The following is a 72,089-nucleotide window of genomic DNA, read 5'->3' as shown; positions in this document are numbered from 1 at the left end:
ACAGAGTGTTTCCAAACTGCTCTATGAAAAGAATGGTTAAACTCTGTGAGTTGAATGCACACACCACAGAGTAGTTTCTGAGAATGTTTCTGTCTAGTTTTTAAACGAAGTTATTTCCTTTACTACAATTGGCCTCAAATCGCCTGAAATCTCCACTTGTAAAATCCACAAAAAGAGTGTTTCAAATCTGCTCTTTCTAAAGAAAGGTTCAACTCTGTGAGTTGAATACACACAACACAAAGAACTTACTGAGAATTCATCTGTCTAGCTGTATATGAAGAAATCCCGTTTCCAACGAAGGCCTCAAATAGGTCTAAATATCCCTTTGCAGACTTAACAAACACAGTGTTTCCAAACTGCTCTATGAAAAGAAAGGTGAAACTCTGTGAGTTGAACGCACACATCACAAAGTAGTTTCTGAGAATGATTCTGTCTAGTTTTTATACAAAGATATTTCGATTTCTAAGATTGGCCCCAAATGGCTTGAAATCTCCACTTGCAAATTCCACAAAAAGAGTGTTGCCAAACTGCTCTGTCTAAAGGAAGGTTCAACTCTGTGAGTTGAATACACACAACACAAAGAAGTTACTGGGAATTCATCTCTCTGTCTCTATATGAAGAAATCCCGTTTCCAACGAAGGCCTCAAAGAGGTCTAAATATCCCCTTTCAGACTTAACAAACAGAGTGTTTCCAAACTGCTCTATGAAAAGAAAGGTTAAACTCTGTGAGTTGAACGCACACACCACAGAGTAGTTTCTCAGAATGATTCTGTCTAGTTTTTATACAAAGATATTTCGATTTCTAAGATTGGCCTCAAATCGCTTGAAATCTCCACTTGCAAATTCCACAAAAAGAGTGTTTCCAAACTGCTGTGTCTAAAAGATGTTTCAACTCTGTGAGTTGAATACACACAACACAAAGAAGTTACTGGGAATTTATGTGTCTAGCAGTATACTGAGAAATCCCGTTTCCAACGAAGGTCTCAAAGGGATGCAAATATCCTCTTCCAAACATAACAAACAGAGTGTTTCCAAACTGCTCTATGAAAAGAAAGGTGAAACTCTGTGAGTTGAATGCACACACCACAGAGTAGTTTCTGAGAATGATTCTGTCTAATTTCTAAACCAAGATATCCCCTTCACTACAATTGGCCCCAAATCGCTTGAAATCTCCACTTGTAAAATCCACAAAAAGAGTGTTTCAAATCTACTCTGTCTAAAGAAAGGTTCAACTCTGTGAGTTGAATACACACAACACAAAGAACTTACTGAGAATTCATCTGTCTAGCTTTATATGAAGAAATCCCGTTTCCAACGAAGGCCTCAAATAGGTCAAAATATCCCTTTGCAGACTTAACAAACAGAGTGTTTCCAAACTGCTCTATGAAAAGAAAGGTTAAACTCTGTGAGTTGAACGCACACATCACAAAGTAGTTTCTGAGAATGATTTTGTCTAGTTTTTATACAAAGATATTTCGATTTCTAAGATTGGCCCCAAATCGCTTGAAATCTCCACTTGCAAATTCCAAAAAAAGAGTGTTTCCAAACTGCTCTGTCTAAAGGAAGGTTCAACTCTGTGAGTTGAATACACACAACACAAAGAAGTTACTGGGAATTCATCTCTCTATCTCTATATGAAGAAATCCCGTTTCCAACGAAGGCCTCAAAGAGGTCTAAATATCCCCTTGCAGACTTAACAAACAGAGTGTTTCCAAACTGCTCTATGAAAAGAAAGGTTAAACTCTGTGAGTTGAATGCACACACCACAGAGTAGTTTCTGAGAATGTTTCTGTCTAGTTTTTAAACGAAGATATTTCCTTTACTACAATTGGCCTCAAATCGCCTGAAATCTCCACTTGTAAAATCCACAAAAAGAGTGTTTCAAATCTGCTCTGTCTAAAGAAAGGTTCAACTCTGTGAGTTGAATACACACAACACAAAGAACTTACTGAGAATTCATCTGTCTAGCTTTATATGAAGAAATCCCGTTTCCAACGAAGGCCTCAAATAGGTCTAAATATCCCTTTGCAGACTTAACAAACACAGTGTTTCCAAACTGCTCTATGAAAAGAAAGGTTAAACTCTGTGAGTTGAACGCACACATCACAAAGTAGTTTCTGAGAATGATTCTGTCTAGTTTTTCTACATAGATATTTCGATTTCTAAGATTGGCCTCAAATCGCTTGAAATCTCCACTTGCAAATTCCACAAAAAGAGTGTTTCCAAACTGCTGTGTCTAAAAGATGTTTCAACTCTGTGAGTTGAATACACACAACACAAAGAAGTTACTGGGAATTTATGTCTCTAGCAGTATACTGAGAAATCCCGTTTCCAACGAACGTTTCAAAGGGATCCAAATATCCTCTTCCAAACTTAACAAACAGAGTGTTTCCAAACTGCTCTATGAAAAGAAAGGTGAAACTCTGTGAGTTGAATGCACACACCACAGAGTAGTTTCTGAGAATGATTCTGTCTAATTTTTAAACGAAGATATCTCCTTTACTACAATTGGCCTCAAATCGCTTGAAATCTCCACTTGTAAAATCCACAAAAAGAGTGTTGCCAAACTGCTCTGTCTAAAAGAAGGTTCAAATCTGTGAGTTGAATACAGACAACACAAAGAAGTTACTGGGAATTCATCTCTCTATGTCTATATGAAGAAATCCCGTTTCCAACGAAGGCCTCAAAGATGTCTAAATATCCCCTTGCAGACTTAACAAACAGAGGGTTTCCAAACTGCTCTATGAAAAGAAAGGTGTAACTCTGTGAGTTGAATGCACACACCACAGAGTAGTTTCTGAGAATGTTTCTGTTTAGTTTTTAAACGAAGGTATTTCCTTTACTACAATTGGCCTCAAATCGCCTGAAATCTCCACTTGTAAAATCCACAAAAAGAGTGTTTCAAATCTGCTCTTTCTAAAGAAAGGTTCAACTCTGTGAGTTGAATACACACAACACAAAGTAGTTACTGAGAATTCATCTGTCTAGCTTTATATGAAGAAATCCCGTTTCCAACGAAGGCCTCAAATAGGTCTAAATATCCCTTTGCAGACTTAACAAACAGAGTGTTTCCAAACTGCTCTATGAAAAGAAAGGTGAAACTCTGTGAGTTGAACGCACACATCACAAAGTAGTTTCTGAGAATGATTCTGTCTAGTTTTTATACAAAGATATTTCGATTTCTAAGATTGGCCCCAAATCGCTTGAAATCTCCACTAGCAATTTCCACAAAAAGAGTGTTGCCAAACTGCTCTGTCTAAAGGAAGGTTCAACTCTGTGAGTTGAATACACACAACACAAAGAAGTTACTGGGAATTTATGTGTCTAGCAGTATACTGAGAAATCCCGTTTCCAACGAAGGTCTCAAAGGGATCCAAATATCCTCTTCCAAACTTAACAAACAGAGTGTTTCCAAACTGCTCTATGAAAAGAAAGGTGAAACTCTGTGAGTTGAATGCACACACCACAGAGTAGTTTCTGAGAATGATTCTGTCTAGTTTCTAAACGAAGATATCTCCTTTAGTACAATTGGCCTCAAATCGCTTGAAATCTCCACTTGTAAAATCCACAAAAAGAGTGTTTCAAATCTGCTCTGTCTAAAGAAAGGTTCAACTCTGTGAGTTGAATACACACAACACAAAGAACTTACTGAGAATTCATCTGTCTAGCTTTATATGAAGAAATCCCGTTTCCAACGAAGGCCTCAAATAGGTCAAAATATCCCTTTGCAGACTTAACAGACAGAGTGTTTCCAAACTGCTCTATGAAAAGAAAGGTTAAACTCTGTGAGTTGAACGCACACATCACAAAGTAGTTTCTGAGAATGATTCTATCTAGTTTTTATACAAAGATATTTCGATTTCTAAGATTGGCCCCAAATCGCTTGAAATCTCCACTTGCAAATTCCACAAAAAGAGTGTTGCCAAACTGCTCTGTCTAAAGGAAGGTTCAACTCTGTGAGTTGAATACACACAACACAAAGAAGTTACTGGGAATTCATCTCTCTATCTCTATATGAAGAAATCCCGTTTCCAACGAAGGCCTCAAAGAGGTCTAAATATCCCCTTGCAGACTTAACAAACAGAGTGTTTCCAAACTGCTCTATGAAAAGAAAGGTTAAACTCTGTGAGTTGAATGCACACACCTCAGAGTAGTTTCTGAGAATGTTTCTGTCTAGTTTTTAAACGAAGATATTTCCTTTACTACAATTGGCCTCAAATCGCCTGAAATCTCCACTTGTAAAATCCACAAAAAGAGTGTTTCAAATCTGCTCTGTCTAAAGAAAGGTTCAACTCTGTGAGTTGAATACACACAACACAAAGAACTTACTGAGAATTCATCTGTCTAGCTTTATATGAAGAAATCCCTTTTCCAACGAAGGCCTCAAATAGGTCTAAATATCCCTTTGCAGACTTAACAAACACTGTGTTTCCAAACTGCTCTATGAAAAGAAAGGTTAAACTCTGTGAGTTGAATGCACACATCACAAAGTAGTTTCTGAGAATGATTCTGTCTAGTTTTTATACAAAGATATTTCGATTTCTAAGATTGGCCTCAAATCGCTTGAAATCTCCACTAGCAATTTCCACAAAAAGAGTGTTGCCAAACTGCTCTGTCTAAAGGAAGGTTCAACTCTGTGAGTTGAATACACACAACACAAAGAAGTTACTGGGAATTTATGTGTCTAGCAGTATACTGAGAAATCCCGTTTCCAACGAAGGTCTCAAAGGGATCCAAATATCCTCTTCCAAACTTAACAAACAGAGTGTTTCCAAACTGCTCTATGAAAAGAAAGGTGAAACTCTGTGAGTTGAATGCACACACCACAGAGTAGTTTCTGAGAATGATTCTGTCTAGTTTCTAAACGAAGATATCTCCTTTAGTACAATTGGCCTCAAATCGCTTGAAATCTCCACTTGTAAAATCCACAAAAAGAGTGTGTCAAATCTGCTCTGTCTAAAGAAAGGTTCAACTCTGTGAGTTGAATACACACAACACAAAGAACTTACTGAGAATTCATCTGTCTAGCTTTATATGAAGAAATCCCGTTTCCAACGAAGTCCTCAAATAGGTCAAAATATCCCTTTGCAGACTTAACAAACAGAGTGTTCCAAACTGCTCTATGAAAAGAAAGGTTAAACTCTGTGAGTTGAACGCACACATCACAAAGTAGTTTCTGAGAATGATTCTGTCTAGTTTTTATACAAAGATATTTCGATTTCTAAGATTGGCCCCAAATCGCTTGAAATCTCCACTTGCAAATTCCACAAAAAGAGTGTTGCCAAACTGCTCTGTCTAAAGGAAGGTTCAACTCTGTGAGTTGAATACACACAACACAAAGAAGTTACTGGGAATTCATCTCTCTATCTTTATGTGAAGAAATCCCGTTTCCAACGAAGGCCTCAAAAGGTCTAAATATCCCCTTGCAGACTTAACAAACAGAGGGTTTCCAAACTGCTCTATGAAAAGAAAGGTGAAACTCTGTGAGTTGAATGCACACACCACAGAGTAGTTTCTGAGAATGTTTCTGTCTAGTTTTTAAACGAAGATATTTCCTTTACTACAATTGGCCTCAAATCGCCTGAAATCTCCACTTGTAAAATCCACAAAAAGAGTGTTTCAAATCTGCTCTGTCTAAAGAAAGGTTCAACTCTGTGAGTTGAATACACACAACACAAAGAAGTTACTGAGAATTCATCTGTCTAGCTTTATATGAAGAAATCCCGTTTCCAACGAAGGCCTCAAATAGGTCTAAATATCCCTTTGCAGACTTAACAAACAGAGTGTTTCCAAACTGCTCTATGAAAAGAAAGGTTAAACTCTGTGAGTTGAACGCACACATCACAAAGTAGTTTCTGAGAATGATTCTGTCTAGTTTTTATACAAAGATATTTCGATTTCTAAGATTGGCCTCAAATCGCTTGAAATCTCCACTTGCAAATTCCACAAAAAGAGTGTTTCCAAACTGCTGTGTCTAAAAGATGTTTCAACTCTGTGAGTTGAATACACACAACACAAAGAAGTTACTGGGAATTTATGTGTCTTGCAGTATACTGAGAAATCCCGTTTCTAACGAAGGTCTCAAAGGGATGCAAATATCCTCTTCCAAACTTAACAAACAGAGTGTTTCCAAACTGCTCTATGAAAAGAAAGGTGAAACTCTGTGAGTTGAATGCACACACCACAGAGTAGTTTCTGAGAATGATTCTGTCTAGTTTCTAAACGAAGATATCTCCTTTACTACAATTGGCCTCAAATCGCTTGAAATCTCCACTTATAAAATCCACAAAAAGAGTGTTTCAAATCTGCTCTGTCTAAAGAAAGGTTCAACTCTGTGAGTTGAATACACACAACACATAGTAGTTACTGAGAATTCATCTGTCTAGCTTTATATGAAGAAATCCCGTTTCCAACGAAGGCCTCAAATAGGTCTAAATATCCCTTTGCAGACTTAACAAACAGAGTGTTTCCAAACTGCTCTATGAAAATAAAGGTTAAACTCTGTGAGTTGAACGCACACAGCACAAAGTAGTTTCTGAGAATGATTCTGTCTAGTTTTTATACAAAGATATTTCGATTTCTAAGATTGGCCCCAAATCGCTTGAAATCTCCACTTGCAAATTCCACAAAAAGAGTGTTTCCAAACACCTGTGTCTAAAAGATGTTTCCACTCTGTGAGTTGAATACACACAACACAAAGAAGTTACTGGGAATTCAGCTCTCTATCTCTATATGAAGAAATCCCGTTTCCAACGAAGGCCTCAAAGAGGTCTAAATATCCCCTTGCAGACTTAACAAACACAGTGTTTCCAAACTGCTCTCTGAAAAGAAAGGTGAAACTCTGTGAGTTGAATGCACACACCACAGAGTAGTTTCTGAGAATGTTTCTGTCTAGTTTTTAAACGAAGATAATTCCTTTACTACAATAGGCCTCAAATCGCCTGAAATCTCCACTTGTAAAATGCACAAAAAGAGTGTTTCAAATCTGCTCTGTCTAAAGAAAGGTTCAGCTCTGTGAGTTGAATACACACAACACAAAGAACTTACTGAGAATTCATCTGTCTAGCTTTATATGAAGAAATCCCGTTTCCAACGAAGGCCTCAAATAGGTCTAAATATCCCTTTGCAGACTTAACAAACAGACTGTTTCCAAACAGCTCTATGAAAAGAAAGGTGAAACTCTGTGACTTGAACGCACACATCACAAAGTAGTTTCTGAGAATGATTCTGTCTAGTTTTTATACAAAGATATTTCGATTTCTAAGATTGGCCTCAAATCGCTTGAAATCTCCACTTGCAAATTCCACAAAAAGAGTGTTTCCAAACTGCTGTGTCTAAAAGATGTTTCACCTCTGTGAGCTGAATACACACAACACAAAGAAGTTACTGGGAATTTATGTGTCTAGCAGTATACTGAGAAATCCCGTTTCCAACGAAGGTCTCAAAGGGATCCAAATATCCTCTTCCCAACGTGACAAACAGAGTGCTTCCAAACTGCTCTATGAAAAGAAAGGTGAAACTCTGTGAGTTGAATGCACACACCACAGAGTAGTTTCTGAGAATGATTCTGTCTAATTTTTAAACGAAGATATCTGCTTTACTACAATTGGCCTCAAATCGCTTGAAATCTCCACTTGTAAAATCCACAAAAAGAGTGTTTCAAATCTGCTCTGTCTAAAGAAAGGTTCAACTCTGTGAGTTGAATACACACAACACAAAGAACTTACTGAGAATTCATCTGTCTAGCTTTATATGAAGAAATCCCGTTTCCAACGAAGGCCTCAAATAGGTCTAAATATCCCTTTGCAGACTTAACAAACAGAGTGTTTCCAAACTGCTCTATGAAAAGAAAGGTTAAACTCTGTGAGTTGAACGCACACATCACAAAGTAGTTTCTGAGAATGATTCTGTCTACTTTTTATACAAAGATATTTCGATTTCTAAGATTGGCCTCAAATCGCTTGAAATCTCCACTTGCAAATTCCACAAAAAGAGTGTTGCCAAACTGCTCTGTCTAAAGGAAGGTTCAACTCTGTGAGTTGAATACACACAACACAAAGAAGTTACTGGGAATTCATCTCTCTATCTTTATGTGAAGAAATCCCGTTTCCAACGAAGGCCTCTAAGAGGTCTAAATACCCCTTGCAGACTTAACAAACAGAGTGTTTCCAAACTGCTCTATGAAAAGAAAGCTGAAACTCTGAGAGTTGAATGCACACACCGCAGAGTAGTTTCTGAGAATGTTTCTGTCTAGTTTTTAAACGAAGATATTTCCTTTACTACAATTGGCCTCAAATCGCCTGAAATCTCCACTTGTAAAATCCACAAAAAGAGTGTTTCAAATCTGCTCTGTCTAAAGAAAGGTTCAACTCTGTGAGTTGAATACACACAACACAAAGAAGTTACTGAGAATTCATCTGTCTAGCTTTATATGAAGAAATCCCGTTTCCAACGAAGGCCTCAAATAGGTCTAAATATCCCTTTGCAGACCTAACAAACAGAGTGTTTCCAAACTGCTCTATGAAAAGAAAGGTGAAACTCTGTGAGTTGAATGCACACACCACAGAGTAGTTTCTGAGAATGTTTCTGTCTAGTTTTTATACAAAGATATTTCGATTTCTAAGATTGGCCTCAAATCGCTTGAAATCTCCACTTGCAAATTCCACAAAAAGACTGTTTCCAAACTGCTGTGTCTAAAAGATGTTTCAACTCTGTGAGTTGAATACACACAACACAAAGAAGTTACTGGGAATTTATGTGTCTAGCAGTATACTGAGAAATCCCGTTTCCAACGAACGTTTCAAAGGGATCCAAATATCCTCTTCCAAACTTAACAAACAGTGTTTCCAAACTGCTCTATGAAAAGAAAGGTGAAACTCTGTGAGTTGAATGCACACACCACAGAGTAGTTTCTGAGAATGATTCTGTCTAGTTTCTAAACGAAGATATCTCCTTTACTACAATTGGCCTCAAATCGCTTGAAATCTCCACTTATAAAATCCACAAAAAGAGTGTTTCAAATCTGCTCTGTCTAAAGAAAGGTCCAACTCTGTGAGTTGAATACACACAACAGTTACTGAGAATTCATCTGTCTAGCTTTATATGAAGAAATCCCGTTTCCAACGAAGGCCTCAAATAGGTCTAAATATCCCTTTGCAGACTTAACAAACAGAGTGTTTCCAAACTGCTCTATGAAAATAAAGGTTAAACTCTGTGAGTTGAACGCACACAGCACAAAGTAGTTTCTGAGAATGATTCTGTCTAGTTTTTATACAAAGATATTTCGATTTCTAAGATTGGCCCCAAATCGCTTGAAATCTCCACTTGCAAATTCCACAAAAAGAGTGTTTCCAAACACCTGTGTCTAAAAGATGTTTCCACTCTGTGAGTTGAATACACACAACACAAAGAAGTTACTGGGAATTCAGCTCTCTATCTCTATATGAAGAAATCCCGTTTCCAACGAAGGCCTCAAAGAGGTCTAAATATCCCCTTGCAGACTTAACAAACACAGTGTTTCCAAACTGCTCTCTGAAAAGAAAGGTGAAACTCTGTGAGTTGAATGCACACACCACAGAGTAGTTTCTGAGAATGTTTCTGTCTAGTTTTTAAACGAAGATAATTCCTTTACTACAATAGGCCTCAAATCGCCTGAAATCTCCACTTGTAAAATGCACAAAAAGAGTGTTTCAAATCTGCTCTGTCTAAAGAAAGGTTCAGCTCTGTGAGTTGAATACACACAACACAAAGAACTTACTGAGAATTCATCTGTCTAGCTTTATATGAAGAAATCCCGTTTCCAACGAAGGCCTCAAATAGGTCTAAATATCCCTTTGCAGACTTAACAAACAGACTGTTTCCAAACTGCTCTATGAAAAGAAAGGTGAAACTCTGTGACTTGAATGCACACATCACAAAGTAGTTTCTGAGAATGATTCTGTCTAGTTTTTATACAAAGATATTTCGATTTCTAAGATTGGCCTCAAATCGCTTGAAATCTCCACTTGCAAATTCCACAAAAAGAGTGTTTCCAAACTGCTGTGTCTAAAAGATGTTTCACCTCTGTGAGCTGAATACACACAACACAAAGAAGTTACTGGGAATTTATGTGTCTAGCAGTATACTGAGAAATCCCGTTTCCAACGAAGGTCTCAAAGGGATCCAAATATCCTCTTCCAAACGTGACAAACAGAGTGATTCCAAACTGCTCTATGAAAAGAAAGGTGAAACTCTGTGAGTTGAATGCACACACCACAGAGTAGTTTCTGAGAATGATTCTGTCTAATTTTTAAACGAAGATATCTGCTTTACTACAATTGGCCTCAAATCGCTTGAAATCTCCACTTGTAAAATCCACAAAAAGAGTGTTTCAAATCTGCTCTGTCTAAAGAAAGGTTCAACTCTGTGAGTTGAATACACACAACACAAAGAACTTACTGAGAATTCATCTGTCTAGCTTTATATGAAGAAATCCCGTTTCCAACGAAGGCCTCAAATAGGTCTAAATATCCCTTTGCAGACTTAACAAACAGAGTGTTTCCAAACTGCTCTATGAAAAGAAAGGTTAAACTCTGTGAGTTGAACGCACACATCACAAAGTAGTTTCTGAGAATGATTCTGTCTACTTTTTATACAAAGATATTTCGATTTCTAAGATTGGCCTCAAATCGCTTGAAATCTCCACTTGCAAATTCCACAAAAAGAGTGTTGCCAAACTGCTGTGTCTAAAAGATGTTTCAACTCTGTGAGTTGAATACACACAACACAAAGAAGTTACTGGGAATTTATGTGTCTAGCAGTATACTGAGAAATCCCGTTTCCAACGAAGGTCTCAAAGGGATGCAAATATCCTCTTCCAAACATAACAAACAGAGTGTTTCCAAACTGCTCTATGAAAAGAAAGGTGAAACTCTGTGAGTTGAATGCACACACCACAGAGTAGTTTCTGAGAATGATTCTGTCTAATTTCTAAACCAAGATATCCCCTTCACTACAATTGGCCCCAAATCGCTTGAAATCTCCACTTGTAAAATCCACAAAAAGAGTGTTTCAAATCTACTCTGTCTAAAGAAAGGTTCAACTCTGTGAGTTGAATACACACAACACAAAGAACTTACTGAGAATTCATCTGTCTAGCTTTATATGAAGAAATCCCGTTTCCAACGAAGGCCTCAAATAGGTCAAAATATCCCTTTGCAGACTTAACAAACAGAGTGTTTCCAAACTGCTCTATGAAAAGAAAGGTTAAACTCTGTGAGTTGAACGCACACATCACAAAGTAGTTTCTGAGAATGATTTTGTCTAGTTTTTATACAAAGATATTTCGATTTCTAAGATTGGCCCCAAATCGCTTGAAATCTCCACTTGCAAATTCCAAAAAAAGAGTGTTTCCAAACTGCTCTGTCTAAAGGAAGGTTCAACTCTGTGAGTTGAATACACACAACACAAAGAAGTTACTGGGAATTCATCTCTCTATCTCTATATGAAGAAATCCCGTTTCCAACGAAGGCCTCAAAGAGGTCTAAATATCCCCTTGCAGACTTAACAAACAGAGTGTTTCCAAACTGCTCTATGAAAAGAAAGGTTAAACTCTGTGAGTTGAATGCACACACCACAGAGTAGTTTCTGAGAATGTTTCTGTCTAGTTTTTAAACGAAGATATTTCCTTTACTACAATTGGCCTCAAATCGCCTGAAATCTCCACTTGTAAAATCCACAAAAAGAGTGTTTCAAATCTGCTCTGTCTAAAGAAAGGTTCAACTCTGTGAGTTGAATACACACAACACAAAGAACTTACTGAGAATTCATCTGTCTAGCTTTATATGAAGAAATCCCGTTTCCAACGAAGGCCTCAAATAGGTCTAAATATCCCTTTGCAGACTTAACAAACACAGTGTTTCCAAACTGCTCTATGAAAAGAAAGGTTAAACTCTGTGAGTTGAACGCACACATCACAAAGTAGTTTCTGAGAATGATTCTGTCTAGTTTTTCTACATAGATATTTCGATTTCTAAGATTGGCCTCAAATCGCTTGAAATCTCCACTTGCAAATTCCACAAAAAGAGTGTTTCCAAACTGCTGTGTCTAAAAGATGTTTCAACTCTGTGAGTTGAATACACACAACACAAAGAAGTTACTGGGAATTTATGTCTCTAGCAGTATACTGAGAAATCCCGTTTCCAACGAACGTTTCAAAGGGATCCAAATATCCTCTTCCAAACTTAACAAACAGAGTGTTTCCAAACTGCTCTATGAAAAGAAAGGTGAAACTCTGTGAGTTGAATGCACACACCACAGAGTAGTTTCTGAGAATGATTCTGTCTAATTTTTAAACGAAGATATCTCCTTTACTACAATTGGCCTCAAATCGCTTGAAATCTCCACTTGTAAAATCCACAAAAAGAGTGTTGCCAAACTGCTCTGTCTAAAAGAAGGTTCAAATCTGTGAGTTGAATACAGACAACACAAAGAAGTTACTGGGAATTCATCTCTCTATGTCTATATGAAGAAATCCCGTTTCCAACGAAGGCCTCAAAGATGTCTAAATATCCCCTTGCAGACTTAACAAACAGAGGGTTTCCAAACTGCTCTATGAAAAGAAAGGTGTAACTCTGTGAGTTGAATGCACACACCACAGAGTAGTTTCTGAGAATGTTTCTGTTTAGTTTTTAAACGAAGGTATTTCCTTTACTACAATTGGCCTCAAATCGCCTGAAATCTCCACTTGTAAAATCCACAAAAAGAGTGTTTCAAATCTGCTCTTTCTAAAGAAAGGTTCAACTCTGTGAGTTGAATACACACAACACAAAGTAGTTACTGAGAATTCATCTGTCTAGCTTTATATGAAGAAATCCCGTTTCCAACGAAGGCCTCAAATAGGTCTAAATATCCCTTTGCAGACTTAACAAACAGAGTGTTTCCAAACTGCTCTATGAAAAGAAAGGTGAAACTCTGTGAGTTGAACGCACACATCACAAAGTAGTTTCTGAGAATGATTCTGTCTAGTTTTTATACAAAGATATTTCGATTTCTAAGATTGGCCCCAAATCGCTTGAAATCTCCACTAGCAATTTCCACAAAAAGAGTGTTGCCAAACTGCTCTGTCTAAAGGAAGGTTCAACTCTGTGAGTTGAATACACACAACACAAAGAAGTTACTGGGAATTTATGTGTCTAGCAGTATACTGAGAAATCCCGTTTCCAACGAAGGTCTCAAAGGGATCCAAATATCCTCTTCCAAACTTAACAAACAGAGTGTTTCCAAACTGCTCTATGAAAAGAAAGGTGAAACTCTGTGAGTTGAATGCACACACCACAGAGTAGTTTCTGAGAATGATTCTGTCTAGTTTCTAAACGAAGATATCTCCTTTAGTACAATTGGCCTCAAATCGCTTGAAATCTCCACTTGTAAAATCCACAAAAAGAGTGTTTCAAATCTGCTCTGTCTAAAGAAAGGTTCAACTCTGTGAGTTGAATACACACAACACAAAGAACTTACTGAGAATTCATCTGTCTAGCTTTATATGAAGAAATCCCGTTTCCAACGAAGGCCTCAAATAGGTCAAAATATCCCTTTGCAGACTTAACAGACAGAGTGTTTCCAAACTGCTCTATGAAAAGAAAGGTTAAACTCTGTGAGTTGAACGCACACATCACAAAGTAGTTTCTGAGAATGATTCTATCTAGTTTTTATACAAAGATATTTCGATTTCTAAGATTGGCCCCAAATCGCTTGAAATCTCCACTTGCAAATTCCACAAAAAGAGTGTTGCCAAACTGCTCTGTCTAAAGGAAGGTTCAACTCTGTGAGTTGAATACACACAACACAAAGAAGTTACTGGGAATTCATCTCTCTATCTCTATATGAAGAAATCCCGTTTCCAACGAAGGCCTCAAAGAGGTCTAAATATCCCCTTGCAGACTTAACAAACAGAGTGTTTCCAAACTGCTCTATGAAAAGAAAGGTTAAACTCTGTGAGTTGAATGCACACACCTCAGAGTAGTTTCTGAGAATGTTTCTGTCTAGTTTTTAAACGAAGATATTTCCTTTACTACAATTGGCCTCAAATCGCCTGAAATCTCCACTTGTAAAATCCACAAAAAGAGTGTTTCAAATCTGCTCTGTCTAAAGAAAGGTTCAACTCTGTGAGTTGAATACACACAACACAAAGAACTTACTGAGAATTCATCTGTCTAGCTTTATATGAAGAAATCCCTTTTCCAACGAAGGCCTCAAATAGGTCTAAATATCCCTTTGCAGACTTAACAAACACTGTGTTTCCAAACTGCTCTATGAAAAGAAAGGTTAAACTCTGTGAGTTGAATGCACACATCACAAAGTAGTTTCTGAGAATGATTCTGTCTAGTTTTTATACAAAGATATTTCGATTTCTAAGATTGGCCTCAAATCGCTTGAAATCTCCACTAGCAATTTCCACAAAAAGAGTGTTGCCAAACTGCTCTGTCTAAAGGAAGGTTCAACTCTGTGAGTTGAATACACACAACACAAAGAAGTTACTGGGAATTTATGTGTCTAGCAGTATACTGAGAAATCCCGTTTCCAACGAAGGTCTCAAAGGGATCCAAATATCCTCTTCCAAACTTAACAAACAGAGTGTTTCCAAACTGCTCTATGAAAAGAAAGGTGAAACTCTGTGAGTTGAATGCACACACCACAGAGTAGTTTCTGAGAATGATTCTGTCTAGTTTCTAAACGAAGATATCTCCTTTAGTACAATTGGCCTCAAATCGCTTGAAATCTCCACTTGTAAAATCCACAAAAAGAGTGTGTCAAATCTGCTCTGTCTAAAGAAAGGTTCAACTCTGTGAGTTGAATACACACAACACAAAGAACTTACTGAGAATTCATCTGTCTAGCTTTATATGAAGAAATCCCGTTTCCAACGAAGTCCTCAAATAGGTCAAAATATCCCTTTGCAGACTTAACAAACAGAGTGTTCCAAACTGCTCTATGAAAAGAAAGGTTAAACTCTGTGAGTTGAACGCACACATCACAAAGTAGTTTCTGAGAATGATTCTGTCTAGTTTTTATACAAAGATATTTCGATTTCTAAGATTGGCCCCAAATCGCTTGAAATCTCCACTTGCAAATTCCACAAAAAGAGTGTTGCCAAACTGCTCTGTCTAAAGGAAGGTTCAACTCTGTGAGTTGAATACACACAACACAAAGAAGTTACTGGGAATTCATCTCTCTATCTTTATGTGAAGAAATCCCGTTTCCAACGAAGGCCTCAAAAGGTCTAAATATCCCCTTGCAGACTTAACAAACAGAGGGTTTCCAAACTGCTCTATGAAAAGAAAGGTGAAACTCTGTGAGTTGAATGCACACACCACAGAGTAGTTTCTGAGAATGTTTCTGTCTAGTTTTTAAACGAAGATATTTCCTTTACTACAATTGGCCTCAAATCGCCTGAAATCTCCACTTGTAAAATCCACAAAAAGAGTGTTTCAAATCTGCTCTGTCTAAAGAAAGGTTCAACTCTGTGAGTTGAATACACACAACACAAAGAAGTTACTGAGAATTCATCTGTCTAGCTTTATATGAAGAAATCCCGTTTCCAACGAAGGCCTCAAATAGGTCTAAATATCCCTTTGCAGACTTAACAAACAGAGTGTTTCCAAACTGCTCTATGAAAAGAAAGGTTAAACTCTGTGAGTTGAACGCACACATCACAAAGTAGTTTCTGAGAATGATTCTGTCTAGTTTTTATACAAAGATATTTCGATTTCTAAGATTGGCCTCAAATCGCTTGAAATCTCCACTTGCAAATTCCACAAAAAGAGTGTTTCCAAACTGCTGTGTCTAAAAGATGTTTCAACTCTGTGAGTTGAATACACACAACACAAAGAAGTTACTGGGAATTTATGTGTCTTGCAGTATACTGAGAAATCCCGTTTCTAACGAAGGTCTCAAAGGGATGCAAATATCCTCTTCCAAACTTAACAAACAGAGTGTTTCCAAACTGCTCTATGAAAAGAAAGGTGAAACTCTGTGAGTTGAATGCACACACCACAGAGTAGTTTCTGAGAATGATTCTGTCTAGTTTCTAAACGAAGATATCTCCTTTACTACAATTGGCCTCAAATCGCTTGAAATCTCCACTTATAAAATCCACAAAAAGAGTGTTTCAAATCTGCTCTGTCTAAAGAAAGGTTCAACTCTGTGAGTTGAATACACACAACACATAGTAGTTACTGAGAATTCATCTGTCTAGCTTTATATGAAGAAATCCCGTTTCCAACGAAGGCCTCAAATAGGTCTAAATATCCCTTTGCAGACTTAACAAACAGAGTGTTTCCAAACTGCTCTATGAAAATAAAGGTTAAACTCTGTGAGTTGAACGCACACAGCACAAAGTAGTTTCTGAGAATGATTCTGTCTAGTTTTTATACAAAGATATTTCGATTTCTAAGATTGGCCCCAAATCGCTTGAAATCTCCACTTGCAAATTCCACAAAAAGAGTGTTTCCAAACACCTGTGTCTAAAAGATGTTTCCACTCTGTGAGTTGAATACACACAACACAAAGAAGTTACTGGGAATTCAGCTCTCTATCTCTATATGAAGAAATCCCGTTTCCAACGAAGGCCTCAAAGAGGTCTAAATATCCCCTTGCAGACTTAACAAACACAGTGTTTCCAAACTGCTCTCTGAAAAGAAAGGTGAAACTCTGTGAGTTGAATGCACACACCACAGAGTAGTTTCTGAGAATGTTTCTGTCTAGTTTTTAAACGAAGATAATTCCTTTACTACAATAGGCCTCAAATCGCCTGAAATCTCCACTTGTAAAATGCACAAAAAGAGTGTTTCAAATCTGCTCTGTCTAAAGAAAGGTTCAGCTCTGTGAGTTGAATACACACAACACAAAGAACTTACTGAGAATTCATCTGTCTAGCTTTATATGAAGAAATCCCGTTTCCAACGAAGGCCTCAAATAGGTCTAAATATCCCTTTGCAGACTTAACAAACAGACTGTTTCCAAACAGCTCTATGAAAAGAAAGGTGAAACTCTGTGACTTGAACGCACACATCACAAAGTAGTTTCTGAGAATGATTCTGTCTAGTTTTTATACAAAGATATTTCGATTTCTAAGATTGGCCTCAAATCGCTTGAAATCTCCACTTGCAAATTCCACAAAAAGAGTGTTTCCAAACTGCTGTGTCTAAAAGATGTTTCACCTCTGTGAGCTGAATACACACAACACAAAGAAGTTACTGGGAATTTATGTGTCTAGCAGTATACTGAGAAATCCCGTTTCCAACGAAGGTCTCAAAGGGATCCAAATATCCTCTTCCCAACGTGACAAACAGAGTGCTTCCAAACTGCTCTATGAAAAGAAAGGTGAAACTCTGTGAGTTGAATGCACACACCACAGAGTAGTTTCTGAGAATGATTCTGTCTAATTTTTAAACGAAGATATCTGCTTTACTACAATTGGCCTCAAATCGCTTGAAATCTCCACTTGTAAAATCCACAAAAAGAGTGTTTCAAATCTGCTCTGTCTAAAGAAAGGTTCAACTCTGTGAGTTGAATACACACAACACAAAGAACTTACTGAGAATTCATCTGTCTAGCTTTATATGAAGAAATCCCGTTTCCAACGAAGGCCTCAAATAGGTCTAAATATCCCTTTGCAGACTTAACAAACAGAGTGTTTCCAAACTGCTCTATGAAAAGAAAGGTTAAACTCTGTGAGTTGAACGCACACATCACAAAGTAGTTTCTGAGAATGATTCTGTCTACTTTTTATACAAAGATATTTCGATTTCTAAGATTGGCCTCAAATCGCTTGAAATCTCCACTTGCAAATTCCACAAAAAGAGTGTTGCCAAACTGCTCTGTCTAAAGGAAGGTTCAACTCTGTGAGTTGAATACACACAACACAAAGAAGTTACTGGGAATTCATCTCTCTATCTTTATGTGAAGAAATCCCGTTTCCAACGAAGGCCTCTAAGAGGTCTAAATACCCCTTGCAGACTTAACAAACAGAGTGTTTCCAAACTGCTCTATGAAAAGAAAGCTGAAACTCTGAGAGTTGAATGCACACACCGCAGAGTAGTTTCTGAGAATGTTTCTGTCTAGTTTTTAAACGAAGATATTTCCTTTACTACAATTGGCCTCAAATCGCCTGAAATCTCCACTTGTAAAATCCACAAAAAGAGTGTTTCAAATCTGCTCTGTCTAAAGAAAGGTTCAACTCTGTGAGTTGAATACACACAACACAAAGAAGTTACTGAGAATTCATCTGTCTAGCTTTATATGAAGAAATCCCGTTTCCAACGAAGGCCTCAAATAGGTCTAAATATCCCTTTGCAGACCTAACAAACAGAGTGTTTCCAAACTGCTCTATGAAAAGAAAGGTGAAACTCTGTGAGTTGAATGCACACACCACAGAGTAGTTTCTGAGAATGTTTCTGTCTAGTTTTTATACAAAGATATTTCGATTTCTAAGATTGGCCTCAAATCGCTTGAAATCTCCACTTGCAAATTCCACAAAAAGACTGTTTCCAAACTGCTGTGTCTAAAAGATGTTTCAACTCTGTGAGTTGAATACACACAACACAAAGAAGTTACTGGGAATTTATGTGTCTAGCAGTATACTGAGAAATCCCGTTTCCAACGAACGTTTCAAAGGGATCCAAATATCCTCTTCCAAACTTAACAAACAGTGTTTCCAAACTGCTCTATGAAAAGAAAGGTGAAACTCTGTGAGTTGAATGCACACACCACAGAGTAGTTTCTGAGAATGATTCTGTCTAGTTTCTAAACGAAGATATCTCCTTTACTACAATTGGCCTCAAATCGCTTGAAATCTCCACTTATAAAATCCACAAAAAGAGTGTTTCAAATCTGCTCTGTCTAAAGAAAGGTCCAACTCTGTGAGTTGAATACACACAACAGTTACTGAGAATTCATCTGTCTAGCTTTATATGAAGAAATCCCGTTTCCAACGAAGGCCTCAAATAGGTCTAAATATCCCTTTGCAGACTTAACAAACAGAGTGTTTCCAAACTGCTCTATGAAAATAAAGGTTAAACTCTGTGAGTTGAACGCACACAGCACAAAGTAGTTTCTGAGAATGATTCTGTCTAGTTTTTATACAAAGATATTTCGATTTCTAAGATTGGCCCCAAATCGCTTGAAATCTCCACTTGCAAATTCCACAAAAAGAGTGTTTCCAAACACCTGTGTCTAAAAGATGTTTCCACTCTGTGAGTTGAATACACACAACACAAAGAAGTTACTGGGAATTCAGCTCTCTATCTCTATATGAAGAAATCCCGTTTCCAACGAAGGCCTCAAAGAGGTCTAAATATCCCCTTGCAGACTTAACAAACACAGTGTTTCCAAACTGCTCTCTGAAAAGAAAGGTGAAACTCTGTGAGTTGAATGCACACACCACAGAGTAGTTTCTGAGAATGTTTCTGTCTAGTTTTTAAACGAAGATAATTCCTTTACTACAATAGGCCTCAAATCGCCTGAAATCTCCACTTGTAAAATGCACAAAAAGAGTGTTTCAAATCTGCTCTGTCTAAAGAAAGGTTCAGCTCTGTGAGTTGAATACACACAACACAAAGAACTTACTGAGAATTCATCTGTCTAGCTTTATATGAAGAAATCCCGTTTCCAACGAAGGCCTCAAATAGGTCTAAATATCCCTTTGCAGACTTAACAAACAGACTGTTTCCAAACTGCTCTATGAAAAGAAAGGTGAAACTCTGTGACTTGAATGCACACATCACAAAGTAGTTTCTGAGAATGATTCTGTCTAGTTTTTATACAAAGATATTTCGATTTCTAAGATTGGCCTCAAATCGCTTGAAATCTCCACTTGCAAATTCCACAAAAAGAGTGTTTCCAAACTGCTGTGTCTAAAAGATGTTTCACCTCTGTGAGCTGAATACACACAACACAAAGAAGTTACTGGGAATTTATGTGTCTAGCAGTATACTGAGAAATCCCGTTTCCAACGAAGGTCTCAAAGGGATCCAAATATCCTCTTCCAAACGTGACAAACAGAGTGATTCCAAACTGCTCTATGAAAAGAAAGGTGAAACTCTGTGAGTTGAATGCACACACCACAGAGTAGTTTCTGAGAATGATTCTGTCTAATTTTTAAACGAAGATATCTGCTTTACTACAATTGGCCTCAAATCGCTTGAAATCTCCACTTGTAAAATCCACAAAAAGAGTGTTTCAAATCTGCTCTGTCTAAAGAAAGGTTCAACTCTGTGAGTTGAATACACACAACACAAAGAACTTACTGAGAATTCATCTGTCTAGCTTTATATGAAGAAATCCCGTTTCCAACGAAGGCCTCAAATAGGTCTAAATATCCCTTTGCAGACTTAACAAACAGAGTGTTTCCAAACTGCTCTATGAAAAGAAAGGTTAAACTCTGTGAGTTGAACGCACACATCACAAAGTAGTTTCTGAGAATGATTCTGTCTACTTTTTATACAAAGATATTTCGATTTCTAAGATTGGCCTCAAATCGCTTGAAATCTCCACTTGCAAATTCCACAAAAAGAGTGTTGCCAAACTGCTCTGTCTAAAGGAAGGTTCAACTCTGTGAGTTGAATACACACAACACAAAGAAGTTACTGGGAATTCATCTCTCTATCTTTATGTGAAGAAATCCCGTTTCCAACGAAGGCCTCTAAGAGGTCTAAATACCCCTTGCAGACTTAACAAACAGAGTGTTTCCAAACTGCTCTATGAAAAGAAAGCTGAAACTCTGAGAGTTGAATGCACACACCGCAGAGTAGTTTCTGAGAATGTTTCTGTCTAGTTTTTAAACGAAGATATTTCCTTTACTACAATTGGCCTCAAATCGCCTGAAATCTCCACTTGTAAAATCCACAAAAAGAGTGTTTCAAATCTGCTCTGTCTAAAGAAAGGTTCAACTCTGTGAGTTGAATACACACAACACAAAGAAGTTACTGAGAATTCATCTGTCTAGCTTTATATGAAGAAATCCCGTTTCCAACGAAGGCCTCAAATAGGTCTAAATATCCCTTTGCAGACCTAACAAACAGAGTGTTTCCAAACTGCTCTATGAAAAGAAAGGTGAAACTCTGTGAGTTGAATGCACACACCACAGAGTAGTTTCTGAGAATGTTTCTGTCTAGTTTTTATACAAAGATATTTCGATTTCTAAGATTGGCCTCAAATCGCTTGAAATCTCCACTTGCAAATTCCACAAAAAGACTGTTTCCAAACTGCTGTGTCTAAAAGATGTTTCAACTCTGTGAGTTGAATACACACAACACAAAGAAGTTACTGGGAATTTATGTGTCTAGCAGTATACTGAGAAATCCCGTTTCCAACGAACGTTTCAAAGGGATCCAAATATCCTCTTCCAAACTTAACAAACAGTGTTTCCAAACTGCTCTATGAAAAGAAAGGTGAAACTCTGTGAGTTGAATGTACACACCACAGAGTAGTTTCTGAGAATGATTCTGTCTAATTTTTAAACGAAGATATCTCCTTTACTACAATTGGCCTCAAATCGCTTGAAATCTCCAGTTGTAAAATCCACAAAAAGAGTGTTTCAAATCTGCTCTGTCTAAAGAAAGGTTCAACTCTGTGAGTTGAATACACACAACACATAGTAGTTACTGAGAATTCATCTGTCTAGCTTTATATGAAGAAATCCCGTTTCCAACGAAGGCCTCAAATAGGTCTAAATATCCCTTTGCAGACTTAACAAACAAACTGTTCCCAAACTGCTCTATGAAAAGAAAGGTTAAACTCTGTGAGTTGAACGCACACATCACAAAGTAGTTTCTGAGAATGATTCTGTCTAGTTTTTATACAAAGATATTTCGATTTCTAAGATTGGCCCCAAATCGCTTGAAATCTCCACTTGCAAATTCCACAAAAAGAGTGTTGCCAAACTGCTCTGTCTAAAGGAAGGTTCAACTCTGTGAGTTGAATACACACAACACAAAGAAGTTACTGGGGATTCATCTCTCTATCTCTATATGAAGAAATCCCCTTTCCAACGAAGGCCTCAAATATGTCTAAGTATCCCCTTGCAGACTTAACAAACAGAGTGTTTCCAAACTGCTCTATGAAAAGAAAGGTGAAACCCTGTGAGTTGAATGCACACACCACAGAGTAGTTTCTGAGAATGTTTCTGTCTAGTTTTTAAACGAAGATATTTCCTTTACTACAATTGGCCTCAAATCGCCTGAAATCTCCACTTGTAAAATCCACAAAAAGAGTGTTTCAAATCTGCTCTGTCTAAAGAAAGGTTCAACTCTGTGAGTTGAATACACACAACACAAAGAAGTTACTGAGAATTCATCTGTCTAGCTTTATATGAAGAAATCCCGTTTCCAACGATGGCCTCAAATAGGTCTAAATATCCCTTTGCAGACTTAACAAACACAGTGTTTCCAGACTGCTCTATGAAAAGAAAGGTTAAACTCTGTGAGTTGAACGCACACATCACAAAGTAGTTTCTGAGAATGATTCTGTCTAGTTTTTATACAAAGATATTTCGATTTCTAAGATTGGCCTCAAATCGCTTGAAATCTCCACTTGCAAATCCAACAAAAAAAGAGTTTCCAAACTGCTGTGTCTAAAAGATGTTTCCACTCTGTGAGTTGAATACACACAACACAAAGAAGTTACTGGGAATTTATGTCTCTAGCAGTATACTGAGAAATCCCGTTTCCAACGAACGTTTCAAAGGGATCCAAATATCCTCTTCCAAACTTAACAAACAGAGTGTTTCCAAACTGCTCTATGAAAAGAAAGGTGAAACTCTGTGAGTTGAATGCACACACCACAGAGTAGTTTCTGAGAATGATTCTGTCTAATTTTTAAACGAAGATATCTCCTTTACTACAATTGGCCTCAAATCGCTTGAAATCTCCACTTGTAAAATCCACAAAAAGAGTGTTGCCAAACTGCTCTGTCTAAAAGAAGGTTCAAATCTGTGAGTTGAATACAGACAACACAAAGAAGTTACTGGGAATTCATCTCTCTATGTCTATATGAAGAAATCCCGTTTCCAACGAAGGCCTCAAAGATGTCTAAATATCCCCTTGCAGACTTAACAAACAGAGGGTTTCCAAACTGCTCTATGAAAAGAAAGGTGAAACTCTGTGAGTTGAATGCACACACCACAGAGTAGTTTCTGAGAATGTTTCTGTTTAGTTTTTAAACGAAGGTATTTCCTTTACTACAATTGGCCTCAAATCGCCTGAAATCTCCACTTGTAAAATCCACAAAAAGAGTGTTTCAAATCTGCTCTTTCTAAAGAAAGGTTCAACTCTGTGAGTTGAATACACACAACACAAAGTAGTTACTGAGAATTCATCTGTCTAGCTTTATATGAAGAAATCCCGTTTCCAACGAAGGCCTCAAATAGGTCTAAATATCCCTTTGCAGACTTAACAAACAGAGTGTTTCCAAACTGCTCTATGAAAAGAAAGGTGAAACTCTGTGAGTTGAACGCACACATCACAAAGTAGTTTCTGAGAATGATTCTGTCTAGTTTTTATACAAAGATATTTCGATTTCTAAGATTGGCCCCAAATCGCTTGAAATCTCCACTAGCAATTTCCACAAAAAGAGTGTTGCCAAACTGCTCTGTCTAAAGGAAGGTTCAACTCTGTGAGTTGAATACACACAACACAAAGAAGTTACTGGGAATTTATGTGTCTAGCAGTATACTGAGAAATCCCGTTTCCAACGAAGGTCTCAAAGGGATCCAAATATCCTCTTCCAAACTTAACAAACAGAGTGTTTCCAAACTGCTCTATGAAAAGAAAGGTGAAACTCTGTGAGTTGAATGCACACACCACAGAGTAGTTTCTGAGAATGATTCTGTCTAGTTTCTAAACGAAGATATCTCCTTTAGTACAATTGGCCTCAAATCGCTTGAAATCTCCACTTGTAAAATCCACAAAAAGAGTGTTTCAAATCTGCTCTGTCTAAAGAAAGGTTCAACTCTGTGAGTTGAATACACACAACACAAAGAACTTACTGAGAATTCATCTGTCTAGCTTTATATGAAGAAATCCCGTTTCCAACGAAGGCCTCAAATAGGTCAAAATATCCCTTTGCAGACTTAACAGACAGAGTGTTTCCAAACTGCTCTATGAAAAGAAAGGTTAAACTCTGTGAGTTGAACGCACACATCACAAAGTAGTTTCTGAGAATGATTCTATCTAGTTTTTATACAAAGATATTTCGATTTCTAAGATTGGCCCCAAATCGCTTGAAATCTCCACTTGCAAATTCCACAAAAAGAGTGTTGCCAAACTGCTCTGTCTAAAGGAAGGTTCAACTCTGTGAGTTGAATACACACAACACAAAGAAGTTACTGGGAATTCATCTCTCTATCTCTATATGAAGAAATCCCGTTTCCAACGAAGGCCTCAAAGAGGTCTAAATATCCCCTTGCAGACTTAACAAACAGAGTGTTTCCAAACTGCTCTATGAAAAGAAAGGTTAAACTCTGTGAGTTGAATGCACACACCTCAGAGTAGTTTCTGAGAATGTTTCTGTCTAGTTTTTAAACGAAGATATTTCCTTTACTACAATTGGCCTCAAATCGCCTGAAATCTCCACTTGTAAAATCCACAAAAAGAGTGTTTCAAATCTGCTCTGTCTAAAGAAAGGTTCAACTCTGTGAGTTGAATACACACAACACAAAGAACTTACTGAGAATTCATCTGTCTAGCTTTATATGAAGAAATCCCTTTTCCAACGAAGGCCTCAAATAGGTCTAAATATCCCTTTGCAGACTTAACAAACACTGTGTTTCCAAACTGCTCTATGAAAAGAAAGGTTAAACTCTGTGAGTTGAATGCACACATCACAAAGTAGTTTCTGAGAATGATTCTGTCTAGTTTTTATACAAAGATATTTCGATTTCTAAGATTGGCCTCAAATCGCTTGAAATCTCCACTAGCAATTTCCACAAAAAGAGTGTTGCCAAACTGCTCTGTCTAAAGGAAGGTTCAACTCTGTGAGTTGAATACACACAACACAAAGAAGTTACTGGGAATTTATGTGTCTAGCAGTATACTGAGAAATCCCGTTTCCAACGAAGGTCTCAAAGGGATCCAAATATCCTCTTCCAAACTTAACAAACAGAGTGTTTCCAAACTGCTCTATGAAAAGAAAGGTGAAACTCTGTGAGTTGAATGCACACACCACAGAGTAGTTTCTGAGAATGATTCTGTCTAGTTTCTAAACGAAGATATCTCCTTTAGTACAATTGGCCTCAAATCGCTTGAAATCTCCACTTGTAAAATCCACAAAAAGAGTGTGTCAAATCTGCTCTGTCTAAAGAAAGGTTCAACTCTGTGAGTTGAATACACACAACACAAAGAACTTACTGAGAATTCATCTGTCTAGCTTTATATGAAGAAATCCCGTTTCCAACGAAGTCCTCAAATAGGTCAAAATATCCCTTTGCAGACTTAACAAACAGAGTGTTCCAAACTGCTCTATGAAAAGAAAGGTTAAACTCTGTGAGTTGAACGCACACATCACAAAGTAGTTTCTGAGAATGATTCTGTCTAGTTTTTATACAAAGATATTTCGATTTCTAAGATTGGCCCCAAATCGCTTGAAATCTCCACTTGCAAATTCCACAAAAAGAGTGTTGCCAAACTGCTCTGTCTAAAGGAAGGTTCAACTCTGTGAGTTGAATACACACAACACAAAGAAGTTACTGGGAATTCATCTCTCTATCTTTATGTGAAGAAATCCCGTTTCCAACGAAGGCCTCAAAAGGTCTAAATATCCCCTTGCAGACTTAACAAACAGAGGGTTTCCAAACTGCTCTATGAAAAGAAAGGTGAAACTCTGTGAGTTGAATGCACACACCACAGAGTAGTTTCTGAGAATGTTTCTGTCTAGTTTTTAAACGAAGATATTTCCTTTACTACAATTGGCCTCAAATCGCCTGAAATCTCCACTTGTAAAATCCACAAAAAGAGTGTTTCAAATCTGCTCTGTCTAAAGAAAGGTTCAACTCTGTGAGTTGAATACACACAACACAAAGAAGTTACTGAGAATTCATCTGTCTAGCTTTATATGAAGAAATCCCGTTTCCAACGAAGGCCTCAAATAGGTCTAAATATCCCTTTGCAGACTTAACAAACAGAGTGTTTCCAAACTGCTCTATGAAAAGAAAGGTTAAACTCTGTGAGTTGAACGCACACATCACAAAGTAGTTTCTGAGAATGATTCTGTCTAGTTTTTATACAAAGATATTTCGATTTCTAAGATTGGCCTCAAATCGCTTGAAATCTCCACTTGCAAATTCCACAAAAAGAGTGTTTCCAAACTGCTGTGTCTAAAAGATGTTTCAACTCTGTGAGTTGAATACACACAACACAAAGAAGTTACTGGGAATTTATGTGTCTTGCAGTATACTGAGAAATCCCGTTTCTAACGAAGGTCTCAAAGGGATGCAAATATCCTCTTCCAAACTTAACAAACAGAGTGTTTCCAAACTGCTCTATGAAAAGAAAGGTGAAACTCTGTGAGTTGAATGCACACACCACAGAGTAGTTTCTGAGAATGATTCTGTCTAGTTTCTAAACGAAGATATCTCCTTTACTACAATTGGCCTCAAATCGCTTGAAATCTCCACTTATAAAATCCACAAAAAGAGTGTTTCAAATCTGCTCTGTCTAAAGAAAGGTTCAACTCTGTGAGTTGAATACACACAACACATAGTAGTTACTGAGAATTCATCTGTCTAGCTTTATATGAAGAAATCCCGTTTCCAACGAAGGCCTCAAATAGGTCTAAATATCCCTTTGCAGACTTAACAAACAGAGTGTTTCCAAACTGCTCTATGAAAATAAAGGTTAAACTCTGTGAGTTGAACGCACACAGCACAAAGTAGTTTCTGAGAATGATTCTGTCTAGTTTTTATACAAAGATATTTCGATTTCTAAGATTGGCCCCAAATCGCTTGAAATCTCCACTTGCAAATTCCACAAAAAGAGTGTTTCCAAACACCTGTGTCTAAAAGATGTTTCCACTCTGTGAGTTGAATACACACAACACAAAGAAGTTACTGGGAATTCAGCTCTCTATCTCTATATGAAGAAATCCCGTTTCCAACGAAGGCCTCAAAGAGGTCTAAATATCCCCTTGCAGACTTAACAAACACAGTGTTTCCAAACTGCTCTCTGAAAAGAAAGGTGAAACTCTGTGAGTTGAATGCACACACCACAGAGTAGTTTCTGAGAATGTTTCTGTCTAGTTTTTAAACGAAGATAATTCCTTTACTACAATAGGCCTCAAATCGCCTGAAATCTCCACTTGTAAAATGCACAAAAAGAGTGTTTCAAATCTGCTCTGTCTAAAGAAAGGTTCAGCTCTGTGAGTTGAATACACACAACACAAAGAACTTACTGAGAATTCATCTGTCTAGCTTTATATGAAGAAATCCCGTTTCCAACGAAGGCCTCAAATAGGTCTAAATATCCCTTTGCAGACTTAACAAACAGACTGTTTCCAAACTGCTCTATGAAAAGAAAGGTGAAACTCTGTGACTTGAACGCACACATCACAAAGTAGTTTCTGAGAATGATTCTGTCTAGTTTTTATACAAAGATATTTCGATTTCTAAGATTGGCCTCAAATCGCTTGAAATCTCCACTTGCAAATTCCACAAAAAGAGTGTTTCCAAACTGCTGTGTCTAAAAGATGTTTCACCTCTGTGAGCTGAATACACACAACACAAAGAAGTTACTGGGAATTTATGTGTCTAGCAGTATACTGAGAAATCCCGTTTCCAACGAAGGTCTCAAAGGGATCCAAATATCCTCTTCCCAACGTGACAAACAGAGTGCTTCCAAACTGCTCTATGAAAAGAAAGGTGAAACTCTGTGAGTTGAATGCACACACCACAGAGTAGTTTCTGAGAATGATTCTGTCTAATTTTTAAACGAAGATATCTGCTTTACTACAATTGGCCTCAAATCGCTTGAAATCTCCACTTGTAAAATCCACAAAAAGAGTGTTTCAAATCTGCTCTGTCTAAAGAAAGGTTCAACTCTGTGAGTTGAATACACACAACACAAAGAACTTACTGAGAATTCATCTGTCTAGCTTTATATGAAGAAATCCCGTTTCCAACGAAGGCCTCAAATAGGTCTAAATATCCCTTTGCAGACTTAACAAACAGAGTGTTTCCAAACTGCTCTATGAAAAGAAAGGTTAAACTCTGTGAGTTGAACGCACACATCACAAAGTAGTTTCTGAGAATGATTCTGTCTACTTTTTATACAAAGATATTTCGATTTCTAAGATTGGCCTCAAATCGCTTGAAATCTCCACTTGCAAATTCCACAAAAAGAGTGTTGCCAAACTGCTCTGTCTAAAGGAAGGTTCAACTCTGTGAGTTGAATACACACAACACAAAGAAGTTACTGGGAATTCATCTCTCTATCTTTATGTGAAGAAATCCCGTTTCCAACGAAGGCCTCTAAGAGGTCTAAATACCCCTTGCAGACTTAACAAACAGAGTGTTTCCAAACTGCTCTATGAAAAGAAAGCTGAAACTCTGAGAGTTGAATGCACACACCGCAGAGTAGTTTCTGAGAATGTTTCTGTCTAGTTTTTAAACGAAGATATTTCCTTTACTACAATTGGCCTCAAATCGCCTGAAATCTCCACTTGTAAAATCCACAAAAAGAGTGTTTCAAATCTGCTCTGTCTAAAGAAAGGTTCAACTCTGTGAGTTGAATACACACAACACAAAGAAGTTACTGAGAATTCATCTGTCTAGCTTTATATGAAGAAATCCCGTTTCCAACGAAGGCCTCAAATAGGTCTAAATATCCCTTTGCAGACCTAACAAACAGAGTGTTTCCAAACTGCTCTATGAAAAGAAAGGTGAAACTCTGTGAGTTGAATGCACACACCACAGAGTAGTTTCTGAGAATGTTTCTGTCTAGTTTTTATACAAAGATATTTCGATTTCTAAGATTGGCCTCAAATCGCTTGAAATCTCCACTTGCAAATTCCACAAAAAGACTGTTTCCAAACTGCTGTGTCTAAAAGATGTTTCAACTCTGTGAGTTGAATACACACAACACAAAGAAGTTACTGGGAATTTATGTGTCTAGCAGTATACTGAGAAATCCCGTTTCCAACGAACGTTTCAAAGGGATCCAAATATCCTCTTCCAAACTTAACAAACAGTGTTTCCAAACTGCTCTATGAAAAGAAAGGTGAAACTCTGTGAGTTGAATGCACACACCACAGAGTAGTTTCTGAGAATGATTCTGTCTAGTTTCTAAACGAAGATATCTCCTTTACTACAATTGGCCTCAAATCGCTTGAAATCTCCACTTATAAAATCCACAAAAAGAGTGTTTCAAATCTGCTCTGTCTAAAGAAAGGTCCAACTCTGTGAGTTGAATACACACAACAGTTACTGAGAATTCATCTGTCTAGCTTTATATGAAGAAATCCCGTTTCCAACGAAGGCCACAAATAGGTCTAAATATCCCTTTGCAGACTTAACAAACAGAGTGTTTCCAAACTGCTCTATGAAAATAAAGGTTAAACTCTGTGAGTTGAACGCACACAGCACAAAGTAGTTTCTGAGAATGATTCTGTCTAGTTTTTATACAAAGATATTTCGATTTCTAAGATTGGCCCCAAATCGCTTGAAATCTCCACTTGCAAATTCCACAAAAAGAGTGTTTCCAAACACCTGTGTCTAAAAGATGTTTCCACTCTGTGAGTTGAATACACACAACACAAAGAAGTTACTGGGAATTCAGCTCTCTATCTCTATATGAAGAAATCCCGTTTCCAACGAAGGCCTCAAAGAGGTCTAAATATCCCCTTGCAGACTTAACAAACACAGTGTTTCCAAACTGCTCTCTGAAAAGAAAGGTGAAACTCTGTGAGTTGAATGCACACACCACAGAGTAGTTTCTGAGAATGTTTCTGTCTAGTTTTTAAACGAAGATAATTCCTTTACTACAATAGGCCTCAAATCGCCTGAAATCTCCACTTGTAAAATGCACAAAAAGAGTGTTTCAAATCTGCTCTGTCTAAAGAAAGGTTCAGCTCTGTGAGTTGAATACACACAACACAAAGAACTTACTGAGAATTCATCTGTCTAGCTTTATATGAAGAAATCCCGTTTCCAACGAAGGCCTCAAATAGGTCTAAATATCCCTTTGCAGACTTAACAAACAGACTGTTTCCAAACTGCTCTATGAAAAGAAAGGTGAAACTCTGTGACTTGAATGCACACATCACAAAGTAGTTTCTGAGAATGATTCTGTCTAGTTTTTATACAAAGATATTTCGATTTCTAAGATTGGCCTCAAATCGCTTGAAATCTCCACTTGCAAATTCCACAAAAAGAGTGTTTCCAAACTGCTGTGTCTAAAAGATGTTTCACCTCTGTGAGCTGAATACACACAACACAAAGAAGTTACTGGGAATTTATGTGTCTAGCAGTATACTGAGAAATCCCGTTTCCAACGAAGGTCTCAAAGGGATCCAAATATCCTCTTCCAAACGTGACAAACAGAGTGATTCCAAACTGCTCTATGAAAAGAAAGGTGAAACTCTGTGAGTTGAATGCACACACCACAGAGTAGTTTCTGAGAATGATTCTGTCTAATTTTTAAACGAAGATATCTGCTTTACTACAATTGGCCTCAAATCGCTTGAAATCTCCACTTGTAAAATCCACAAAAAGAGTGTTTCAAATCTGCTCTGTCTAAAGAAAGGTTCAACTCTGTGAGTTGAATACACACAACACAAAGAACTTACTGAGAATTCATCTGTCTAGCTTTATATGAAGAAATCCCGTTTCCAACGAAGGCCTCAAATAGGTCTAAATATCCCTTTGCAGACTTAACAAACAGAGTGTTTCCAAACTGCTCTATGAAAAGAAAGGTTAAACTCTGTGAGTTGAACGCACACATCACAAAGTAGTTTCTGAGAATGATTCTGTCTAGTTTTTATACAAAGATATTTCGATTTCTAAGATTGGCCTCAAATCGCTTGAAATCTCCACTTGCAAATTCCACAAAAAGAGTGTTGCCAAACTGCTCTGTCTAAAGGAAGGTTCAACTCTGTGAGTTGAATACACACAACACAAAGAAGTTACTGGGAATTCATCTCTCTATCTTTATGTGAAGAAATCCCGTTTCCAACGAAGGCCTCTAAGAGGTCTAAATACCCCTTGCAGACTTAACAAACAGAGTGTTTCCAAACTGCTCTATGAAAAGAAAGCTGAAACTCTGAGAGTTGAATGCACACACCGCAGAGTAGTTTCTGAGAATGTTTCTGTCTAGTTTTTAAACGAAGATATTTCCTTTACTACAATTGGCCTCAAATCGCCTGAAATCTCCACTTGTAAAATCCACAAAAAGAGTGTTTCAAATCTGCTCTGTCTAAAGAAAGGTTCAACTCTGTGAGTTGAATACACACAACACAAAGAAGTTACTGAGAATTCATCTGTCTAGCTTTATATGAAGAAATCCCGTTTCCAACGAAGGCCTCAAATAGGTCTAAATATCCCTTTGCAGACCTAACAAACAGAGTGTTTCCAAACTGCTCTATGAAAAGAAAGGTGAAACTCTGTGAGTTGAATGCACACACCACAGAGTAGTTTCTGAGAATGTTTCTGTCTAGTTTTTATACAAAGATATTTCGATTTCTAAGATTGGCCTCAAATCGCTTGAAATCTCCACTTGCAAATTCCACAAAAAGACTGTTTCCAAACTGCTGTGTCTAAAAGATGTTTCAACTGTGTGAGTTGAATACACACAACACAAAGAAGTTACTGGGAATTTATGTGTCTAGCAGTATACTGAGAAATCCCGTTTCCAACGAACGTTTCAAAGGGATCCAAATATCCTCTTCCAAACTTAACAAACAGTGTTTCCAAACTGCTCTATGAAAAGAAAGGTGAAACTCTGTGAGTTGAATGTACACACCACAGAGTAGTTTCTGAGAATGATTCTGTCTAATTTTTAAACGAAGATATCTCCTTTACTACAATTGGCCTCAAATCGCTTGAAATCTCCAGTTGTAAAATCCACAAAAAGAGTGTTTCAAATCTGCTCTGTCTAAAGAAAGGTTCAACTCTGTGAGTTGAATACACACAACACATAGTAGTTACTGAGAATTCATCTGTCTAGCTTTATATGAAGAAATCCCGTTTCCAACGAAGGCCTCAAATAGGTCTAAATATCCCTTTGCAGACTTAACAAACAAACTGTTCCCAAACTGCTCTATGAAAAGAAAGGTTAAACTCTGTGAGTTGAACGCACACATCACAAAGTAGTTTCTGAGAATGATTCTGTCTAGTTTTTATACAAAGATATTTCGATTTCTAAGATTGGCCCCAAATCGCTTGAAATCTCCACTTGCAAATTCCACAAAAAGAGTGTTGCCAAACTGCTCTGTCTAAAGGAAGGTTCAACTCTGTGAGTTGAATACACACAACACAAAGAAGTTACTGGGGATTCATCTCTCTATCTCTATATGAAGAAATCCCCTTTCCAACGAAGGCCTCAAATATGTCTAAGTATCCCCTTGCAGACTTAACAAACAGAGTGTTTCCAAACTGCTCTATGAAAAGAAAGGTGAAACCCTGTGAGTTGAATGCACACACCACAGAGTAGTTTCTGAGAATGTTTCTGTCTAGTTTTTAAACGAAGATATTTCCTTTACTACAATTGGCCTCAAATCGCCTGAAATCTCCACTTGTAAAATCCACAAAAAGAGTGTTTCAAATCTGCTCTGTCTAAAGAAAGGTTCAACTCTGTGAGTTGAATACACACAACACAAAGAAGTTACTGAGAATTCATCTGTCTAGCTTTATATGAAGAAATCCCGTTTCCAACGATGGCCTCAAATAGGTCTAAATATCCCTTTGCAGACTTAACAAACACAGTGTTTCCAGACTGCTCTATGAAAAGAAAGGTTAAACTCTGTGAGTTGAACGCACACATCACAAAGTAGTTTCTGAGAATGATTCTGTCTAGTTTTTATACAAAGATATTTCGATTTCTAAGATTGGCCTCAAATCGCTTGAAATCTCCACTTGCAAATCCAACAAAAAAAGAGTTTCCAAACTGCTGTGTCTAAAAGATGTTTCCACTCTGTGAGTTGAATACACACAACACAAAGAAGTTACTGGGAATTTATGTGTCTAGCAGTATACTGAGAAATCCCGTTTCCAACGAAAGTCTCAAAGGGATCCAAATATCCTTTTCCAAACTTAACAAACAGAGTGTTTCCAAACTGCTCTATGAAAAGAAAGGTGAAACTCTGTGAGTTGAATGCACACACCACAGAGTAGTTTCTGAGAGTGATTCTGTCTAGTTTCTAAACGAAGATATCTCCTTTACTACAATTGGCCTCAAATAGCTTGAAATCTCCACTTGTAAAATCCACAAAAAGAGTGTTTCAAATCTGCTCTGTCTAAAGAAAGGTTCAACTCTGTGAGTTGAATACACACAACACAAAGAACTTACTGAGAATTCATCTGTCTAGCTTTATATGAAGAAATCCCGTTTCCAACGAAGGCCTCAAATAGGTCTAAATATCCCTTTGCAGACTTAACAAACACAGTGTTTCCAAACTGCTCTATGAAAAGAAAGGTTAAACTCTGTGAGTTGAACGCACACATCACAATGTAGTTTCTGAGAATGATTCTGTCTAGTTTTTATACAAAGATATTTCGATTTCTAAGATTGGCCTCAAATCGCTTGAAATCTCCACTTGCAAATTCCACAAAAAGAGTGTTTCCAAACTGCTGTGTCTAAAAGATGTTTCAACTCTGTGAGTTGAATACACACAACACAAAGAAGTTACTGGGAATTTATGTGTCTAGCAGTATACTGAGAAATCCCGTTTCCAACGAACGTTTCAAAAGGATCCAAATATCCTCTTCCAAACTTAACAAACAGAGTGTTTCCAAACTGCTCTATGAAAAGAAAGGTGAAACTCTGTGAGTTGAATGCACACACCACAGAGTAGTTTCTGAGAATGTTTCTGTCTAGTTTCTAAACGAAGATATCTCCTTTACTACAATTGGCCTCAAATCGCTTGAAATCTCCACTTGTAAAATCCACAAAAAGAGTGTTTCAAATCTGCTCTGTCTAAAGAAAGGTTCAACTCTCTGAGCTGAATACACACAACACAAAGAGGTTACTGGGAATTCATCTCTCTATCTCTATGTGAAGAAATCCCGTTTCCAACGAAGGCCTCAAAGAGGTCTAAATATCCCCTTGCAGACTTAACAAAGAGAGTGTTTCCAAACTGCTCTATGAAAAGAAAGGTTAAACTCTGTGAGTTGAATGCACACATCACAAAGTAGTTTCTGAGAATGATTCTGTCTAGTTTTTATACAAAGATATTTCGATTTCTAAGATTGGCCCCAAATTGCTTGAAATCTCCACTTGCAAATTCCACAAAAAGAGTGTTGCCAAACTGCTCTGTCTAAAGGAAGGTTCAACTCTGTGAGTTGAATACACACAACACAAAGAAGTTACTGGGAATTCATCTCTCTATCTCTATATGAAGAAATCCCGTTTCCAACGAAGGTCTCAAAGGGATCCAAATATCCTCTTCCAAACTTAACAAACAGAGTGTTTCCAAACTGCTCTATGAAAAGAAAGGTGAAACTCTGTGAGTTGAATGCACACACCACAGAGTAGTTTCTGAGAATGTTTCTGTCTAGTTTCTAAACGAAGATATCTCCTTTACTACAATTGGCCTCAAATCGCTTGAAATCTCCACTTGTAAAATCCACAAAAAGAGTGTTTCAAATCTGCTCTGTCTAAAGGAAGGTTCAACTCTGTGAGTTGAATACACACAACACAAAGAAGTTCCTGGGAATTCATCTCTCTATCTCTATATGAAGAAATCCCGTTTCCAACGAAGGCCTCAAAGAGGTCTAAATATCCCCTTGCAGACTTAACAAACAGAGTGTTTCCAAACTGCTCTATGAAAAGAAAGGTTAAACTCTGTGAGTTGAACGCACACACCACAGAGTAGTTTCTGAGAATGTTTCTGTCTAGTTTTTAAACGAAGATATTTCCTTTACTACAATTGGCCTCAAATCGCCTGAAATCTCCACTTGTAAAATCCACAAAAAGAGTGTTTCAAATCTGCTCTGTCTAAAGAAAGGTTCAACTCTGTGAGTTGAATACACACAACACAAAGAAGTTACTGAGAATTCATCTGTCTAGCTTTATATGAAGAAATCCCGTTTCCAACGAAGGCCTCAAATAGGTCTAAATATCCCTTTGCAGACTTAACAAACAGAGTGTTTCCAAACTGCTCTATGAAAAGAAAGGTTAAACTCTGTGAGTTGAACGCACACATCACAAAGTAGTTTCTGAGAATGATTCTGTCTAGTTTTTATACAAAGATATTTCGATTTCTAAGATTGGCCTCAAATCGCTTGAAATCTCCACTTGCAAATTCCACAAAAAGAGTGTTTCCAAACTGCTGTGTCTAAAAGATGTTTCAACTCTGTGAGTTGAATACACACAACACAAAGAAGTTACTGGGAATTTATGTGTCTTGCAGTATACTGAGAAATCCCGTTTCTAACGAAGGTCTCAAAGGGATGCAAATATCCTCTTCCAAACTTAACAAACAGAGTGTTTCCAAACTGCTCTATGAAAAGAAAGGTGAAACTCTGTGAGTTGAATGCACACACCACAGAGTAGTTTCTGAGAATGATTCTGTCTAGTTTCTAAACGAAGATATCTCCTTTACTACAATTGGCCTCAAATCGCTTGAAATCTCCACTTATAAAATCCACAAAAAGAGTGTTTCAAATCTGCTCTGTCTAAAGAAAGGTTCAACTCTGTGAGTTGAATACACACAACACATAGTAGTTACTGAGAATTCATCTGTCTAGCTTTATATGAAGAAATCCCGTTTCCAACGAAGGCCTCAAATAGGTCTAAATATCCCTTTGCAGACTTAACAAACAGAGTGTTTCCAAACTGCTCTATGAAAATAAAGGTTAAACTCTGTGAGTTGAACGCACACAGCACAAAGTAGTTTCTGAGAATGATTCTGTCTAGTTTTTATACAAAGATATTTCGATTTCTAAGATTGGCCCCAAATCGCTTGAAATCTCCACTTGCAAATTCCACAAAAAGAGTGTTTCCAAACACCTGTGTCTAAAAGATGTTTCCACTCTGTGAGTTGAATACACACAACACAAAGAAGTTACTGGGAATTCAGCTCTCTATCTCTATATGAAGAAATCCCGTTTCCAACGAAGGCCTCAAAGAGGTCTAAATATCCCCTTGCAGACTTAACAAACACAGTGTTTCCAAACTGCTCTCTGAAAAGAAAGGTGAAACTCTGTGAGTTGAATGCACACACCACAGAGTAGTTTCTGAGAATGTTTCTGTCTAGTTTTTAAACGAAGATAATTCCTTTACTACAATAGGCCTCAAATCGCCTGAAATCTCCACTTGTAAAATGCACAAAAAGAGTGTTTCAAATCTGCTCTGTCTAAAGAAAGGTTCAGCTCTGTGAGTTGAATACACACAACACAAAGAACTTACTGAGAATTCATCTGTCTAGCTTTATATGAAGAAATCCCGTTTCCAACGAAGGCCTCAAATAGGTCTAAATATCCCTTTGCAGACTTAACAAACAGACTGTTTCCAAACTGCTCTATGAAAAGAAAGGTGAAACTCTGTGACTTGAACGCACACATCACAAAGTAGTTTCTGAGAATGATTCTGTCTAGTTTTTATACAAAGATATTTCGATTTCTAAGATTGGCCTCAAATCGCTTGAAATCTCCACTTGCAAATTCCACAAAAAGAGTGTTTCCAAACTGCTGTGTCTAAAAGATGTTTCACCTCTGTGAGCTGAATACACACAACACAAAGAAGTTACTGGGAATTTATGTGTCTAGCAGTATACTGAGAAATCCCGTTTCCAACGAAGGTCTCAAAGGGATCCAAATATCCTCTTCCCAACGTGACAAACAGAGTGCTTCCAAACTGCTCTATGAAAAGAAAGGTGAAACTCTGTGAGTTGAATGCACACACCACAGAGTAGTTTCTGAGAATGATTCTGTCTAATTTTTAAACGAAGATATCTGCTTTACTACAATTGGCCTCAAATCGCTTGAAATCTCCACTTGTAAAATCCACAAAAAGAGTGTTTCAAATCTGCTCTGTCTAAAGAAAGGTTCAACTCTGTGAGTTGAATACACACAACACAAAGAACTTACTGAGAATTCATCTGTCTAGCTTTATATGAAGAAATCCCGTTTCCAACGAAGGCCTCAAATAGGTCTAAATATCCCTTTGCAGACTTAACAAACAGAGTGTTTCCAAACTGCTCTATGAAAAGAAAGGTTAAACTCTGTGAGTTGAACGCACACATCACAAAGTAGTTTCTGAGAATGATTCTGTCTACTTTTTATACAAAGATATTTCGATTTCTAAGATTGGCCTCAAATCGCTTGAAATCTCCACTTGCAAATTCCACAAAAAGAGTGTTGCCAAACTGCTCTGTCTAAAGGAAGGTTCAACTCTGTGAGTTGAATACACACAACACAAAGAAGTTACTGGGAATTCATCTCTCTATCTTTATGTGAAGAAATCCCGTTTCCAACGAAGGCCTCTAAGAGGTCTAAATACCCCTTGCAGACTTAACAAACAGAGTGTTTCCAAACTGCTCTATGAAAAGAAAGCTGAAACTCTGAGAGTTGAATGCACACACCGCAGAGTAGTTTCTGAGAATGTTTCTGTCTACTTTTTAAACGAAGATATTTCCTTTACTACAATTGGCCTCAAATCGCCTGAAATCTCCACTTGTAAAATCCACAAAAAGAGTGTTTCAAATCTGCTCTGTCTAAAGAAAGGTTCAACTCTGTGAGTTGAATACACACAACACAAAGAAGTTACTGAGAATTCATCTGTCTAGCTTTATATGAAGAAATCCCGTTTCCAACGAAGGCCTCAAATAGGTCTAAATATCCCTTTGCAGACCTAACAAACAGAGTGTTTCCAAACTGCTCTATGAAAAGAAAGGTGAAACTCTGTGAGTTGAATGCACACACCACAGAGTAGTTTCTGAGAATGTTTCTGTCTAGTTTTTATACAAAGATATTTCGATTTCTAAGATTGGCCTCAAATCGCTTGAAATCTCCACTTGCAAATTCCACAAAAAGACTGTTTCCAAACTGCTGTGTCTAAAAGATGTTTCAACTCTGTGAGTTGAATACACACAACACAAAGAAGTTACTGGGAATTTATGTGTCTAGCAGTATACTGAGAAATCCCGTTTCCAACGAACGTTTCAAAGGGATCCAAATATCCTCTTCCAAACTTAACAAACAGTGTTTCCAAACTGCTCTATGAAAAGAAAGGTGAAACTCTGTGAGTTGAATGCACACACCACAGAGTAGTTTCTGAGAATGATTCTGTCAAATTTTTAAACGAAGATATCTCCTTTACTACAATTGGCCTCAAATCGCTTGAAATCTCCAGTTGTAAAATCCACAAAAAGAGTGTTTCAAATCTGCTCTGTCTAAAGAAAGGTTCAACTCTGTGAGTTGAATACACACAACACATAGTAGTTACTGAGAATTCATCTGTCTAGCTTTATATGAAGAAATCCCGTTTCCAACGAAGGCCTCAAATAGGTCTAAATATCCCTTTGCAGACTTAACAAACAAACTGTTCCCAAACTGCTCTATGAAAAGAAAGGTTAAACTCTGTGAGTTGAACGCACACATCACAAAGTAGTTTCTGAGAATGATTCTGTCTAGTTTTTATACAAAGATATTTCGATTTCTAAGATTGGCCCCAAATCGCTTGAAATCTCCACTTGCAAATTCCACAAAAAGAGTGTTGCCAAACTGCTCTGTCTAAAGGAAGGTTCAACTCTGTGAGTTGAATAAACACAACACAAAGAAGTTACTGGGGATTCATCTCTCTATCTCTATATGAAGAAATCCCCTTTCCAACGAAGGCCTCAAATATGTCTAAGTATCCCCTTGCAGACTTAACAAACAGAGTGTTTCCAAACTGCTCTATGAAAAGAAAGGTGAAACCCTGTGAGTTGAATGCACACACCACAGAGTAGTTTCTGAGAATGTTTCTGTCTAGTTTTTAAACGAAGATATTTCCTTTACTACAATTGGCCTCAAATCGCCTGAAATCTCCACTTGTAAAATCCACAAAAAGAGTGTTTCAAATCTGCTCTGTCTAAAGAAAGGTTCAACTCTGTGAGTTGAATACACACAACACAAAGAAGTTACTGAGAATTCATCTGTCTAGCTTTATATGAAGAAATCCCGTTTCCAACGATGGCCTCAAATAGGTCTAAATATCCCTTTGCAGACTTAACAAACACAGTGTTTCCAGACTGCTCTATGAAAAGAAAGGTTAAACTCTGTGAGTTGAACGCACACATCACAAAGTAGTTTCTGAGAATGATTCTGTCTAGTTTTTATACAAAGATATTTCGATTTCTAAGATTGGCCTCAAATCGCTTGAAATCTCCACTTGCAAATTCCACAAAAAAAGAGTTTCCAAACTGCTGTGTCTAAAAGATGTTTCCACTCTGTGAGTTGAATACACACAACACAAAGAAGTTACTGGGAATTTATGTGTCTAGCAGTATACTGAGAAATCCCGTTTCCAACGAAAGTCTCAAAGGGATCCAAATATCCTCTTCCAAACTTAACAAACAGAGTGTTTCCAAACTGCTCTATGAAAAGAAAGGTGAAACTCTGTGAGTTGAATGCACACACCACAGAGTAGTTTCTGAGAATGATTCTGTCTAGTTTCTAAACGAAGATATCTCCTTTACTACAATTGGCCTCAAATAGCTTGAAATCTCCACTTGTAAAATCCACAAAAAGAGTGTTTCAAATCTGCTCTGTCTAAAGAAAGGTTCAACTCTCTGAGCTGAATACACACAACACAAAGAGGTTACTGGGAATTCATCTCTCTATCTCTATGTGAAGAAATCCCGTTTCCAACGAAGGCCTCAAAGAGGTCTAAATATCCCCTTGCAGACTTAACAAAGAGAGTGTTTCCAAACTGCTCTATGAAAAGAAAGGTTAAACTCTGTGAGTTGAATGCACACATCACAAAGTAGTTTCTGAGAATGATTCTGTCTAGTTTTTATACAAAGATATTTCGATTTCTAAGATTGGCCCCAAATTGCTTGAAATCTCCACTTGCAAATTCCACAAAAAGAGTGTTGCCAAACTGCTCTGTCTAAAGGAAGGTTCAACTCTGTGAGTTGAATACACACAACACAAAGAAGTTACTGGGAATTCATCTCTCTATCTCTATATGAAGAAATCCCGTTTCCAACGAAGGTCTCAAAGGGATCCAAATACCCTCTTCCAAACTTAACAAACAGAGTGTTTCCAAACTGCTCTATGAAAAGAAAGGTGAAACTCTGTGAGTTGAATGCACACACCACAGAGTAGTTTCTGAGAATGATTCTGTATAGTTTTTAAACGAAGATATCTCCTTTACTAAAATTGGCCTCAAATCGCTTGAAATCTCCACTTGTAAAATCCACAAAAAGAGTGTTTCAAATCTGCTCTGTCTAAAGGAAGGTTCAACTCTGTGAGTTGAATACACACAACACAAAGAAGTTCCTGGGAATTCATCTCTCTATCTCTATATGAAGAAATCCCGTTTCCAACGAAGGCCTCAAAGAGGTCTAAATATCCCCTTGCAGACTTAACAAACAGAGTGTTTCCAAACTGCTCTATGAAAAGAAAGGTTAAACTCTGTGAGTTGAACGCACACACCACAGAGTAGTTTCTGAGAATGTTTCTGTCTAGTTTTTAAACGAAGATATTTCCTTTACTACAATTGGCCACAAATCGCCTGAAATCTCCACTTGTAAAATCCACAAAAAGAGTGTTTCAAATCTGCTCTGTCTAAAGAAAGTTTCAACTCTGTGAGTTGAATACACACAACACAAAGAACTTACTGAGAATTCATCTGTCTAGCTTTATATGAAGAAATCCCGTTTCCAACGAAGGCCTCAAATAGGTCTAAATATCCCTTTGCAGACTTAACAAACACAGTGTTTCCAAATTGCTCTATGAAAAGAAAGGTTAAACTCTGTGAGTTGAACGTACACATCACAAAGTAGTTTCTGAGAATGATTCTGTCTAGTTTTTATACAAAGATATTTCGATTTCTAAGATTGGCCTCAAATCGCTTGAAATCTCCACTTGCAAATTCCACAAAAAGAGTGTTTCCAAACTGCTGTGTCTAAAAGATGTTTCAACTCTGTGAGTTGAATACACACAACACAAAGAAGTTACTGGGAATTTATGTGTCTAGCAGTATACTGAGAAATCCCGTTTCCAACGAACGTTTCAAAAGGATCCAAATATCCTCTTCCAAACTTAACAAACAGAGTGTTTCCAAACTGCTCCATGAAAAGAAAGGTGAAACTCTGTGAGTTGAATGCACACACCACAGAGTAGTTTCTGAGAATGATTCTGTCTAGTTTCTAAACGAAGATATCTCCTTTACTACAATTGGCCTCAAATCGCTTGAAATCTCCAGTTGTAAAATCCACAAAAAGAGTGTTTCAAATCTGCTCTGTCTAAAGAAAGGTTCAACTCTCTGAGCTGAATACACACAACACAAAGAAGTTACTGGGAATTCATCTCTCTATCTCTATATGAAGAAATCCCGTTTCCAACGAAGGCCTCAAAGAGGTCTAAATATCCCCTTGCAGACTTAACAAACAGAGTGTTTCCAAACTGCTCTATGAAAAGAAAGGTTAAACTCTGTGAGTTGAATGCACACATCACAAAGTAGTTTCTGAGAATGATTCTGTCTAGTTTTAATACAAAGATATTTCGATTTCTAAGATTGGCCCCAAATCGCTGGAAATCTCCACTTGCAAATTCCACAAAAAGAGTGTTGCCAAACTGCTCTGTCTAAAGGAAGGTTTAACTCTGTGAGTTGAATACACACAACACAAAGAAGTTACTGGGAATTCATCTCTCTATCTCTATATGAAGAAATTCCGTTTCCAACGAAGGCCTCAAAGATGTCTAAATATCCCCTTGCAGACTTAACAAACAGAGTGTTTCCAAACTGCTCTATGAAAAGAAAGGTGAAACTCTGTGAGTTGAATGCACACACCACAGAGTAGTTTCTGAGAATGTTTCTGTCTAGTTTTTAAACGAAGATATTTCCTTTACTACAATTGGCCTCAAATCGCCTGAAATCTCCACTTGTAAAATCCACAAAAAGAGTGTTTCAAATCTGCTCTGTCTAAAGAAAGGTTCAACTCTGTGAGTTGAATACACACAACACAAAGAACTTACTGAGAATTCATCTGTCTAGCTTTATATGAAGAAATCCCGTTTCCAACGAAGGCCTCAAATAGGTCTAAATATCCCTTTGCAGACTTAACACAGTGTTTCCAAACTGCTCTATGAAAAGAAAGGTTAAACTCTGTGAGTTGAACGCACACATCACAAAGTAGTTTCTGAGAATGATTCTGTCTAGTTTTTATACAAAGATATTTCGATTTCTAAGATTGGCCTCAAATCGCTTGAAATCTCCACTTGCAAATTCCACAAAAAGAGTGTTTCCAAACTGCTGTGTCTAAAAGATGTTTCCACTCTGTGAGTTGAATACACACAACACAAAGAAGTTACTGGGAATTTATGTGTCTAGCAGTATACTGAGAAATCCCGTTTCCAACGAAGGTCTCAAAGGGATCCAAATATCCTCTTCCAAACTTAACAAACAGAGTGTTTCCAAACTGCTCTATGAAAAGAAAGGTGAAACTCTGTGAGTTGAATGCACACACCACAGAGTAGTTTCTGAGAATGATTCTGTCTAGTTTCTAAACGAAGATATCTCCTTTACTACAATTGGCCTCAAATCGCTTGAAATCTCCACTTGTAAAATCCACAAAAAGAGTGTTTCAAATCTGCTCTGTCTAAAGAAAGGTTCAACTCTGTGAGTTGAATACACACAACACAAAGAAGTTACTGGGAATTCATCTCTCTATCTCTATATGAAGAAATCCCGTTTCCAACGAAGGCCTCAAAGAGGTCTAAATATCCCCTTGCAGACTTAACAAACAGAGTGTTTCCAAACTGCTCTATGAAAAGAAAGGTGAAACTCTGTGAGTTGAATGCACACACCACAGAGTAGTTTCTCAGAATGTTTCTGTCTAGTTTTTAAACGAAGATATTTCTTTTACTACAATTGGCCTCAAATCGCCTGAAATCTCCACTTGTAAAATCCACAAAAAGAGTGTTTCAAATCTGCTCTGTCTAAAGAAAGGATCAACTCTGTGAGTTGAATACACACAACACAAGGAACTTACTGAGAATTCATCTGTCTAGCTTTATAAGAAGAAATCCCGTTTACAACGAAGGCCTCAAATAGGTCTAAATATCCGTTTGCAGACTTAACAAACAGAGTGTTTCCAAACTGCTCTATGAAAAGAAAGGTTAAACTCTGTGAGTTGAACGCACACTTCACAAAGTAGATTCTGAGAATGATTCTGTCTAGTTTTTATACAAAGATATTTCGATTTCTAAGATTGGACCCAAATTGCTTGAAATCTCCACTTGCAAATTCCACAAAAAGAGTGTTGCCAAACTGCTCTGTCTAAAGGAAGGTTCAACTCTGTGAGTTGAATACACACAACACAAAGAAGTTACTGGGAATTCATCTCTCTATCTCTATATGAAGAAATCCCGTTTCCAACGAAGGCCTCAAAGAGGTCTAAATATCCCCTTGCAGACTTAACAAACAGAGTGTTTCCAAACTGCTCTATGAAAAGAAAGGTTAAACTCTGTGAGTTGAACGCACACATCACAAAGTAGTTTCTGAGAATGATTCTGTCTAGTTTTTATACAAAGATATTTCGATTTCTAAGATTGGCCTCAAATCGCTTGAAATCTCCACTTGCAAATTCCACAAAAAGAGTGTTTCCAAACTGCTGTGTCTAAAAGATGTTTCAACTCTGTGAGTTGAATACACACAACACAAAGAAGTTACTGGGAATTTATGTGTCTAGCAGTATACTGAGAAATCCCGTTTCCAACGAAGGTCTCAAAGGGATCCAAATATCCTCTTCCAAACTTAACAAACAGAGTGTTTCCAAACTGCTCTATGAAAAGAAAGGTGAAACTCTGTGAGTTGAATGCACACACCACAGAGTAGTTTCTGAGAATGATTCTGTCTAGTTTTTAAACGAAGATATCTCCTTTACTACAATTGGCCTCAAATCGCTTGAAATCTCCACTTGTAAAATCCACAAAAAGAGTGTTTCAAATCTGCTCTGTCTAAAGAAAGGTTCAACTCTGTGAGTTGAATACACACAACACAAAGAAGTTACTGAGAATCCATCTGTCTAGCTTTATATGAAGAAATCCCGTTTCCAACGAAGGCCTCAAATAGGTCTAAATATCCCTTGCAGACTTAACAAACAGAGTGTTTCCAAACTGCTCTATGAAAAGAAAGGTTAAACTCTGTGAGTTGAATGCACACATCACAAAGTAGTTTCTGAGAATGATTCTGCCTAGTTTTTATACAAAGATATTTCTATTTCTAAGATTGGCCCCAAATCGCTTGAAATCTCCACTTGCAAATTCCACAAAAAGAGTGTTGCCAAACTGCTCTGTCTAAAGGAAGGTTCAACTCTGTGAGTTGAATACACACAACACAAAGAAGTTACTGGGAATTCATCTCTCTATCTCTATATGAAGAAATCCCGTTTCCAACGAAGGCCTCAAAGATGTCTAAATATCCCCTTGCAGACCTAACAAACAGAGTGTTACCAAACTGCTCTATGAAAAGAAAGGTGAAACTCTGTGAGTTGAATGCACACACCACAGAGTAGTTTCTGAGAATGTTTCTGTTTAGTTTTTAAGCGAAGATATTTCCTTTACTACAATTGGCCTCAAATCGCCTGAAATCTCCACTTGTAAAATCCACAAAAAGAGTGTTTCAAATCTGCTCTGTCTAAAGAAAGGTTCAACTCTGTGAGTTGAATACACACAACACAAAGAAGTTACTGAGAATTCATCTGTCTAGCTTTATATGAAGAAATCCCGTTTCCAACGAAGGCCTCAAATAGGTCTAAATATCCCTTTGCAGACTTAACAAACACAGTGTTTCCAAACTGCTCTATGAAAAGAAAGGTTAAACTCTGTGAGTTGAACGCACACATCACAAAGTAGTTTCTGAGAATGATTCTGTCTAGTTTTTATACAAAGATATTTCGATTTCTAAGATTGGCCTCAAATCGCTTGAAATCTCCACTTGCAAATTCCACAAAAAGAGTGTTTCCAAACTGCTCTGTCTAAAAGATATTTCAACTCTGTGAGTTGAATACACACAACACAAAGAAGTTACTGGGAATTTATGTGTCTAGCAGTATACTGAGAAATCCCGTTTCCAACGAACGTTTCAAAGGGATCCAAATATCCTCTTCCAAACTTAACAAACAGAGTGTTTCCAAACCGCTCTATGAAAAGAAAGGTGAAACTCTGTGAGTTGAATGCACACACCACAGAGTAGTTTCTGAGAATGATTCTGTCTAGTTTCTAAACGAAGATATCTCCTTTACTACAATTGGCCTCAAATCGCTTGAAATCTCCACTTGTAAAATCCACAAAAAGAGTGTTTCAAATCTGCTCTGTCTAAAGAAAGGTTCAACTCTGTGAGTTGAATACACACAACACAAAGAAGTTACTGGGAATTCATCTCTCTATCTCTATATGAAGAAATCCCGTTTCCAACGAAGGCCTCAAAGAGGTCTAAATATCCCCTTGCAGACTTAACAAACAGAGTGTTTCCAAACTGCTCTATGAAAAGAAAGGTGAAACTCTGTGAGTTGAATGCACACACCACAGAGTAGTTTCTCAGAATGTTTCTGTCTAGTTTTTAAACGAAGATATTTCTTTTACTACAATTGGCCTCAAATCGCCTGAAATCTCCACTTGTAAAATCCACAAAAAGAGTGTTTCAAATCTGCTCTGTCTAAAGAAAGGTTCAACTCTGTGAGTTGAATACACACAACACAAAGAACTTACTGAGAATTCATCTGTCTAGCTTTATAAGAAGAAATCCCGTTTCCAACGAAGGCCTCAAATAGGTCTAAGTATCCGTTTGCAGACTTAACAAACAGAGTGTTTCCAAACTGCTCTATGAAAAGAAAGGTTAAACTCTGTGAGTTGAACGCACACTTCACAAAGTAGATTCTGAGAATGATTCTGTCTAGTTTTTACACAAAGATATTTCGATTTCTAAGATTGGACCCAAATTGCTTGAAATCTCCACTTGCAAATTCCCCAAAAGGGTGTTGCCAAACTGCTCTGTCTAAAGGAAGGTTCAACTCTGTGAGTTGAATACACACAACACAAAGAAGTTACTGGGAATTCATCTCTCTATCTCTATATGAAGAAATCCCGTTTCCAACGAAGGCCTCAAAGAGGTCTAAATATCCCCTTGCAGACTTAACAAACAGAGTGTTTCCAAACTGCTCTATGAAAAGAAAGGTTAAACTCTGTGAGTTGAACGCACACATCACAAAGTAGTTTCTGAGAATGATTCTGTCTAGTTTTTATACAAAGATATTTCGATTTCTAAGATTGGCCTCAAATCGCTTGAAATCTCCACTTGCAAATTCCACAAAAAGAGTGTTTCCAAACTGCTGTGTCTAAAAGATGTTTCAACTCTGTGAGTTGAATACACACAACACAAAGAAGTTACTGGGAATTTATGTGTCTAGCAGTATACTGAGAAATCCCGTTTCCAACGAAGGTCTCAAAGGGATCCAAATATCCTCTTCCAAACTTAACAAACAGAGTGTTTCCAAACTGCTCTATGAAAAGAAAGGTGAAACTCTGTGAGTTGAATGCACACACCACAGAGTAGTTTCTGAGAATGATTCTGTCTAGTTTTTAAACGAAGATATCTCCTTTACTACAATTGGCCTCAAATCGCTTGAAATCTCCACTTGTAAAATCCACAAAAAGAGTGTTTCAAATCTGCTCTGTCTAAAGAAAGGTTCAACTCTGTGAGTTGAATACACACAACACAAAGAAGTTACTGAGAATCCATCTGTCTAGCTTTATATGAAGAAATCCCGTTTCCAACGAAGGCCTCAAATAGGTCTAAATATCCCTTGCAGACTTAACAAACAGAGTGTTTCCAAACTGCTCTATGAAAAGAAAGGTTAAACTCTGTGAGTTGAATGCACACATCACAAAGTAGTTTCTGAGAATGATTCTGCCTAGTTTTTATACAAAGATATTTCTATTTCTAAGATTGGCCCCAAATCGCTTGAAATCTCCACTTGCAAATTCCACAAAAAGAGTGTTGCCAAACTGCTCTGTCTAAAGGAAGGTTCAACTCTGTGAGTTGAATACACACAACACAAAGAAGTTACTGGGAATTCATCTCTCTATCTCTATATGAAGAAATCCCGTTTCCAACGAAGGCCTCAAAGATGTCTAAATATCCCCTTGCAGACCTAACAAACAGAGTGTTACCAAACTGCTCTATGAAAAGAAAGGTGAAACTCTGTGAGTTGAATGCACACACCACAGAGTAGTTTCTGAGAATGTTTCTGTTTAGTTTTTAAGCGAAGATATTTCCTTTACTACAATTGGCCTCAAATCGCCTGAAATCTCCACTTGTAAAATCCACAAAAAGAGTGTTTCAAATCTGCTCTGTCTAAAGAAAGGTTCAACTCTGTGAGTTGAATACACACAACACAAAGAAGTTACTGAGAATTCATCTGTCTAGCTTTATATGAAGAAATCCCGTTTCCAACGAAGGCCTCAAATAGGTCTAAATATCCCTTTGCAGACTTAACAAACACAGTGTTTCCAAACTGCTCTATGAAAAGAAAGGTTAAACTCTGTGAGTTGAACGCACACATCACAAAGTAGTTTCTGAGAATGATTCTGTCTAGTTTTTATACAAAGATATTTCGATTTCTAAGATTGGCCTCAAATCGCTTGAAATCTCCACTTGCAAATTCCACAAAAAGAGTGTTTCCAAACTGCTCTGTCTAAAAGATATTTCAACTCTGTGAGTTGAATACACACAACACAAAGAAGTTACTGGGAATTTATGTGTCTAGCAGTATACTGAGAAATCCCGTTTCCAACGAACGTTTCAAAGGGATCCAAATATCCTCTTCCAAACTTAACAAACAGAGTGTTTCCAAACCGCTCTATGAAAAGAAAGGTGAAACTCTGTGAGTTGAATGCACACACCACAGAGTAGTTTCTGAGAATGATTCTGTCTAATTTTTAAACGAAGATATCCCCTTTACTACCTTTGGCCTCAAATCGCTTGAAATCTCCACTTGTAAAATCCACAAAAAGAGTGTTGCCAAACTGCTCTGTCTAAAGGAAGGTTCAACTCTGTGAGTTGAATACACACAACACAAAGAAGTTACTGGGAATTCATCTCTCTATCTCTATATGAAGAAATCCCGTTTCCAACGAAGGCCTCAAAGAGGTCTAAATATCCCCTTGCAGACTTAACAAACAGAGTGTTTCCAAACTGCTCTATGAAAAGAAAGGTTAAACTCTGTGAGTTGAATGCACACACCACAGAGTAGTTTCTGAGAATGTTTCTGTCTAGTTTTTAAACGAAGATATTTCCTTTACTACAATTGGCCTCAAATCGCCTGAAATCTCCACTTGTAAAGTCCACAAAAAGAGTGTTTCATATCTGCTCTGTCTAAAGAAAGGTTCAACTCTGTGAGTTGAATACACACAACACAAAGAAGTTACTGAGAATTCATCTGTCTAGCTTTATATGAAGAAATCCCGTTTCCAACGAAGGCCTCAAATAGGTCTAAATATCCCTTTGCAGACTTAACAAACAGAGTGTTTCCAAACTGCTCTATGAAAAGAAAGGTTAAACTCTGTGAGTTGGACGCACACATCACAAAGTAGTTTCTGAGAATGATTCTGTCTAGTTTTTATACAAAGCTATTTCGATTTCTAAGATTGGCCTCAAATCGCTTGAAATCTCCACTTGCAAATTCCACAAAAAGAGTGTTTCCAAACTGCTGTGTCTAAAAGACGTTTCAACTCTGTGAGTTGAATACACACAACACAAAGAAGTTACTGGGAATTTATGTGTCTTGCAGTATACTGAGAAATCCCTTTTCCAACGAAGGTCTCAAAGGGATGCAATTATCCTCTTCCAAACTTAACAAACAGAGTGTTTCCAAACTGCTCTATGAAAAGAAAGGTGAAACTCTGTGAGTTGAATGCACACACCACAGAGTAGTTTCTGAGAATGATTCTGTCTAGTTTCTAAACGAAGATATCTCCTTTACTACAATTGGCCTCAAATCGCTTGAAATCTCCACTTGTAAAATCCACAAAAAGAGTGTTTCAAATCTGCTCTGTCTAAAGAAAGGTTCAACTCTGTGAGTTGAATACACACAACACAAAGAAGTTACTGAGAATCCATCTGTCTAGCTTTATATGAAGAAATCCCGTTTCCAACGAAGGCCTCAAATAGGTCAAAATATCCCTTTGCAGACTTAACAAACAGAGTGTTTCCAAACTGCTCTATGAAAAGAAAGGTTAAACTCTGTGAGTTGAGCGCACACATCACAAAGTAGTTTCTGAGAATGATTCTGTCTAGTTTTTATACAAAGATATTTCGATTTCTAAGATTGGCCCCAAATCGCTTGAAATCTCCACTTGCAAATTCCACAAAAAGAGTGTTGCCAAACTGCTCTGTCTAAAGGAAGGTTCAACTCTGTGAGTTGAATACACACAACACAAAGAAGTTACTGGGAATTCATCTCTCTATCTCTATATGAAGAAATCACGTTTCCAACGAAGGCCTCAAAGAGGTCTAAATATCCCCTTGAAGACTTAACAAACAGAGTGTTTCCAAACTGCTCTATGAAAAGAAAGGTTAAACTCTGTGAGTTGAACGCCCACATCACAAAGTAGTTTCTGAGAATGATTCTGTCTAGTTTTTATACAAAGATATTTCGATTTCTAAGATTGGCCTCAAATCGCTTGAAATCTCCACTTGTAAAATCCACAAAAAGAGTGTTTCCAAACTGCTGTGTCTAAAAGATGTTTCAACTCTGTGAGTTGACTACACACAACACAAAGAAGTTACTGGGAATTTATGTGTCTAGCAGTATACTGAGAAATCCCGTTTCCAACGAAGGTCTCAAAGGGATCCAAATATCCTCTTCCAAACTTAACAAACAGAGTGTTTCCAAACTGCTCTATGAAAAGAAAGGTGAAACTCTGTGAGTTGAATGCACACACCACAGAGTAGTTTCTGAGAATGTTTCTGTCTAGTTTTTAAACGAAGATATTTCCTTTACTACAATTGGCCTCAAATCGCCTGAAATCTCCACTTGTAAAGTCCACAAAAAGAGTGTTTCAAATCTGCTCTGTCTAAAGAAAGGTTCAACTCTGTGAGTTGAATACACACAACACAAAGAAGTTACTGAGAATTCATCTGTCTAGCTTTATATGAAGAAATCCCGTTTCCAACGAAGGCCTCAAATAGGTCTAAATATCCCTTTGCAGACTTAACAAACAGAGTGTTTCCAAACTGCTCTATGAAAAGAAAGGTTAAACTCTGTGAGTTGAACGCACACATCACAAAGTAGTTTCTGAGAATGATTCTGTCTAGTTTTTATACAAAGATATTTCGATTTCTAAGATTGGCCCCAAATCGCTTGAAATCTCCACTTGCAAATTCCACAAAAAGAGTGTTGCCAAACTGCTCTGTCTAAAGGAAGGTTCAACTCTGTGAGTTGAATACACACAACACAAAGAAGTTACTGGGAATTCATCTCTCTATCTCTATATGAAGAAATCCCGTTTCCAACGAAGGCCTCAAAGATGTCTAAATATCCCCTTGCAGACCTAACAAACAGAGTGTTACCAAACTGCTCTATGAAAAGAAAGGTGAAACTCTGTGAGTTGAATGCACACACCACAGAGTAGTTTCTGAGAATGTTTCTGTTTAGTTTTTAAGCGAAGATATTTCCTTTACTACAATTGGCCTCAAATCGCCTGAAATCTCCACTTGTAAAATCCACAAAAAGAGTGTTTCAAATCTGCTCTGTCTAAAGAAAGGTTCAACTCTGTGAGTTGAATACACACAACACAAAGAAGTTACTGAGAATTCATCTGTCTAGCTTTATATGAAGAAATCCCGTTTCCAACGAAGGCCTCAAATAGGTCTAAATATCCCTTTGCAGACTTAACAAACACAGTGTTTCCAAACTGCTCTATGAAAAGAAAGGTTAAACTCTGTGAGTTGAACGCACACATCACAAAGTAGTTTCTGAGAATGATTCTGTCTAGTTTTTATACAAAGATATTTCGATTTCTAAGATTGGCCTCAAATCGCTTGAAATCTCCACTTGCAAATTCCACAAAAAGAGTGTTTCCAAACTGCTCTGTCTAAAAGATATTTCAACTCTGTGAGTTGAATACACACAACACAAAGAAGTTACTGGGAATTTATGTGTCTAGCAGTATACTGAGAAATCCCGTTTCCAACGAACGTTTCAAAGGGATCCAAATATCCTCTTCCAAACTTAACAAACAGAGTGTTTCCAAACCGCTCTATGAAAAGAAAGGTGAAACTCTGTGAGTTGAATGCACACACCACAGAGTAGTTTCTGAGAATGATTCTGTCTAATTTTTAAACGAAGATATCCCCTTTACTACCTTTGGCCTCAAATCGCTTGAAATCTCCACTTGTAAAATCCACAAAAAGAGTGTTGCCAAACTGCTCTGTCTAAAGGAAGGTTCAACTCTGTGAGTTGAATACACACAACACAAAGAAGTTACTGGGAATTCATCTCTCTATCTCTATATGAAGAAATCCCGTTTCCAACGAAGGCCTCAAAGAGGTCTAAATATCCCCTTGCAGACTTAACAAACAGAGTGTTTCCAAACTGCTCTATGAAAAGAAAGGTTAAACTCTGTGAGTTGAATGCACACACCACAGAGTAGTTTCTGAGAATGTTTCTGTCTAGTTTTTAAACGAAGATATTTCCTTTACTACAATTGGCCTCAAATCGCCTGAAATCTCCACTTGTAAAGTCCACAAAAAGAGTGTTTCATATCTGCTCTGTCTAAAGAAAGGTTCAACTCTGTGAGTTGAATACACACAACACAAAGAAGTTACTGAGAATTCATCTGTCTAGCTTTATATGAAGAAATCCCGTTTCCAACGAAGGCCTCAAATAGGTCTAAATATCCCTTTGCAGACTTAACAAACAGAGTGTTTCCAAACTGCTCTATGAAAAGAAAGGTTAAACTCTGTGAGTTGGACGCACACATCACAAAGTAGTTTCTGAGAATGATTCTGTCTAGTTTTTATACAAAGCTATTTCGATTTCTAAGATTGGCCTCAAATCGCTTGAAATCTCCACTTGCAAATTCCACAAAAAGAGTGTTTCCAAACTGCTGTGTCTAAAAGACGTTTCAACTCTGTGAGTTGAATACACACAACACAAAGAAGTTACTGGGAATTTATGTGTCTTGCAGTATACTGAGAAATCCCTTTTCCAACGAAGGTCTCAAAGGGATGCAATTATCCTCTTCCAAACTTAACAAACAGAGTGTTTCCAAACTGCTCTATGAAAAGAAAGGTGAAACTCTGTGAGTTGAATGCACACACCACAGAGTAGTTTCTGAGAATGATTCTGTCTAGTTTCTAAACGAAGATATCTCCTTTACTACAATTGGCCTCAAATCGCTTGAAATCTCCACTTGTAAAATCCACAAAAAGAGTGTTTCAAATCTGCTCTGTCTAAAGAAAGGTTCAACTCTGTGAGTTGAATACACACAACACAAAGAAGTTACTGAGAATCCATCTGTCTAGCTTTATATGAAGAAATCCCGTTTCCAACGAAGGCCTCAAATAGGTCAAAATATCCCTTTGCAGACTTAACAAACAGAGTGTTTCCAAACTGCTCTATGAAAAGAAAGGTTAAACTCTGTGAGTTGAGCGCACACATCACAAAGTAGTTTCTGAGAATGATTCTGTCTAGTTTTTATACAAAGATATTTCGATTTCTAAGATTGGCCCCAAATCGCTTGAAATCTCCACTTGCAAATTCCACAAAAAGAGTGTTGCCAAACTGCTCTGTCTAAAGGAAGGTTCAACCCTGTGAGTTGAATACACACAACACAAAGAAGTTACTGGGAATTCATCTCTCTATCTCTATATGAAGAAATCACGTTTCCAACGAAGGCCTCAAAGAGGTCAAAATATCCCCTTGAAGACTTAACAAACAGAGTGTTTCCAAACTGCTCTATGAAAAGAAAGGTTAAACTCTGTGAGTTGAACGCCCACATCACAAAGTAGTTTCTGAGAATGATTCTGTCTAGTTTTTATACAAAGATATTTCGATTTCTAAGATTGGCCTCAAATCGCTTGAAATCTCCACTTGTAAAATCCACAAAAAGAGTGTTTCCAAACTGCTGTGTCTAAAAGATGTTTCAACTCTGTGAGTTGACTACACACAACACAAAGAAGTTACTGGGAATTTATGTGTCTAGCAGTATACTGAGAAATCCCGTTTCCAACGAAGGTCTCAAAGGGATCCAAATATCCTCTTCCAAACTTAACAAACAGAGTGTTTCCAAACTGCTCTATGAAAAGAAAGGTGAAACTCTGTGAGTTGAATGCACACACCACAGAGTAGTTTCTGAGAATGTTTCTGTCTAGTTTTTAAACGAAGATATTTCCTTTACTACAATTGGCCTCAAATCGCCTGAAATCTCCACTTGTAAAGTCCACAAAAAGAGTGTTTCAAATCTGCTCTGTCTAAAGAAAGGTTCAACTCTGTGAGTTGAATACACACAACACAAAGAAGTTACTGAGAATTCATCTGTCTAGCTTTATATGAAGAAATCCCGTTTCCAACGAAGGCCTCAAATAGGTCTAAATATCCCTTTGCAGACTTAACAAACAGAGTGTTTCCAAACTGCTCTATGAAAAGAAAGGTTAAACTCTGTGAGTTGAACGCACACATCACAAAGTAGTTTCTGAGAATGATTCTGTCTAGTTTTTATACAAAGATATTTCGATTTCTAAGATTGGCCCCAAATCGCTTGAAATCTCCACTTGCAAATTCCACAAAAAGAGTGTTGCCAAACTGCTCTGTCTAAAGGAAGGTTCAACTCTGTGAGTTGAATACACACAACACAAAGAAGTTACTGGGAATTCATCTCTCTATCTCTATATGAAGAAATCACGTTTCCAACGAAGGCCTCAAAGAGGTCTAAATATCCCCTTGCAGACTTAACAAACAGAGTGTTTCCAAACTGCTCTATGAAAAGAAAGGTTAAACTCTGTGAGTTGAATGCACACACCACAGAGTAGTTTCTGAGAATGTTTCTGTCTAGTTTTTAAACGAAGATATTTCCTTTACTACAATTGGCCTCAAATCGCCTGAAATCTCCACTTGTAAAATCCACAAAAAGAGTGTTTCAAATCTGCTCTGTCTAAAGAAAGGTTCAACTCTGTGAGTTGAATACACACAACACAAAGAACTTACTGAGAATTCATCTGTCTAGCTTTATATGAAGAAATCCCGTTTCCAACGAAGGCCTCAAATAGGTCTAAATATCCCTTTGCAGACTTAACAAACACAGTGTTTCCAAACTGCTCTATGAAAAGAAAGGTTAAACTCTGTGAGTTGAACGCACACATCACAAAGTAGTTTCTGAGAATGATTCTGTCTAGTTTTTCTACATAGATATTTCGATTTCTAAGATTGGCCTCAAATCGCTTGAAATCTCCACTTGCAAATTCCACAAAAAGAGTGTTTCCAAACTGCTGTGTCTAAAAGATGTTTCAACTCTGTGAGTTGAATACACACAACACAAAGAAGTTACTGGGAATTTATGTGTCTAGCAGTATACTGAGAAATCCCGTTTCCAACGAACGTTTCAAAGGGATCCAAATATCCTCTTCCAAACTTAACAAACAGAGTGTTTCCAAACTGCTCTATGAAAAGAAAGGTGAAACTCTGTGAGTTGAATGCACACACCACAGAGTAGTTTCTGAGAATGATTCTGTCTAATTTTTAAACGAAGATATCTCCTTTACTACAATTGGCCTCAAATCGCTTGAAATCTCCACTTGTAAAATCCACAAAAAGAGTGTTGCCAAACTGCTCTGTCTAAAGGAAGGTTCAACTCTGTGAGTTGAATACCCACAACACAAAGAAGTTACTGGGAATTCATCTCTCTATGTCTATATGAAGAAATCCCGTTTCCAACGAAGGCCTCAAAGATGTCTAAATATCCCCTTGCAGACTTAACAAACAGACGGTTTCCAAACTGCTCTATGAAAAGAAAGGTGAAACTCTGTGAGTTGAATGCACACACCACAGAGTAGTTTCTGAGAATGTTTCTGTTTAGTTTTTAAACGAAGGTATTGCCTTTACTACAATTGGCCTCAAATCGCCTGAAATCTCCACTTGTAAAATCCACAAAAAGAGTGTTTCAAATCTGCTCTTTCTAAAGAAAGGTTCAACTCTGTGAGTTGAATACACACAACACAAAGTAGTTACTGAGAATTCATCTGTCTAGCTTTATATGAAGAAATCCCGTTTCCAACGAAGGCCTCAAATAGGTCTAAATATCCCTTTGCAGACTTAACAAACAGAGTGTTTCCAAACTGCTCTATGAAAAGAAAGGTGAAACTCTGTGAGTTGAACGCACACATCACAAAGTAGTTTCTGAGAATGATTCTGTCTAGTTTTTATACAAAGATATTTCGATTTCTAAGATTGGCCCCAAATGGCTTGAAATCTCCACTAGCAATTTCCACAAAAAGAGTGTTGCCAAACTGCTCTGTCTAAAGGAAGGTTCAACTCTGTGAGTTGAATACACACAACACAAAGAAGTTACTGGGAATTTATGTGTCTAGCAGTATACTGAGAAATCCCGTTTCCAACGAAGGTCTCAAAGGGATCCAAATATCCTCTTCCAAACTTAACAAACAGAGTGTTTCCAAACTGCTCTATGAAAAGAAAGGTGAAACTCTGTGAGTTGAATGCACACACCACAGAGTAGTTTCTGAGAATGATTCTGTCTAGTTTCTAAACGAAGATATCTCCTTTAGTACAATTGGCCTCAAATCGCTTGAAATCTCCACTTGTAAAATCCACAAAAAGAGTGTTTCAAATCTGCTCTGTCTAAAGAAAGGTTCAACTCTGTGAGTTGAATACACACAACACAAAGAACTTACTGAGAATTCATCTGTCTAGCTTTATATGAAGAAATCCCGTTTCCAACGAAGGCCTCAAATAGGTCAAAATATCCCTTTGCAGACTTAACAGACAGAGTGTTTCCAAACTGCTCTATGAAAAGAAAGGTTAAACTCTGTGAGTTGAACGCACACATCACAAAGTAGTTTCTGAGAATGATTCTATCTAGTTTTTATACAAAGATATTTCGATTTCTAAGATTGGCCCCAAATCGCTTGAAATCTCCACTTGCAAATTCCACAAAAAGAGTGTTGCCAAACTGCTCTGTCTAAAGGAAGGTTCAACTCTGTGAGTTGAATACACACAACACAAAGAAGTTACTGGGAATTCATCTCTCTATCTCTATATGAAGAAATCCCGTTTCCAACGAAGGCCTCAAAGAGGTCTAAATATCCCCTTGCAGACTTAACAAACAGAGTGTTTCCAAACTGCTCTATGAAAAGAAAGGTTAAACTCTGTGAGTTGAATGCACACACCTCAGAGTAGTTTCTGAGAATGTTTCTGTCTAGTTTTTAAACGAAGATATTTCCTTTACTACAATTGGCCTCAAATCGCCTGAAATCTCCACTTGTAAAATCCACAAAAAGAGTGTTTCAAATCTGCTCTGTCTAAAGAAAGGTTCAACTCTGTGAGTTGAATACACACAACACAAAGAACTTACTGAAAATTCATCTGTCTAGCTTTATATGAAGAAATCCCGTTTCCAACGAAGGCCTCAAATAGGTCTAAATATCCCTTTGCAGACTTAACAAACACAGTGTTTCCAAACTGCTCTATGAAAAGAAAGGTTAAACTCTGTGAGTTGAACGCACACATCACAAAGTAGTTTCTGAGAATGATTCTGTCTAGTTTTTATACAAAGATATTTCGATTTCTAAGATTGGCCTCAAATCGCTTGAAATCTCCACTAGCAATTTCCACAAAAAGAGTGTTGCCAAACTGCTCTGTCTAAAGGAAGGTTCAACTCTGTGAGTTGAATACACACAACACAAAGAAGTTACTGGGAATTTATGTGTCTAGCAGTATACTGAGAAATCCCGTTTCCAACGAAGGTCTCAAAGGGATCCAAATATCCTCTTCCAAACTTAACAAACAGAGTGTTTCCAAACTGCTCTATGAAAAGAAAGGTGAAACTCTGTGAGTTGAATGCACACACCACAGAGTAGTTTCTGAGAATGATTCTGTCTAGTTTCTAAACGAAGATATCTCCTTTAGTACAATTGGCCTCAAATCGCTTGAAATCTCCACTTGTAAAATCCACAAAAAGAGTGTGTCAAATCTGCTCTGTCTAAAGAAAGGTTCAACTCTGTGAGTTGAATACACACAACACAAAGAAGTTACTGAGAATTCATCTGTCTAGCTTTATATGAAGAAATCCCGTTTCCAACGAAGGCCTCAAATAGGTCTAAATATCCCTTTGCAGACTTAACAAACAGAGTGTTTCCAAACTGCTCTATGAAAAGAAAGGTTAAACTCTGTGAGTTGAACGCACACATCACAAAGTAGTTTCTGAGAATGATTCTGTCTAGTTTTTATACAAAGATATTTCGATTTCTAAGATTGGCCCCAAATCGCTTGAAATCTCCACTTGCAAATTCCACAAAAAGAGTGTTGCCAAACTGCTCTGTCTAAAGGAAGGTTCAACTCTGTGAGTTGAATACACACAACACAAAGAAGTTACTGGGAATTCATCTCTCTATCTCTATATGAAGAAATCACGTTTCCAACGAAGGCCTCAAAGAGGTCTAAATATCCCCTTGCAGACTTAACAAACAGAGTGTTTCCAAACTGCTCTATGAAAAGAAAGGTTAAACTCTGTGAGTTGAATGCACACACCACAGAGTAGTTTCTGAGAATGTTTCTGTCTAGTTTTTAAACGAAGATATTTCCTTTACTACAATTGGCCTCAAATCGCCTGAAATCTCCACTTGTAAAATCCACAAAAAGAGTGTTTCAAATCTGCTCTGTCTAAAGAAAGGTTCAACTCTGTGAGTTGAATACACACAACACAAAGAACTTACTGAGAATTCATCTGTCTAGCTTTATATGAAGAAATCCCGTTTCCAACGAAGGCCTCAAATAGGTCTAAATATCCCTTTGCAGACTTAACAAACACAGTGTTTCCAAACTGCTCTATGAAAAGAAAGGTTAAACTCTGTGAGTTGAACGCACACATCACAAAGTAGTTTCTGAGAATGATTCTGTCTAGTTTTTCTACATAGATATTTCGATTTCTAAGATTGGCCTCAAATCGCTTGAAATCTCCACTTGCAAATTCCACAAAAAGAGTGTTTCCAAACTGCTGTGTCTAAAAGATGTTTCAACTCTGTGAGTTGAATACACACAACACAAAGAAGTTACTGGGAATTTATGTGTCTAGCAGTATACTGAGAAATCCCGTTTCCAACGAACGTTTCAAAGGGATCCAAATATCCTCTTCCAAACTTAACAAACAGAGTGTTTCCAAACTGCTCTATGAAAAGAAAGGTGAAACTCTGTGAGTTGAATGCACACACCACAGAGTAGTTTCTGAGAATGATTCTGTCTAATTTTTAAACGAAGATATCTCCTTTACTACAATTGGCCTCAAATCGCTTGAAATCTCCACTTGTAAAATCCACAAAAAGAGTGTTGCCAAACTGCTCTGTCTAAAGGAAGGTTCAACTCTGTGAGTTGAATACCCACAACACAAAGAAGTTACTGGGAATTCATCTCTCTATGTCTATATGAAGAAATCCCGTTTCCAACGAAGGCCTCAAAGATGTCTAAATATCCCCTTGCAGACTTAACAAACAGACGGTTTCCAAACTGCTCTATGAAAAGAAAGGTGAAACTCTGTGAGTTGAATGCACACACCACAGAGTAGTTTCTGAGAATGTTTCTGTTTAGTTTTTAAACGAAGGTATTGCCTTTACTACAATTGGCCTCAAATCGCCTGAAATCTCCACTTGTAAAATCCACAAAAAGAGTGTTTCAAATCTGCTCTTTCTAAAGAAAGGTTCAACTCTGTGAGTTGAATACACACAACACAAAGTAGTTACTGAGAATTCATCTGTCTAGCTTTATATGAAGAAATCCCGTTTCCAACGAAGGCCTCAAATAGGTCTAAATATCCCTTTGCAGACTTAACAAACAGAGTGTTTCCAAACTGCTCTATGAAAAGAAAGGTGAAACTCTGTGAGTTGAACGCACACATCACAAAGTAGTTTCTGAGAATGATTCTGTCTAGTTTTTATACAAAGATATTTCGATTTCTAAGATTGGCCCCAAATGGCTTGAAATCTCCACTAGCAATTTCCACAAAAAGAGTGTTGCCAAACTGCTCTGTCTAAAGGAAGGTTCAACTCTGTGAGTTGAATACACACAACACAAAGAAGTTACTGGGAATTTATGTGTCTAGCAGTATACTGAGAAATCCCGTTTCCAACGAAGGTCTCAAAGGGATCCAAATATCCTCTTCCAAACTTAACAAACAGAGTGTTTCCAAACTGCTCTATGAAAAGAAAGGTGAAACTCTGTGAGTTGAATGCACACACCACAGAGTAGTTTCTGAGAATGATTCTGTCTAGTTTCTAAACGAAGATATCTCCTTTAGTACAATTGGCCTCAAATCGCTTGAAATCTCCACTTGTAAAATCCACAAAAAGAGTGTTTCAAATCTGCTCTGTCTAAAGAAAGGTTCAACTCTGTGAGTTGAATACACACAACACAAAGAACTTACTGAGAATTCATCTGTCTAGCTTTATATGAAGAAATCCCGTTTCCAACGAAGGCCTCAAATAGGTCAAAATATCCCTTTGCAGACTTAACAGACAGAGTGTTTCCAAACTGCTCTATGAAAAGAAAGGTTAAACTCTGTGAGTTGAACGCACACATCACAAAGTAGTTTCTGAGAATGATTCTATCTAGTTTTTATACAAAGATATTTCGATTTCTAAGATTGGCCCCAAATCGCTTGAAATCTCCACTTGCAAATTCCACAAAAAGAGTGTTGCCAAACTGCTCTGTCTAAAGGAAGGTTCAACTCTGTGAGTTGAATACACACAACACAAAGAAGTTACTGGGAATTCATCTCTCTATCTCTATATGAAGAAATCCCGTTTCCAACGAAGGCCTCAAAGAGGTCTAAATATCCCCTTGCAGACTTAACAAACAGAGTGTTTCCAAACTGCTCTATGAAAAGAAAGGTTAAACTCTGTGAGTTGAATGCACACACCTCAGAGTAGTTTCTGAGAATGTTTCTGTCTAGTTTTTAAACGAAGATATTTCCTTTACTACAATTGGCCTCAAATCGCCTGAAATCTCCACTTGTAAAATCCACAAAAAGAGTGTTTCAAATCTGCTCTGTCTAAAGAAAGGTTCAACTCTGTGAGTTGAATACACACAACACAAAGAACTTACTGAGAATTCATCTGTCTAGCTTTATATGAAGAAATCCCGTTTCCAACGAAGGCCTCAAATAGGTCTAAATATCCCTTTGCAGACTTAACAAACACAGTGTTTCCAAACTGCTCTATGAAAAGAAAGGTTAAACTCTGTGAGTTGAACGCACACATCACAAAGTAGTTTCTGAGAATGATTCTGTCTAGTTTTTATACAAAGATATTTCGATTTCTAAGATTGGCCTCAAATCGCTTGAAATCTCCACTAGCAATTTCCACAAAAAGAGTGTTGCCAAACTGCTCTGTCTAAAGGAAGGTTCAACTCTGTGAGTTGAATACACACAACACAAAGAAGTTACTGGGAATTTATGTGTCTAGCAGTATACTGAGAAATCCCGTTTCCAACGAAGGTCTCAAAGGGATCCAAATATCCTCTTCCAAACTTAACAAACAGAGTGTTTCCAAACTGCTCTATGAAAAGAAAGGTGAAACTCTGTGAGTTGAATGCACACACCACAGAGTAGTTTCTGAGAATGATTCTGTCTAGTTTCTAAACGAAGATATCTCCTTTAGTACAATTGGCCTCAAATCGCTTGAAATCTCCACTTGTAAAATCCACAAAAAGAGTGTTTCAAATCTGCTCTGTCTAAAGAAAGGTTCAACTCTGTGAGTTGAATACACACAACACAAAGAACTTACTGAGAATTCATCTGTCTAGCTTTATATGAAGAAATCCCGTTTCCAACGAAGGCCTCAAATAGGTCAAAATATCCCTTTGCAGACTTAACAGACAGAGTGTTTCCAAACTGCTCTATGAAAAGAAAGGTTAAACTCTGTGAGTTGAACGCACACATCACAAAGTAGTTTCTGAGAATGATTCTATCTAGTTTTTATACAAAGATATTTCGATTTCTAAGATTGGCCCCAAATCGCTTGAAATCTCCACTTGCAAATTCCACAAAAAGAGTGTTGCCAAACTGCTCTGTCTAAAGGAAGGTTCAACTCTGTGAGTTGAATACACACAACACAAAGAAGTTACTGGGAATTCATCTCTCTATCTCTATATGAAGAAATCCCGTTTCCAACGAAGGCCTCAAAGAGGTCTAAATATCCCCTTGCAGACTTAACAAACAGAGTGTTTCCAAACTGCTCTATGAAAAGAAAGGTTAAACTCTGTGAGTTGAATGCACACACCTCAGAGTAGTTTCTGAGAATGTTTCTGTCTAGTTTTTAAACGAAGATATTTCCTTTACTACAATTGGCCTCAAATCGCCTGAAATCTCCACTTGTAAAATCCACAAAAAGAGTGTTTCAAATCTGCTCTGTCTAAAGAAAGGTTCAACTCTGTGAGTTGAATACACACAACACAAAGAACTTACTGAAAATTCATCTGTCTAGCTTTATATGAAGAAATCCCGTTTCCAACGAAGGCCTCAAATAGGTCTAAATATCCCTTTGCAGACTTAACAAACACAGTGTTTCCAAACTGCTCTATGAAAAGAAAGGTTAAACTCTGTGAGTTGAACGCACACATCACAAAGTAGTTTCTGAGAATGATTCTGTCTAGTTTTTATACAAAGATATTTCGATTTCTAAGATTGGCCTCAAATCGCTTGAAATCTCCACTAGCAATTTCCACAAAAAGAGTGTTGCCAAACTGCTCTGTCTAAAGGAAGGTTCAACTCTGTGAGTTGAATACACACAACACAAAGAAGTTACTGGGAATTTATGTGTCTAGCAGTATACTGAGAAATCCCGTTTCCAACGAAGGTCTCAAAGGGATCCAAATATCCTCTTCCAAACTTAACAAACAGAGTGTTTCCAAACTGCTCTATGAAAAGAAAGGTGAAACTCTGTGAGTTGAATGCACACACCACAGAGTAGTTTCTGAGAATGATTCTGTCTAGTTTCTAAACGAAGATATCTCCTTTAGTACAATTGGCCTCAAATCGCTTGAAATCTCCACTTGTAAAATCCACAAAAAGAGTGTGTCAAATCTGCTCTGTCTAAAGAAAGGTTCAACTCTGTGAGTTGAATACACACAACACAAAGAAGTTACTGAGAATTCATCTGTCTAGCTTTATATGAAGAAATCCCGTTTCCAACGAAGGCCTCAAATAGGTCTAAATATCCCTTTGCAGACTTAACAAACAGAGTGTTTCCAAACTGCTCTATGAAAAGAAAGGTTAAACTCTGTGAGTTGAACGCACACATCACAAAGTAGTTTCTGAGAATGATTCTGTCTAGTTTTTATACAAAGATATTTCGATTTCTAAGATTGGCCCCAAATCGCTTGAAATCTCCACTTGCAAATTCCACAAAAAGAGTGTTGCCAAACTGCTCTGTCTAAAGGAAGGTTCAACTCTGTGAGTTGAATACACACAACACAAAGAAGTTACTGGGAATTCATCTCTCTATCTCTATATGAAGAAATCACGTTTCCAACGAAGGCCTCAAAGAGGTCTAAATATCCCCTTGCAGACTTAACAAACAGAGTGTTTCCAAACTGCTCTATGAAAAGAAAGGTTAAACTCTGTGAGTTGAATGCACACACCACAGAGTAGTTTCTGAGAATGTTTCTGTCTAGTTTTTAAACGAAGATATTTCCTTTACTACAATTGGCCTCAAATCGCCTGAAATCTCCACTTGTAAAATCCACAAAAAGAGTGTTTCAAATCTGCTCTGTCTAAAGAAAGGTTCAACTCTGTGAGTTGAATACACACAACACAAAGAACTTACTGAGAATTCATCTGTCTAGCTTTATATGAAGAAATCCCGTTTCCAACGAAGGCCTCAAATAGGTCTAAATATCCCTTTGCAGACTTAACAAACACAGTGTTTCCAAACTGCTCTATGAAAAGAAAGGTTAAACTCTGTGAGTTGAACGCACACATCACAAAGTAGTTTCTGAGAATGATTCTGTCTAGTTTTTCTACATAGATATTTCGATTTCTAAGATTGGCCTCAAATCGCTTGAAATCTCCACTTGCAAATTCCACAAAAAGAGTGTTTCCAAACTGCTGTGTCTAAAAGATGTTTCAACTCTGTGAGTTGAATACACACAACACAAAGAAGTTACTGGGAATTTATGTGTCTAGCAGTATACTGAGAAATCCCGTTTCCAACGAACGTTTCAAAGGGATCCAAATATCCTCTTCCAAACTTAACAAACAGAGTGTTTCCAAACTGCTCTATGAAAAGAAAGGTGAAACTCTGTGAGTTGAATGCACACACCACAGAGTAGTTTCTGAGAATGATTCTGTCTAATTTTTAAACGAAGATATCTCCTTTACTACAATTGGCCTCAAATCGCTTGAAATCTCCACTTGTAAAATCCACAAAAAGAGTGTTGCCAAACTGCTCTGTCTAAAGGAAGGTTCAACTCTGTGAGTTGAATACCCACAACACAAAGAAGTTACTGGGAATTCATCTCTCTATGTCTATATGAAGAAATCCCGTTTCCAACGAAGGCCTCAAAGATGTCTAAATATCCCCTTGCAGACTTAACAAACAGACGGTTTCCAAACTGCTCTATGAAAAGAAAGGTGAAACTCTGTGAGTTGAATGCACACACCACAGAGTAGTTTCTGAGAATGTTTCTGTTTAGTTTTTAAACGAAGGTATTGCCTTTACTACAATTGGCCTCAAATCGCCTGAAATCTCCACTTGTAAAATCCACAAAAAGAGTGTTTCAAATCTGCTCTTTCTAAAGAAAGGTTCAACTCTGTGAGTTGAATACACACAACACAAAGTAGTTACTGAGAATTCATCTGTCTAGCTTTATATGAAGAAATCCCGTTTCCAACGAAGGCCTCAAATAGGTCTAAATATCCCTTTGCAGACTTAACAAACAGAGTGTTTCCAAACTGCTCTATGAAAAGAAAGGTGAAACTCTGTGAGTTGAACGCACACATCACAAAGTAGTTTCTGAGAATGATTCTGTCTAGTTTTTATACAAAGATATTTCGATTTCTAAGATTGGCCCCAAATGGCTTGAAATCTCCACTAGCAATTTCCACAAAAAGAGTGTTGCCAAACTGCTCTGTCTAAAGGAAGGTTCAACTCTGTGAGTTGAATACACACAACACAAAGAAGTTACTGGGAATTTATGTGTCTAGCAGTATACTGAGAAATCCCGTTTCCAACGAAGGTCTCAAAGGGATCCAAATATCCTCTTCCAAACTTAACAAACAGAGTGTTTCCAAACTGCTCTATGAAAAGAAAGGTGAAACTCTGTGAGTTGAATGCACACACCACAGAGTAGTTTCTGAGAATGATTCTGTCTAGTTTCTAAACGAAGATATCTCCTTTAGTACAATTGGCCTCAAATCGCTTGAAATCTCCACTTGTAAAATCCACAAAAAGAGTGTTTCAAATCTGCTCTGTCTAAAGAAAGGTTCAACTCTGTGAGTTGAATACACACAACACAAAGAACTTACTGAGAATTCATCTGTCTAGCTTTATATGAAGAAATCCCGTTTCCAACGAAGGCCTCAAATAGGTCAAAATATCCCTTTGCAGACTTAACAGACAGAGTGTTTCCAAACTGCTCTATGAAAAGAAAGGTTAAACTCTGTGAGTTGAACGCACACATCACAAAGTAGTTTCTGAGAATGATTCTATCTAGTTTTTATACAAAGATATTTCGATTTCTAAGATTGGCCCCAAATCGCTTGAAATCTCCACTTGCAAATTCCACAAAAAGAGTGTTGCCAAACTGCTCTGTCTAAAGGAAGGTTCAACTCTGTGAGTTGAATACACACAACACAAAGAAGTTACTGGGAATTCATCTCTCTATCTCTATATGAAGAAATCCCGTTTCCAACGAAGGCCTCAAAGAGGTCTAAATATCCCCTTGCAGACTTAACAAACAGAGTGTTTCCAAACTGCTCTATGAAAAGAAAGGTTAAACTCTGTGAGTTGAATGCACACACCTCAGAGTAGTTTCTGAGAATGTTTCTGTCTAGTTTTTAAACGAAGATATTTCCTTTACTACAATTGGCCTCAAATCGCCTGAAATCTCCACTTGTAAAATCCACAAAAAGAGTGTTTCAAATCTGCTCTGTCTAAAGAAAGGTTCAACTCTGTGAGTTGAATACACACAACACAAAGAACTTACTGAGAATTCATCTGTCTAGCTTTATATGAAGAAATCCCGTTTCCAACGAAGGCCTCAAATAGGTCTAAATATCCCTTTGCAGACTTAACAAACACAGTGTTTCCAAACTGCTCTATGAAAAGAAAGGTTAAACTCTGTGAGTTGAACGCACACATCACAAAGTAGTTTCTGAGAATGATTCTGTCTAGTTTTTATACAAAGATATTTCGATTTCTAAGATTGGCCTCAAATCGCTTGAAATCTCCACTAGCAATTTCCACAAAAAGAGTGTTGCCAAACTGCTCTGTCTAAAGGAAGGTTCAACTCTGTGAGTTGAATACACACAACACAAAGAAGTTACTGGGAATTTATGTGTCTAGCAGTATACTGAGAAATCCCGTTTCCAACGAAGGTCTCAAAGGGATCCAAATATCCTCTTCCAAACTTAACAAACAGAGTGTTTCCAAACTGCTCTATGAAAAGAAAGGTGAAACTCTGTGAGTTGAATGCACACACCACAGAGTAGTTTCTGAGAATGATTCTGTCTAGTTTCTAAACGAAGATATCTCCTTTAGTACAATTGGCCTCAAATCGCTTGAAATCTCCACTTGTAAAATCCACAAAAAGAGTGTGTCAAATCTGCTCTGTCTAAAGAAAGGTTCAACTCTGTGAGTTGAATACACACAACACAAAGAACTTACTGAGAATTCATCTGTCTAGCTTTATATGAAGAAATCCCGTTTCCAACGAAGTCCTCAAATAGGTCTAAATATCCCTTTGCAGACTTAACAAACAGAGTGTTTCCAAACTGCTCTATGAAAATAAAGGTTAAACTCTGTGAGTTGAACGCACACAGTACAAAGTAGTTTCTGAGAATGATTCTGTCTAGTTTTTATACAAAGATATTTCGATTTCTAAGATTGGCCCCAAATCGCTTGAAATCTCCACTTGCAAATTCCACAAAAAGAGTGTTTCCAAACACCTGTGTCTAAAAGATGTTTCCACTCTGTGAGTTGAATACACACAACACAAAGAAGTTACTGGGAATTCATCTCTCTATCTCTATATGAAGAAATCCCGTTTCCAACGAAGGCCTCAAATAGGTTTAAATATCCCTTTGCAGATTTAACAAACAGAGTGTTTCCAAACTGCTCTATGAAAAGAAAGGTTAAACTCTGTGAGTTGAACGCACACATCACAAAGTAGTTTCTGAGAATGATTCTGTCTAGTTTTTATACAAAGATATTTCGATTTCTAAGATTGGCCCCAAATCGCTTGAAATCTCCACTTGCAAATTCCACAAAAAGAGTGTTGCCAAACTGCTGTGTCTAAAGGAAGGTTCAACTCTGTGAGTTGAATACACACAACACAAAGAAGTTACTGAGAATTCATCTGTCTAGCTTTATATGAAGAAATCCCGTTTCCAACGAAGGCCTCAAAGAGGTCTAAATATCCCTTTGCAGACTTAACAAACAGAGTGTTTCCAAACTGCTCTATGAAAAGAAAGGTTAAACTCTGTGAGTTGAACGCCCACATCACAAAGTAGTTTCTGAGAATGATTCTGTCTAGTTTTTATACAAAGATATTTCGATTTCTAAGATTGGCCTCAAATCGCTTGAAATCTCCACTTGCAAATTCCACAAAAAGAGTGTTTCCAAACTGCTGTGTCTAAAAGATGTTTCAACTCTGTGAGTTGAATACACACAACACAAAGAAGTTACTGGGAATTTATGTGTCTAGCAGTATTCTGAGAAATCCCGTTTCCAACGAAGGTCTCAAAGGGATCCAAATATCCTCTTCCAAACTTAACAAACAGAGTGTTTCCAAACTGCTCTATGAAAAGAAAGGTGAAACTCTGTGAGTTGAATGCACACACCACATAGTAGTTTCTGAGAATGTTTCTGTCTAGTTTTTAAACGAAGATATTTCCTTTACTACAATTGGCCTCAAATCGCCTGAAATCTCCACTTGTAAAGTCCTCAAAAAGAGTGTTTCATATCTGCTCTGTCTAAAGAAAGGTTCAACTCTGTGAGTTGAATACACACAACACAAAGAAGTTACTGGGAATTCATCTCTCTATCTCTATATGAAGAAATCCCGTTTCCAACGAAGGCCTCAAAGAGGTCTAAATATCCCCTTGCAGACTTAACAAACAGAGTGTTTCCAAACTGCTCTATGAAAAGAAAGGTGAAACTCTGTGAGTTGAATGCACACACCACAGAGTAGTTTCTCAGAATGTTTCTGTCTAGTTTTTAAACGAAGATATTTCTTTTACTACAATTGGCCTCAAATCGCCTGAAATCTCCACTTGTAAAATCCACAAAAAGAGTGTTTCAAATCTGCTCTGTCTAAAGAAAGGTTCAACTCTGTGAGTTGAATACACACAACACAAAGAACTTACTGAGAATTCATCTGTCTAGCTTTATAAGAAGAAATCCCGTTTCCAACGAAGGCCTCAAATAGGTCTAAATATCCGTTTGCAGACTTAACAAACAGAGTGTTTCCAAACTGCTCTATGAAAAGAAAGGTTAAACTCTGTGAGTTGAACGCACACTTCACAAAGTAGATTCTGAGAATGATTCTGTCTAGTTTTTACACAAAGATATTTCGATTTCTAAGATTGGACCCAAATTGCTTGAAATCTCCACTTGCAAATTCCCCAAAAGGGTGTTGCCAAACTGCTCTGTCTAAAGGAAGGTTCAACTCTGTGAGTTGAATACACACAACACAAAGAAGTTACTGGGAATTCATCTCTCTATCTCTATATGAAGAAATCCCGTTTCCAACGAAGGCCTCAAAGAGGTCTAAATATCCCCTTGCAGACTTAACAAACAGAGTGTTTCCAAACTGCTCTATGAAAAGAAAGCTTAAACTCTGTGAGTTGAACGCACACATCACAAAGTAGTTTCTGAGAATGATTCTGTCTAGTTTTTATACAAAGATATTTCGATTTCTAAGATTGGCCTCAAATCGCTTGAAATCTCCACTTGCAAATTCCACAAAAAGAGTGTTTCCAAACTGCTGTGTCTAAAAGATGTTTCAACTCTGTGAGTTGAATACACACAACACAAAGAAGTTACTGGGAATTTATGTGTCTAGCAGTATACTGAGAAATCCCGTTTCCAACGAAGGTCTCAAAGGGATCCAAATATCCTCTTCCAAACTTAACAAACAGAGTGTTTCCAAACTGCTCTATGAAAAGAAAGGTGAAACTCTGTGAGTTGAATGCACACACCACAGAGTAGTTTCTGAGAATGATTCTGTCTAGTTTTTAAACGAAGATATCTCCTTTACTACAATTGGCCTCAAATCGCTTGAAATCTCCACTTGTAAAATCCACAAAAAGAGTGTTTCAAATCTGCTCTGTCTAAAGAAAGGTTCAACTCTGTGAGTTGAATACACACAACACAAAGAAGTTACTGAGAATCCATCTGTCTAGCTTTATATGAAGAAATCCCGTTTCCAACGAAGGCCTCAAATAGGTCTAAATATCCCTTGCAGACTTAACAAACAGAGTGTTTCCAAACTGCTCTATGAAAAGAAAGGTTAAACTCTGTGAGTTGAATGCACACATCACAAAGTAGTTTCTGAGAATGATTCTGCCTAGTTTTTATACAAAGATATTTCTATTTCTAAGATTGGCCCCAAATCGCTTGAAATCTCCACTTGCAAATTCCACAAAAAGAGTGTTGCCAAACTGCTCTGTCTAAAGGAAGGTTCAACTCTGTGAGTTGAATACACACAACACAAAGAAGTTACTGGGAATTCATCTCTCTATCTCTATATGAAGAAATCCCGTTTCCAACGAAGGCCTCAAAGATGTCTAAATATCCCCTTGCAGACCTAACAAACAGAGTGTTACCAAACTGCTCTATGAAAAGAAAGGTGAAACTCTGTGAGTTGAATGCACACACCACAGAGTAGTTTCTGAGAATGTTTCTGTTTAGTTTTTAAGCGAAGATATTTCCTTTACTACAATTGGCCTCAAATCGCCTGAAATCTCCACTTGTAAAATCCACAAAAAGAGTGTTTCAAATCTGCTCTGTCTAAAGAAAGGTTCAACTCTGTGAGTTGAATACACACAACACAAAGAAGTTACTGAGAATTCATCTGTCTAGCTTTATATGAAGAAATCCCGTTTCCAACGAAGGCCTCAAATAGGTCTAAATATCCCTTTGCAGACTTAACAAACACAGTGTTTCCAAACTGCTCTATGAAAAGAAAGGTTAAACTCTGTGAGTTGAACGCACACATCACAAAGTAGTTTCTGAGAATGATTCTGTCTAGTTTTTATACAAAGATATTTCGATTTCTAAGATTGGCCTCAAATCGCTTGAAATCTCCACTTGCAAATTCCACAAAAAGAGTGTTTCCAAACTGCTCTGTCTAAAAGATATTTCAACTCTGTGAGTTGAATACACACAACACAAAGAAGTTACTGGGAATTTATGTGTCTAGCAGTATACTGAGAAATCCCGTTTCCAACGAACGTTTCAAAGGGATCCAAATATCCTCTTCCAAACTTAACAAACAGAGTGTTTCCAAACCGCTCTATGAAAAGAAAGGTGAAACTCTGTGAGTTGAATGCACACACCACAGAGTAGTTTCTGAGAATGATTCTGTCTAATTTTTAAACGAAGATATCCCCTTTACTACCTTTGGCCTCAAATCGCTTGAAATCTCCACTTGTAAAATCCACAAAAAGAGTGTTGCCAAACTGCTCTGTCTAAAGGAAGGTTCAACTCTGTGAGTTGAATACACACAACACAAAGAAGTTACTGGGAATTCATCTCTCTATCTCTATATGAAGAAATCCCGTTTCCAACGAAGGCCTCAAAGAGGTCTAAATATCCCCTTGCAGACTTAACAAACAGAGTGTTTCCAAACTGCTCTATGAAAAGAAAGGTTAAACTCTGTGAGTTGAATGCACACACCACAGAGTAGTTTCTGAGAATGTTTCTGTCTAGTTTTTAAACGAAGATATTTCCTTTACTACAATTGGCCTCAAATCGCCTGAAATCTCCACTTGTAAAGTCCACAAAAAGAGTGTTTCATATCTGCTCTGTCTAAAGAAAGGTTCAACTCTGTGAGTTGAATACACACAACACAAAGAAGTTACTGAGAATTCATCTGTCTAGCTTTATATGAAGAAATCCCGTTTCCAACGAAGGCCTCAAATAGGTCTAAATATCCCTTTGCAGACTTAACAAACAGAGTGTTTCCAAACTGCTCTATGAAAAGAAAGGTTAAACTCTGTGAGTTGGACGCACACATCACAAAGTAGTTTCTGAGAATGATTCTGTCTAGTTTTTATACAAAGCTATTTCGATTTCTAAGATTGGCCTCAAATCGCTTGAAATCTCCACTTGCAAATTCCACAAAAAGAGTGTTTCCAAACTGCTGTGTCTAAAAGACGTTTCAACTCTGTGAGTTGAATACACACAACACAAAGAAGTTACTGGGAATTTATGTGTCTTGCAGTATACTGAGAAATCCCTTTTCCAACGAAGGTCTCAAAGGGATGCAATTATCCTCTTCCAAACTTAACAAACAGAGTGTTTCCAAACTGCTCTATGAAAAGAAAGGTGAAACTCTGTGAGTTGAATGCACACACCACAGAGTAGTTTCTGAGAATGATTCTGTCTAGTTTCTAAACGAAGATATCTCCTTTACTACAATTGGCCTCAAATCGCTTGAAATCTCCACTTGTAAAATCCACAAAAAGAGTGTTTCAAATCTGCTCTGTCTAAAGAAAGGTTCAACTCTGTGAGTTGAATACACACAACACAAAGAAGTTACTGAGAATCCATCTGTCTAGCTTTATATGAAGAAATCCCGTTTCCAACGAAGGCCTCAAATAGGTCAAAATATCCCTTTGCAGACTTAACAAACAGAGTGTTTCCAAACTGCTCTATGAAAAGAAAGGTTAAACTCTGTGAGTTGAGCGCACACATCACAAAGTAGTTTCTGAGAATGATTCTGTCTAGTTTTTATACAAAGATATTTCGATTTCTAAGATTGGCCCCAAATCGCTTGAAATCTCCACTTGCAAATTCCACAAAAAGAGTGTTGCCAAACTGCTCTGTCTAAAGGAAGGTTCAACTCTGTGAGTTGAATACACACAACACAAAGAAGTTACTGGGAATTCATCTCTCTATCTCTATATGAAGAAATCACGTTTCCAACGAAGGCCTCAAAGAGGTCTAAATATCCCCTTGAAGACTTAACAAACAGAGTGTTTCCAAACTGCTCTATGAAAAGAAAGGTTAAACTCTGTGAGTTGAACGCCCACA

Source organism: Pan troglodytes, chromosome 18 (assembly GCF_028858775.2).
Source record: "Pan troglodytes isolate AG18354 chromosome 18, NHGRI_mPanTro3-v2.0_pri, whole genome shotgun sequence".
In the NCBI taxonomy this organism is placed as follows: domain Eukaryota; kingdom Metazoa; phylum Chordata; class Mammalia; order Primates; family Hominidae; genus Pan; species Pan troglodytes.
The sequence above is the reverse complement of the archived record's forward strand: the minus strand, read 5'-3'. Positions refer to the sequence as shown.